The sequence below is a fragment of the Dendrobates tinctorius genome, unplaced genomic scaffold, assembly GCF_039654945.1.
Source record: "Dendrobates tinctorius isolate UK_male_01 unplaced genomic scaffold, ASM3965494v1 ptg000015l, whole genome shotgun sequence".
In the NCBI taxonomy this organism is placed as follows: Eukaryota; Metazoa; Chordata; class Amphibia; order Anura; family Dendrobatidae; genus Dendrobates; species Dendrobates tinctorius.
The window spans coordinates 21165243-21237331 of NW_027361683.1; the positions used below are offsets into that span (position 1 = coordinate 21165243).

General features: G+C 44.2%; 1 protein-coding gene across 3 annotated transcripts; it reads left to right on the top strand.

The window, feature by feature from the left end:
* The first annotated feature begins 17262 nt into the window (after nt 1-17262).
* TRAPPC3 (trafficking protein particle complex subunit 3) lies at nt 17263-53950 on the top strand. Of its 3 annotated transcripts, none has more exons than XM_073562801.1 (5): nt 17263-17565; nt 20494-20591; nt 32499-32598; nt 50298-50480; nt 52937-53950. In XM_073562801.1, the coding sequence occupies exons 1-5, from the start codon at nt 17524-17526 to the stop codon at nt 53054-53056; spliced, it is 543 nt and encodes a 180-aa protein (XP_073418902.1). In that variant the 5' UTR covers nt 17263-17523; the 3' UTR covers nt 53057-53950. The 3 variants fall into 3 exon arrangements, with proteins under 3 accessions (XP_073418902.1, XP_073418917.1, XP_073418911.1); XM_073562816.1 differs by lacking the exon at nt 17263-17565 and adding an exon at nt 19393-19413; XM_073562810.1 differs by lacking the exon at nt 17263-17565 and adding an exon at nt 19457-19491.
* The last annotated feature ends 18139 nt before the right edge of the window (nt 53951-72089 follow it).

Sequence of the window (72089 nt, forward strand, 5' to 3'; positions counted from 1 at the left end):
TCCGTATCTGCATTGGGGACCTGTTGGTAAAAATTCGACCACTGACTAAGACACAGAGACTTGGCAAACATAGCTTTATCACTAACACCTAGTCTCGCTTTAATCCAAATATTACGCTTCAGGCAAAGTAAAACCAATTGTCTCAAAATTTTGGATGCCCATAGGTTTTTTGAGCATAAAGTGTTGATGGAAAAAACTACTCCTTGGTTAGATGACAGAAAGGTTAACCTGTAGTTCTGTAAAGACGATCCCCATAAATAGATGGCTAAATAAATAGAAAAAAAGCTCCGAGATTAACACATTCTTGGTGATATTACGGTCTAACCAAGAACTAGGCCAAGGTGCAATTGTCCAATGAGATAAAAAAATCATTGCGCATCCTGAGAAAATGTCATTTGCAAGAAGTAGAGGTAAAGAGTCTGCAAGAATGAAACCAGATTGTAAACAGGATCTACCATTGAACTCTGAGAGGAATGAAAGCCAAATTCTTATATCCTCTCTCATGTCAGAACAGACCCTGACATGAGAGTTAGGGGAAGAGAGACCCTTAGTTGTGTCATAAAGGCGTCTAGAGAACACTCTGCCCATAGGAATCACTCTGAGGGCAAAGGTGAGCAACCCTAAAACAGATTGCAATTCTTTTAGAGTGATCTTTTCCCTGGACAGAACCCCGGAGAGGGCATCATGAAGTTTTAATACTTTTTTGACCGGGAGGCTAAATTCTAAACTCTCAGAGACCAAGGTAATGCCCAAAAATTCAATAGAGCGAGAGGGAAGAACAGTTTTATCACTGGCAATAGGTATACCGAAATGACTACACAAACTCAGAAATGTATGCAGTGTACGTGAACATGTTTGAGAATCCGGTGGACCAACGAAAAGAAAATCATCTAGATAGTGTAAGCGTATGTGCACACGCTGCGGATTCCGCTGCGATTCCGCAGCGGTTTTGGCCGCTGCGGACCCGCAGCAGTTTTAGCTGCGGTGTACAGTACCATTCAAATGAATGGTAAAAAAAAACGCTGTGTAGACGTTGCGGAAAAATCCGGGCGGATTTGCTGCAGTTTTGAAACCGCAGAAAGAATTGACATGTCAATTCTTTCTGCGGAATCCGCAGCGGGTTCCTATCTCCACCATTGTGGAGATGGTGAATCCGCAGGACCAAACCTGCGGTTTATCTGCGGTTTTTGCAAAATCTGTGCGGATTAATCCGCAGCGGAATCCGCAGCGTGTGCACATACCCTTAGATGCCAGAGTCTGAACAAACTGATTCCAGGACCCAATGTAAGAATGTTGAAAAGCTTTCGAAATAAAAACAGGATAGGGCAAAACCCATGGGTAAACATTTATCAAAAATATATTCGTTTTCGAAATAAAAACCCAGAGAATTGAACCCATAGGGGTTGACAGGGAGAATTCTGAAAGCGGACTTAATGTCAGATTTAGCCAAAAGAGCGTTCTTACCAAATGTTCTCAACAGCTCTAAGGCAGAATCAAAAGAGGCGTAACTCACAGAGCATAGGGTCTTGTCTACTTCGTCATTTAAAGACGAACCTTTAGGATATGACAAATGATGGATTAGGCGGAAAGACCCTATCTCTTTTTTCGGCACTACTCCTAACGGGGAAACCCTAAAATTAGGAAACGGTGGTGATGAAAACGGGCCAGCCACCCTACCCAAGAGTACTTCTTGAAAAATTTTGACTCTATACACCTCCGGGAAGATGGATAAAGACAGTAGGTTTTTTGATAGTTTGCAACCAGAACCCTTGAAATGTGGAACATAAAAGCCAAAAGTGAAACCATTAAATAAAAGCTGACTAATCTCCCAATTTGGGTAATTGTCTAGCCAAACTAGAATGTTTTCCAGAATCACTGGAGTCTGCGCTTTTTGGAACAAACTCCCTGGAATGAGGTTGTTGAGAGGCTTGCTCTTTGAAACATTTCGACACTGGGTGAGCGTTGCCACAGAAGGAATACTTGTGCCGAAATCTACAGCTATTGTTCCATTTACAGGTGGAATCATTAAAGGTGAAGCAAAAACCCCTTTTTTGGGCTGGAAGGGATGATTGTCTATTTAAATACTGATGCTGAGGGAGCATCAGGTTGATCCACAGCCCAACATCTTTCACACCCCAATGAACTTCAGGGTGAACGGCTAATTTTTGACGGAAGGCTTCGTCATAGCTGAGCCAAGCGAAGCCACCAAAGTTTCTATAGGCCTCCAAAATTGTGTCCACATGCTGTAATAATTTGCTACAAAGGTTTGGGAACTTTTCGCCGAGGACAGCTGAGTAGATTGCGAACACCTGGACCCAGTTGTTGAATGATCTCAAAGAAACACGCCTAGGATCATCGGAGTCAGGCTTATCCTTCTTAGCTCTACCCAGCTGCTCCCCACGAGGAAGCAAGCCAAACAAATCCACATATTTGTTTTCCCAAATCAACTCTTTGGTGGCTGCAGAAAAATGAAAGCCTAGAGGGGATAGTTCACAGGTCAGAGCTTCTTTGAATGGATTATGAGGGGTTAAAGGTTCCCTGACTGCAGGGTGAACCGCCCCACTGACATTAGCTGATGGGGCAGGAACAATAAATGAATCACCCAATGCCTCTGCTAAAACTTCCCTCATGACAGACTTAATATTAACCCTCTGAGAGACAGACAGGGGAACATTGATGTTCTCACCCCTTCCTGCTACATCCAATGGAGGATATTGATCTGACGAGCAGCCAGCCCTCAGACCCTGTTGAACAGGGGAGTGCAGCTGATGTGCTCTGGAAGCCGGGTTCTCCTCTTCATCCCTGCGCAGGTGTAGCTGGAGCCTTAATGGAGACCAGTGACCGCCGCTGGCAGAGGCCGCCGCCGGCGTTGGAGAGGGGCCAGGTGAGCTTGACACCATAGCGCTTTTACGGCCGCGGCGTGTGTTTGGCCTGGCGGTGACCAGAGATGACGTCTCTGGAGAAGATTGACGGGCCTGGCGAAAATCCTGCGCTGGGCTCCAGGATTTCCTGGCTGGAGGGCGGGCGGATGTTGCGAGGACTTCCTGTGCGTGGTTGGAAGATCTAGGCGGCGGCGCTGGAGGGGTGAATACCGCCTGGGGTCTTCTCACTCTCGGGGCACTGCTTGACCGCGGAGGGGAAGTCACTTCTTGACACGGAGTCTGTGGATGTAGGCATAGTTCAAATGGGCGGGAGGTGGCTTCCGGAGCTGACGAGTGAGGTTTTATAGCTGGTTTCATAGCCAGACAAATCCTCCTCAGCCAGACCTCGCCGTCCCTGTCTCCGGCCCTAGCGATGATCTGCTAGAGTAAATCTTCCATGAGGTAATCTTCTTATCTTCTCTTCTTCTGTTAGCGACGTAATGCCTGAGATAAGATAACAGTTCTATTTATAGTGTGGACAAAAGACCGCCAAAATTAACTGACCAATGACAGTTGTTTTAAAAAAGGGCGCCAAGAACCAGATAAAACCGGTTCCAGCTTGACACAAGGCCCTGACCAAAATCCATAACAAAATATGACCAGTTTATTAACCCTAGCATGACCAAGACATCATGTAATAACATAAGGGTCTATGCTGCCACGAGTCCCCCCCTTTATTGTTTGTCTGGCTATGGGGGGGGGCTAACATTACAAAATTCATTTCTTTTTTACCATATAATGTACTGAAAATGGGAAAAAATCCAATAGCTGTCCACATAATAGTTTCACATTTAGCTCAGCCCATTTAAAATGATTTTTGGCCCAGAGAAGATGGCAGCATTTCTGAATTGTGTTGATATATGGCTTCTTCTTGGACTTGGACATGGTAAGACTTTCTCTTATATTTGTGGAGTTCAAAGCAAGGCCTTGTTTTACACAAAGTGAGGCCCCCAAATGCTAACATCAAACAGGAACATTTAGGTTTCATTTCATTTCAGACTATGAAATGAGTGCGAACGGCTGTATTGAGGTGTTAGGCGCTTGTTGTTAGGCGCTTTTACACAAGCTGACAAAGAATGATGTGGAGAGAATAATATCTTAATAGATTGTTCTGTCCCCATACATAACAAGTTATCAGCAGTATAAAGTGAGTGAAACAAGTATTGAACGCGTCAATAGGTTTCAGAGAAAGAAAATAAAGCTGCTAGAATGGCCCAGCCAGTCACCTAACCAGAATCCAACATAAATTTATGGCAGGAACTAAAGTTCAGCGTTTATAGAATAAGCCCAAAGGAACCTCCAGGATATGAAGCGTGTATGTGTGGAAGAATTGGCAAAAATCACACCTGAGCAATCCACGTGACTAGTTTCTTCATACAGGATGCGTCTTGAAGCTGTCATCATCAATAAATTCTTTTGTATGAAGTATTAATTCAATTTCAGTAAGCTTGTTCAATACTTGTTCCCTGGGTCATTTCTTGTTATTACACATACATTCATTTATGGACATCTGTGTTTTGATTTCTTTTCTGTGTGGATTGGATCGGTAGTTGCCAACATCTGGTGAGAATTTCATGTCAATAGCACCTTTAGAAATAGATTCATTTAGAAAATTGGTGACGCGTTCAATACTTATTTCACCCACTGTATATCCGGTCTACAATGGGCAATGAGCATAATTTTCTAGTTCATTGGATGATTGCTGACATGTTTATACCTCTGAATTTTCATCTACTGGTATTTATACAGTAAATGTGGAAACTACAGAAACACACACACTATATGTGACACATAAACTGCATATTAGATACACATATGTACAGTCATATGTTAAAGTTTGGGCACCCCTATTAATGTTAACCTTTCTTATTTATAACAATTTTGGTTTTTGCAACAGCTATTTCAGTTTCATATATCTAATAACTGATGGACTCAGTTATATTTCTGGATTCAAATGAGGTTCATTGTACTAACAGAAAATGGGCAATCTGCATTTAAACAAAATTTGTCCGGTGCAAAAGTATTGGCACCCTTATCATTTTCTTGATTTGAACACTCCTAACTACTTTTTACTGACTTCCTGAAGCACTAAATTGGTTTTGTAACCTCATTGAGCTTTGAACTTCATAGCCAGGTGTATCAAATCATGAGAAAAGGTATTTAAGGTGGCCACTTGCAAGTAGTTCTCCTATTTGATTCTCTTATGAAGAGTGGCATCATGGGCTCCTCAAAACAACTCTCAAATGATCTGAAAACAAAGATTATTCAACATAGCTTTTCAGGGGAAGGATACAAAAAGTTGTCTCAGAGATTTAACCTGTCAGTTTCCACTGTGAGGAAAATAGTAAGGAAATGGAAGAACACAGGTACAGTTCTTGTTAAGCCCAGAAGTGGCAGGCCAAGAAAAATATCAGAAAGGCAGAGAAGAAGAATGGTGAGAACAGTCAAGGACAATCCACAGACCACCTCCAAAGACCTGCAGCATCATCTTGCTGCAGATGGTGTCACTGTGCATCCGTCAACAATACAGCGCACTTTGCACAAGGAGAAGCTGTATGGGAGAGTGATGCGAAAGAAGCCGTTTCTGCAAGCACGCCACAAACAGAGTCGCCTGAGGTATGCAAAAGCACATTTGGACAAGCCAGTTACATTTTGGAAGAAAGTCCTGTGGACTGATGAAACAAAGATTGATTTGTTTGGTCATACAAAAAGGCGTTATGCATGGAGGCTAAAAAACACAGCATTCCAAGAAAAACACTTGCTACCCACAGTAAAATTTGGTGGAGGTTCCATCATGCTTTGGGGCTGTGTGGCCAAAGCCGGCACCGGGAATCTTGTTAAAGTTGAGGGTCGCATGGATTCAACTCAGTATCAGCAGATTCTTGACAATAATGTGCAAGAATCAGTGACGAAGTTGAAGTTACGCAGGGGATGAATATTTCAGCAAGACAATGATCCAAAACACCACTCCAAATCTACTCAGGCATTCATGCAGAGGACCAATTACAATGTTCTGGAATGGCCATCCCAGTCCCCAGACCTGAATATCATTGAACATCTGTGAGATGATTTGAAGCGGGCTGTCCATGCTCGGCGACCATCAAACTTAACAGAACTGGAATTGTTTTGTAAACAGGAATGGTCACAAATACCTTCATCCAGGATTCAGGAACTCATTAATAACTACAGGAAGCGACTAGAGGCTGTTATTTTTGCAAATGGAGGATCTACAAAATATTAATGTCACTTTTATGTTGCGGTGCCCATACTTTTGCACCTGCCAAATTTTGTTTAAATGCAGATTGCCCATTTTCTGTTAGTACAATAAACCTCATTTGAATCCAGAAATATAACTGAGTCCATCAGTTATTATATATATGAAACTGAAATAGCTGTTGCAAAAACCAAAATTGTTATAAAGAAAAAAGGTTAACATTAATAGGGGTGCCCAAACTTTAACATATGACTGTATATACACATATGCATAAGTAAACACTAGAGTTGAGCGACTTTTGGTTTTTTAGGGTCGCGTTTCGTTTCGTGAAACCCGACTTTTCCAAAAGTCGGGTCGAGCAAGATCGTCTGATTATAGGGAAAAGTCGGGGTCGTCCCGAAACACGAAACCCAATGTAAGTCAATGGGGAATAAAAGTCGGCAGTGAGAGGAGGACAGGAAACACACCTACAGTGCCCATTTGAATGCCAAAAGCATCAATTCTTCTTACTTAAGCTTGTCAACCTTAATTAACTTCATAATACATGTTACGCACTGAAAAATGGGGGTTATTTGGCTAAAGTTGTGGGGGGGGGGGGGCTGGCTGCAGGTTTTCATGTGCCCTGGGCGAAAGAGCGCCCCTTTAACACATACCACAACTCATCATGCTCCGATAAGGCAGAGAAATAGCGGTATAGTACAATGAAAAATACCTCACTTTTTACATCTCATGACGAGGCCCATCTATTTCTCCATACAGAATCATTGGTCCCATATAATGTTTGAAACAGTATATGATGAGCTCCACATAATGCTACAGTATATGTTGGTCCCCATGGATGAAGCTCCACTGTCTTATGGGCCCAAATAATGCTCCAAACATAATGGGCCCCATTTCTAATGCTCTAGTGTATAATGGGCCCTGTAAATGCTGCTCCAGTGTCTGATGTCCACCTTTGGAATGTTCCAGTGTATGGTGGGCCCCATCTATCATTCTCCAGAGTATAGTGCTCCCCAAAAATTGCTGTCCCAACATTGAAAACAATCAAATAAGTCTCCTCGCTAGGGAATCCCTGTACTTGTCTGGATTCCTCGTCGTCCCCATCTTCTATCTCACTGCACAGTATTTCAACTTTGCAAGTGCTGTGATCCTGGGCAAGCAGGGGGGGCCCACTCATTGGCGACGGCACTGGCACAGGGCCCCTGATAGTATGGTGGTGTGTCTGATGGCGGGTGGGCCGAACCTGCACTTTCATCTGCAGCTTCCTCTTTGTCACCGTGTAAGATGGAACTGTATATGGGAAGGGTAACCTGAGTTTCATCAGGGTCAGATTCAGGTCGTGTAGCGTGCGAGGGGAATGTAGTGGTCTGGGTCAATGTACCAGCAGATTCATCGAGCAGTGGCTGGGCATCAGTGCACTTGTGTCGCCCCCAGGAGTACGGTCGCCACAGTGGCATTACCTTCTTCCTAGGGAGTGTGATGTCATGCTTGGGAGCAACGAAGGATCTCTCTAGCAGGTTAACTGATTGGGCGGCGTTATTCCCACGAGTCATGACCCTCCAAACAGCGTTCATGAAGGCAAAGTGTTTGTTTTACGTGGGCAGTATGGTTGCAAAGCTGAACCTTAAAGGAATGTCCAGAAGGGCACCACCAGGAGTGGAGCCTACGGTTAAATTCGACTCCACCTGGGAAACCTCAACCATGCCAGCTACAGAACAGATGCACACTCCGTCATGCCCCGCGGTCCGAGTCCGGCTTACTAGAGGGACACGTGAGGCTCTGGCACATGAGATTGGCCAATAACTGGTGGGTCATGCCCTTACATGTCCGTGGCTTTCAGTGCGCTACACTGAAAAGGCCAGCGTTTGTCGCTTACAGGTGCAGATAACCCGCTGAACAACGTTAGTGATGGGGATCACTGATTACAATTATTACCCGCGAACAATGATTTCCCAGTAAGTGCAGGTCAACCGCAGTTCCGGAATTAGGCCTAACCGTCATTCCTGAAAAAATGAAAAACTTACGTGTGCAAACCACAGGTGCTGTAGCTTGCTTAACAGCTCGCCAGCCGTTCTTACGCCCAGTATGGATTACACGTGATTGCACAAAGGTGAGAAAGGGTACCATATCCCCAGATAACATGTATGGATAGCGTACACATTCAAAATATATGTCTATACATCAGGAGGCAGGCTCAGACGGTGTTAGGCCCAGTATGGATTGCACGTGATTGCACAAAGGTTAGAAAGGGTACCGTATCCCCAGATAACATGTATGGATAGCGTACACATTCAAAATATATGTCTCAGGAGGCAGGCTCAGACGGTGTTAGGCCCAGTATGGATTGCACGTGATTGCACAAAGGTTAGAAAGGGTACCGTTTCCCCGGATAACATGTATGGATAGCGTACACATTCAAAATATATGTCTCAGGAGGCAGGCTCAGGCGGTGTTAGGCCCAGTATGGATTGCACGTGATTGCACAAAGGTTAGAAAGGGTACCGTATCCCCGGATAACATGTATGGATAGCGTACACATTCAAAATATATGTCTCAGGAGGCAGGCTCAGACGGTGTCAGGCACAGTATGGATTTGACGGCCCAGATTACACAGCGGAGGAGCAGGGAGAGGTAAAGATTGCAAATGCTGGGGCCCTGCCCAAGCAAGGGGGGGCCCACTCGTGGGCGTCGGTACTGGCACTGGGCCCCTCATAGTACAGCGGTGTGTCTGACGGCAGGTGTGCACCACCACCATCAGAGACACTTGATTGCACTATGAGGGACCCTGTGCCAGTGCCCGCGCCCAAGAGTTGGCCTACCCACCTGTCCAGGGCAACGGCACTCGCACGGTGTCGTGCGCTAGGTGGTGACCCCGGCCATGTGTCATCAGGGGAAGGTGGGACAAAATCCTTGGAAACCCATGCGTGGTTCATTTTAATGAAGGTTAGATCATCCACATTTTGGGTTGACAGACGGGTCCTTTTTTCTGTCAGGATTGATCCAGCTGCACTGAAGACTCTTTCCGATAGCACACTTGCAGCTGGGCAAGCGAGCTCCTGTAAGGCATATTGGGCCAATTCAGGCCAGGTGTCCAGTTTAGCGGCCCAATAGTCAAAGGGGAATGACCTGTGTGGGAGAACATCGATATGGGAGGAAAAGTAGTTTGTAACCATAGTTGACAACTGCTGTCTCCTGTCACTTTCCATCGATGCAGTATTACCAGTTGTGTGAGCGGTATTTGAAAAATCAGTCCACAACATTGTCATGAAACCCCTGTCTCCAACGCCACTTCTGCTGTGTGCACCACGAACACCTCTGCCAAGCTGCCCCCGGCCCGTACGGCTCGTGTGAGAACCATCACCGCTGCTGTGTGCTGGGAATGCCTCAAGCAACCGATTTACCAGAGTTGCTTGTTTATTAGCCAATATTAGGTCAAGGTTCTCCTGTGGCATGATGTTTTGTAATTTGCCTTTATAGCGTGGATCCAGGATGCTGGCCAACCAGTAGTCGTCATCGTTCATCATTTTGGCAATGCGGGGGTCCCTTTTTAGGATCCGCAAGGCATAATCTGACATGTGGGCCAATGTTCCCGGTGTCAATGAAGCACTGCGAGTGCTGGGTGGAGGAGCACTTTCTGGCAAATCCACATCCCTCCAGTCACGCACAAACCCTGTACCAGACCTTGCCATGCCAACATTTTCACTTTCCCCACGAGATGCATCCTCCTCCCCTAAGTAATCATCCCCATCATCATCCTCCTCCTCTTCTTCCTCCACCTCGTCCAGGAGAGGTCCCTGAGCAGACAATGGCTGAATGTCATCAAGGATTCCCTCCTCCTCTTCCTCCTCATCAACATTGGCTGCAGACACCTGCTCCTTAAGGTGCGTCAAAGTTTGCATGAGCAGACGCATAAGTGGGATGCTCATGCTTAGGATGGCGTCGTCTGCGCTTACCAGCCGTGTGCATTCCTCAAAACACTGAAGGACTTTACAGAGGTCTTTCAGCTTCGACCACTGCACACCTGTCAACTCCATGTCTGCTCTCAAAGTGCCTGGCCGTGTATCCTCCCACAAATGCATTATGGCCTGCCTCTGCTCGCACAGCCGCTCCACCATATGCAGGGTGGAGTTCCACCTTGTTGCAATGTCGATAATGAGGCGGTGGTTGGGAAGGTGGAGCAATCGCTGCAGCTTCTGCATACGAACGGAGTGTACAGGCGACCGGCGGATGTGCGCACACAGTCTTCGCACCTTCTGGAGCAGGGCTGTTAACTCCGGATAATTTTTGAGGAAGCACTGCACCACCAGGTTCAAGGTGTGAGCCAAGCAAGGTATGTGGCTGAGTTTTGAAAGGGCTATGGCTGCCACAAAATTACGGCCGTTATCACTAACTACCTTGCCTGCCTCAAGATGTACACTGCCCAGCCATGACTCAGTTTGTCGCTTCAAGTACTCGGCCAGCACCTCGGCGGTGTGTCTGTCGCCCAAACACATTATCTGCAACACAGCCTGCTGACGCTTTCCACTAGCTGCTCGATAGGGGGACACATTGTGTGCAACAGTGCCAGCTGCAGATGGAGTGCTCGTACGACTGCGCTCTGTGGACGAGCTTTCGCTTCTGGAGGAGGAGGAGGGTCGAACGCCTACAGCCAACTGTTTCCTATACTGTGGGCTAGGCAGCACTGTCCCACCACCGCTGTCCCCTGTGGACCCTGCATCCACCACATTAACCCAGTGCACAGTGATGGACACGTAACGGCCCTGGCCATGCCGACTGGACCATGCATCAGTTGTGAGGTGCACCTTTCCGCTCACTGACTGCTTGAGTGCATGGACAATGCGGTCTTTCACATGATGGTGGAGGGCTGGGATGGCTTTGCAAGAGAAGAAGTGGCGACTGGGTAGGTCATAGCGTGGTACTGCATAGGCCATGAGTTCGCGGAAAGCTGTGCTTTCCACCAACCGAAAGGGCATCATCTCAAACGAGATTAGTTTGGCAATGTGGGAGATCAAACCCAGTGTACGCGGATGAGAGACTGAGTACTTTCTTGACCTACTCATAGTGTCTGGGAGGGTGAGCTGGACTTGAGAGCTGCATATGGTGGAAGTAGCGGTGGACAGGGCGGACTGAGAGAGGGTTGATGATGGTGATGGAGTTGGTGTTCTTTCTGATGGCCTAGAATCAGTCTTTCGTTGATATAACAGTGGGATTCCCTGACTGCTGTGGCCTTGCAACGACACCTCAACATTTGCTGCTGTGCTAACCGGTGGGCTTACAGTGGGGGAAACAATGTAGCGTTGCTGACTACCTTCGTTGTGATCAGTTGCACATGTGGCACTTGAGGTTTGGTGTTGTGTCCACGCTTGCAAGTGCATGCTGGTTAAATGTCTAAGCATGCAACTGGTATTCAAATTTTTCAGATTTTTCCCTCGGCTAAAGGTCTTTGCGCACTTCTTACAGATAACCTTGGCCTGATCATGAGGATTTTGTTCAAAAAAGTGCCACACTGCACTCTTCCTACTTTGGCAGACATTTTGCGGCCTAGCACGCTGTGATCTTTTGACCCTCTGGACAAGATGTCCAGCAAATCTTTTGATGTTTGGAACCTGTCTTTGGAGTGCTACGGGCCTGCCAGATAACAGCTGTTGCGATGTCGATGTCTGCTGTGGATGCTCCTCATCTGAGCTATTGGAAGCAGCACCCTCTTCCCCCAATGGATGCCAATCTGGGTCAACAACTGGGTCATCCATCACCTCCTCTTCTATATCATGTGCACCTTCCTCTGTGTCACCGTGTATGGTGGTATAGTGTGCGGGAAGGGGCACCTGAGTCTCATCAGGGTCAGAATCTGGCTCTGTACACTGCGAGGACAATGTAGTGCTCTGAGTGAATGTACCAGCAGAATCATCCATCAGCGGCTGTGCATCAGTGCACTCCATGTCAGATTCATCTTGGCCTGGGTAATTCACCATTTGACTTGATAATCCAGGCATGGTATGTGAAAACAGCTCCATGGAGTAATCAGTAGTATGGCCTGCGTCATCCTTCAATCTTGGTTGGGGTGAAGGACACAAGGAAAGGTGTGGTTCATGAACATGAGCCTCCAATGACGACTCAGTGCTTTTACTTTTTACAACTGAAGAGGAGGCGATAGAGCTGGAGGCTGAGTCAGCAATGTAAGACAAAACTTTTTCCTGATGCTCTGGCTTTAAAAGCGGTTTGCCAACTCCTAGAAAACTAAGCGTTCGAGGCCTTATGTAGCCAGACGATGACGCAGGCTCAACACCTCCTGCATTCGGTCCTATTTTGCTCTTGCCACTACCATCAGATCCACCACCAACACCATCATTACCAGCTGCCAACCCCCGCCCAATTCCACGGCCTCTTCCACCAGCCTTCCTCATTTTTGGTAGAAATGTAGACAAAATCCAACAAACTATATAGTAATGTAAAACAAGGTACAAGGTGTCTATAGGACAGGGGAGATTTTGAATTTCTGCAGACACTTGTGGACACTGGACACTTGTGGATTGTGTGAGGCCCAATGAATATCTGAGCGCTATGTGACAGGCTCGATGGCACAGCTGTGACCAAAGTGACTACAGGATAAGGGAGATTTTGAATCTCTGCACACACTTTTGGACACTGGACACTTGTGGATTGTGTGAGGCCCAATGAATATCTGAGCGCTATGTGACAGGCTCGATGGCACAGCTGTGACCAAAGTGACTACAGGATAAGGGAGATTTTGAATCTCTGCACACACTTTTGGACACTGGACAATTGTGGATTGTGTGAGGCCCAATGAATATCTGAGCGCTATGTGACAGGCTCGATGGCACAGCTGTGACCAAAGTGACTATAGGATAAAGGGAGATTTTGAATCTCTGCACACACTTTTGGACACTGGACACTTGTGGATTGTGTGAGGCCCAATGAATATCTGAGCGCTATGTGACAGGCTCGATGGCACAGCTGTGACCAAAGTGACTACAGGATAAGGGAGATTTTGAATCTCTGCACACACTTTTGGACACTGGACACTTGTGGATTGTGTGAGGCCCAATGAATATCTGAGCGCTAAGTGACAGGCTCGATGGCACAGCTGTGACCAAAGTGACTACAGGATAAGGGAGATTTTGAATCTCTGCACACACTTTTGGACACTGGACACTTTTGGATTGTGTGAGGCCCACTGATATCTGAGCGCTATGTCACAGGCTCGATGGCACAGCTGTGACCAAAGTGACTACAGGATAAGGGAGATTGGATTGCTTTTAAAAAAGCAGTTTGCGGAGCAGTGGGTAAACAGCAATGCCAGCCTGTCAGGAAGCCTTAAAAGGCAGCCCAACAACCAACACCACTGATACACCACAATATAGCCTCCCCTTGCACTGCACACACAGTGACTTGTGTGTTGTGCAGGCCAAATTGCTAGCAGCAGAAGCAGTTTTTTTTCTTCTCAGCAGGACAAAAAAAAAAAAAAATTGGGATTGCTTTTAAAAAAGCAGTTTGCGGAGCAGTGGGTAAACAGCAATGCAGGAATGTCAGGAAGCCTTTGAAGGCAGCCCAACAACCAACACCACTGATACACCACTATATAGCCTCCCCTTGCACTGCACACACAGTGACTGGTGTGTTGTGCAGGCCAAATCGCTAGCAGCAGAAGCAGTTTTTTTGTCTTCTTCCCTGCCTAACGCTCTCCCTACAGAATCAGCAGCAACCTCTCCCTATACTGAGATCGGCAGAAGTAAGATGGCGGTCGGCGTGCACGCCCTTTTATACCCCCTGTGACGCCCACCAAAGCAAGCCAATCACTTGCATGCCCTTCTGAAAGATGGTGGTGACCCCTGCCTATGTCATCACGTTGCCCACAGTGTCCGTGGATCCTGATTGGCTGAAAAAGAGCGCAAAACAAACTTTTGAAACGCAACTTTGGCGCGTAAGTCGCCGACCTCGTGGCCGACCTCATCCTAGGGTCGGGTTTCGTTTCATGAAACCCGACTTTGACAAAAGTCGGCGACTTTTGAAATTTTTCGACCCGTTTCGCTCAACTCTAGTAAACACACATAGCACATACAGGCATACTGTACATATATATATAAAGAGCACATACATAAGCACACACATACACAGAGCACATGTATATGTATACAGAGGGCAAACACACAGCAAATAGAGAGAGCACATAAATATACAGAACACATATACACACATATACACCACAGAGCACATACACATATACACAAAGCACATACAGTGGGAAAAAAGTATTTAGTCAGCCACCAATTGTGCAAGCTCTCCCACGTCAAAAGATGAGAGAGGCCTGTAAACACCAGGAAGGGTAACGTATGTCACAGTCTAGCTAGACACTTCCTTATGAAGCAGAATAAGGACCCTGCGTGCCTGAAGCTCACTATCATTGAACAAACACCAGACAGTACCCCAATAGATTGCAGAGACTCATTAATAGGGAGTCCGATTGGATTTTCAATTTGGCGACACTCAAACCTGATGGCTTAATGTACTGACAACATGGGACTGCAGGGTGTGCGAGCCGGTGGGAACTATAATATGCAGTTTGGCAAAAATAAGTTTTATTATTTTAATGCTGAATTTTTGAAGTTGTATTTTACATTTAGCTATTCATGTTAAGTTGATCATTAATCCCCACTCCTCACAATTTTAAGCGTGCCCTAAAAACGCATTTATTCAGACTGGCCTACTGCCTCAACACATTAACCTAACTATCCCTGTGTGGCACAGCCAAAAGTTTTACCATAACCAGGTTCCCCGCATCATGTTCCCACATGCTATATACATCCATTAGCCCTTTGTGTCTGTACTGTTACACACTTAAAGGGAATCTGTCACCCTTTTTTTGGCCTTTCAGCTGCCGGCATAGACATCGGGGGCTTATCTACAGCATTCTGTAATGCTGTAGATAAGCCCTCGATGTAACCTGAAAGAGAAGAAAAACACGTTATATTATACTCACCGAGGTGGGCGGTCCGGTCAGATGGGTGTCGCCGTCCTGTCCGGCGCCTCCCTTCTTCATGCGATGACGCCCTTTTCTCCCGTCCTGTAATGGCTCCGGCGCAAGCGCACTGCTCTGCCCTGTTGAGGGCAGAGTCCTGCATTGCGCAGGCGTTGGGAGAGGTCTGGCGCCTGCGCAGTGCAGAATTCTGCTCTGCTCTCAACAGGGCAGAGCAATGCACCTGCGCCGGAGCCATTTCAGGACGGGAGAAGAGGACGTCATCGTATGAAGGGAGGCGCCGGATGGGACAGCGACACCCATCGGACCGGACCGCCCACCTCGGTGAGTATAATAGAACGTGTTTTCTTCTCTTTCAGGTTACATCGGGGGCTTATCTACAGCATTACAGAATGCTGTAGATAAGACCCCAATGTCTATGCCGGCAGCTAATAGGGCAAAAAAAGGGTGACAGATTCCCTTTAACATTATGGCTGGTCCATATGGGTTGCCCTCCCGGGGCTGCGGGGAACTCGGTACCGGGCCGGTGTCAGTGGGATGTGTCACAGCAGCGGTGACCCGGTCCGTGGCTCTGGGCGCCCAAGTAATGGAAGTATATGTAGTTAATGGTGAATAGTTTGTGACGCAACCTGTGGTGTTCGGCAAGGGAGGTGTTAAGCCGACGCTGCAGACAGATCCTCCGGGACAGATGGTGTGGTGCAGCAATGATGGTATAGCCCTCCACAGGCAGAGCTGTTATACCAGGGCAGTGTAGATGTGGGGACACTTAGGTGGTGTAGTGTCCGGCGCAGGGGATGTAGCAGTGTCAGGCAGACGGACGCAGGAAGGAATGGAGGACACCAGGGCATGTAGTTCCAACGCTTTACTCACAGTCAGTAGTGCGCGCTTCTGTGCCGTGTCCTCCGGGTGAGGGACCCAGCCAACCCCCAGGCAAGATGGAAAGCTCCCCTCCAACACTCCGCCAACATGTACCTTTCCTGAACGTCTCCTCTATAGCGCCTTTAAGTGTGAAGATCTCCAGTACCGTAGTACTCTGGAGTTCCTCTTTACAGATGTTCCCAAGAACTCTACTCGTACAACAGACAGCTGTAGCCTGCTTCGGGGACTCCCTTCTCCTGAGTCCCGGCTCTCTATCCAATTGCTGTTGTGCCCCAAGTCTTAGATGGGAGTAGTACATTTACAGCCAACTACTCCACCGGTGTCTGCTGCAGAACCATAAGTGTCCATACAACCTCGGAGACTCGGCCCCGGCCTTGAACGGAGAACCTATAGGCAGGGTTCCTCTTCTAACCCACGCCCTCTCTGTTCTCTATACTCCTTCGTTCCGTACTTGTCTTTCTCTCTTACAGAAGCTTAGGTTTCAGTTCTACGCCTTTCTCCTTCTTTCCCTTTCCTGTGCCAGCTGGCTCAGATCACTGAGGCGGCTGCAGCACTACTTCCTCCATCCCTTCTTCCAGGGATCCTCACTCCTGTCTGAGTGACTTCTTACCTGCCTGACCTTCTGCCAGACTGAACCTCACGTCCTACACTTTCCCACTCTTTTTATGTATCTTAACTCCACCCACCTCCCAGCACATCCAGTGTTCCAAGCAGGGAACCACCAAAGGTGCTCTGCTACTCTCTAAGCACTGAGCCGCAATGTGGTTGTGCAGAACTACCCTGTTGTGTGGGGTGCGAGTGTTGGAGCGTGGAAAGGAGCTCCCACCTTACCCGGATGGTGGGGCACTACACCTTAGGAGAAAGTGCAGTACCTCTGTGGCGACTGAGCCTCAGGGAGCGCCACAGATACAATCAGGGCAACTGTTACCACCCACCTTTCGTTTCTACCGCTTTCCTCATAGACTGTAAGCTTGCAAGCAGGGCCCTCATTCCTCTTGGTATCTGTTATTATGATCTATGTGATTATTGTTATGCTGTAATGTCTATCATCTGTACAAGTCCCCTCTGAAATGTAAAGTGCTGCGGAATATGTCGGCGCTATAGAAATAAAATTATCATTTGTCTACTGCTGAAGGGCGGTGTGGCACAGGTGTGCGTAATGCTTAAGCACAGGGATGAGGTTTTTCCAAGTGTATGTAATCCTCTGAATGCCTTGTACACGTGACCCGCCTGATGGAGGAGCTGACTTCAGCGCCGCACTCCATGCTGCTGGCCACACTGCACACTGACACTGCTGAGGGAGGGGCTCATAGTGACAGCTACAGATCCGGACACAAGCGCTTTCCTCATGATCGCGGAGGTTACCACAATCACGTGACTGATCACATGACCGTGACGTCACCAAAGGTCCTTCAGCTTCTCAGGCCCCGGACGCTCCTGATCCTGCGCTGCTTTTCTGGCTGACAGTGACATCGGTTATTTCCTTTGGCGGAGGATTCTGGAAGTCGAGCACAATGTCGCGACAGACTAACAGAGGGACAGAGAGCAAGAAGATGGTGAGGGGGTGCGGGCGGCGTCTGCGCCTGTGCGCCCCGGAGCTTGGCCCTGTGTGGTGACTGTCAGGCACAGGCTGAGGAGTGGGCGGCCAGTGAGCCTGCTGTGTATAGAGGGGCGTCCGATAGGATAGCTCATGAGCGCACGCCGTCACTTGCTGCTTCTGGGGGTCGGTACACTGCAGCCCCCTCTGCACCCAGTGGATTAGGAATTTACCAACAAGGGCTCCATGTTTGCTGTTACTGGGGTTTCTATGTCACCTAACAATTGGCAGTGTGATAACAATACCACAGCTGTAACTTACCTTACAGTCCCCCATCTTCCCGGTGGCCCCTGCAGCTCCTCATGTGCAGCTCATGACCCATGGGGGGCTCTGTGCGGGGCATCATTCATGGGGGGGGCTCTGTGCGGGGCATCATTCATGGGGGCTCTGTGCGGGGCATCATTCATGGGGGCTCTGTGCGGGGCATCATTCATGGGGGCTCTGTGCGGGGCATCATTCATGGGGGGGGCTCTGTGCGGCTCATCATTCATGGGGGGGGGTCTGTGCGGCTCATCATTCATGGGGGGGGGTCTGTGCGGCTCATCATTCATGGGGGGGGGTCTGTGCGGCTCATCATTCATGGGGGGGGCTCTGTGCGGCTCATCATTCATGGGGGGGGCTCTGTGCGGCTCATCATTCATGGGGGGGGCTCTGTGCGGCTCATCATTCATGGGGGGGGCTCTGTGCGGCTCATCATTCATGGGGGGGGCTCTGTGCGGCTCATCATTCATGGGGGGGGCTCTGTGCGGCTCATCATTCATGGGGGGGGCTCTGTGCGGCTCATCATTCATGGGGGGGGCTCTGTGCGGCTCATCATTCATGGGGGGGGCTCTGTGCGGCTCATCATTCATGGGGGGGGCTCTGTGCGGCTCATCATTCATGGGGGGGGCTCTGTGCGGCTCATCATTCATGGGGGGGGCTCTGTGCGGCTCATCATTCATGGGGGGGCTCTGTGCGGCTCATCATTCATGGGGGGGGCTCTGTGCGGCTCATCATTCATGGGGGGGGCTCTGTGCGGCTCATCATTCATGGGGGGGGCTCTGTGCGGCTCATCATTCATGGGGGGGGCTCTGTGCGGCTCATCATTCATGGGGGGGGGGCTCTGTGCGGCTCATCATTCATGGGGGGGGGGGCTCTGTGCGGCTCATCATTCATGGGGGGGGGCTCTGTGCGGCTCATCATTCATGGGGGGGGCTCTGTGCGGCTCATCATTCATGGGGGGGGGCTCTGTGCGGCTCATCATTCATGGGGGGGGGCTCTGTGCGGCTCATCATTCATGGGGGGGGGGGCTCTGTGCGGCTCATCATTCATGGGGGGGGGGGCTCTGTGCGGCGCATCATTCATGGGGGGGGGGGTCTGCGGCGCATCATTCATGGGGGGGGGTCTGTGCGGCGCATCATTCATGGGGGGGGGTCTGTGCGGCCCATCATTCATGGCGGTGCCTGTGCGGAGTAGGACCGATGGGGGGGGAGGCCTGTGTGGCACGAGACTGCGGGCACATGCTGTTTATAACGGCATCCTCACAGAGGCCAGTGATTGTCAGCATCAGTCATGTGAACGATGAATGTAGTAGACTAGCGCAGACTGTAGGAGTGAAGCTGAATACCTATGGAATTGAGAGGTGAGTGATGAGAAAATTACTATGTTATCACTGAGCCATTTGTTCGTCAGGAGTCATTGCATCCTGAAAAGCCCTAGGTACACCTGGGGATATCAGGTGTCAGGCCCCCACCAATCTAATATTCACCTATAGATAGGCCATCAGTTGTGCAGTCCCTTTAAAGTAACACGACCAAGTAATCTGAAGGTGGGGACTTGTTTGCCTTGCTGTAACTCCTGTGTATTGGCACACCTTGGCCGTGTTCTGGTTTCCGGTGCGCTGCTTGTGCGTGAAGCATGTTTTTTGTGATTTTCTGCAGTTTCGTCTCATGTTGCTTCTCTTTGAGCGTTGCACTTCTGGGCTTCACCTTGCTGGCAGTTTCTGTTACTGACTTTAGACCTGACTCGCCTAACCACTGTTTTCCTCTCTTTCCATCTGCCCACTGCACTCATTGTATAGTATTGGTATTTGCCATTCATTTCACCTACTGCATCTCTGCATCTCATGGTACGTGTCTGCATACACTTTATCGCATATTTCTGTTTCTTTCACACCTGTAATTTTAATGCACTTTTCATAAGTCATCATATTCATATACCCTGGTGTGATGTGGTTCATTTTTTTTTTAACTTTGACATCAACTTCTTTTGAGATTATACTTTGATTCTCTACTTGGCCCTGCATGTGTAGCAGTCAACATTTGGTTTTCTTTTTAATGTTTACCGTATTTTTCTGGGTTTACTTAACACTTTTCTATGGTGTCCCTTTGCATATTTGTGAGATGCTAGGTATGATAGAATCAATGACAAACCTGTTAAATGCAGCACCTACATAACTATCCCGACGAGTGCCTAAATGTTAGTACAGATGAGCTGTGAAGAGTTGCCCGGCAGATTGTGACCTTCTTATGCAACCTTTAATGGTTAATGAGCAGGTTTATCAATTCTACAAATCTATATGTTTATGTAAAATAAATATAAAATTCTACAATATACACTGCAGCGATGGTCTGCAGTAACACTGCAGTTGGCGTGTAGACAGTCTGCTGTTACCTGTAGGGATCTATAGAGTAGTTAATCTACATTTTAAGTTGCATGCTTGTACCCCGGTTCAGTACACTCTTGGCTCTATACTCACATTTTCTTTCATCCTTTTTTCTCTTTTTATAATTTATCTGCATGCATTCTGGCTTTCCTAATTTACTGCAACCTCTTAATTGCATGTGTATCTATCGTGGCTGCACTGAAACACTTGATATTAATTGTATATTTGTTTTGTCCCCACTAGAATTCTGAACTCTTCAATTTGACCTATGGATCCCTTGTTGCACAGCTATGTAAAGACTATGAAAATGATGAAGATGTCAATAAACAGTTAGAGAAAATGTAAGTAACTTTGGTAAGTCTTTATATTCCACAGTTGGTTGATTTTGTTTTTTTTGTTTTTTTTTGTACCATGTTCACTAAATGCTAAAACTGTCCTGCCATTATGACTCTCCAGGTCATTACGAGTTCATAGACATCAATAATGTATAAGTTCTTTTTTATTTAAGTGGTAAAAAAAATTCCAGCTTCTTTTTTTAACTAAAAGCTTCATTTTCCAAAACCTGTAGCGTCTCCATTTTTCGTGATCTCGGGTTGGGTGAAGGCTTATTTTTTTGTTGTGTGCCAAGCTGACGTTTTTATTGATGCTATTTTGGTGTAGATACAATTTTTTTTGATCGCCATTATTGCATTTTATTACAATGTGGTGTCGACCAAAGAACGTACTTCTAGAGTTTTTGAATTTTTTTTTTTTCTCATTAGGCCGTTTAGGGATCGGGTTAATTCTTTTTATATTGATAGATCAGGCAATTATGAACCTGGCGATACCAAATATACGGTATGTGTTTGATTTTTTTTTAAAAAAAAATTATTTTATTTTGAATGGGGCGAAAGGAGGGTGATTTGAACTTTTATATTTTTAAAAACTTGGGTGGAGATGCGGTGGACAGCCTCCCACCCGCTCTTTGATGTCCACAAAAACCCAGCCCTTAAAATGGCCGATTTAACCCCTCTCAACACATAGTGTGCTGGAACAAAGTTATGGGTTTTAAATCACTGATGCTAATGGCCTCAGTGAAATGTATCTCCCCTCCAGCACTTTTCCACAGACTTTGTCACACAATAAACATATACTTGTGACATACCCAATTAGAGCCAATGCAATTCTGAACAAAATGGTGCCTTTCCCATCTTTATATCTTAATTCTAGCCTGAGATGTGATAACAAAATGTAAAGTCAGACAAGATCAGAATTCGGGCTTTTTCAAAACTTTAGAAATCTATAAAAAATGAACTATTGACAATAATAATGCAAAGCTTATTATTTTTATAATTCACTAAAGTAGCACTTCAAAAAACACCAAAGAAAATAAATATCCTAAGATGTCAGGTGAAAAAAAATAATTCAGACTTGGCGCACTTAAAAAGGAATGACTCCACATGGTTATGTATGTAGCAGCGCTTGATTAGTGCAAAGAGTGAGATGTCATGATAGCAAAATCTTTCTTTCACAGCAAGGAGGTTTGTAGAAGGTTTTAGCATCCTATTATAGCATATCACAACCCTGAAGTCCGGACCTGAGTTTTGCTACAAAGTTGGGTGCTCTAAGTGATGATTCTGAACAGAGAGCGCTCCTCAAGGGGATACCAAGGAATAAAAACGTATGGCTTTTGCTTAGAATGGGCCATGAATTTTAGATGAAGGTCTGATTCTAAAGATGCATGTAGATTAACTACATCGAAGGGACCAGATAGTGTGATGTGCCTAAACAAAAAGTGGACACCTCTCCATACTTTTTTGTAGCTGTGCCTGGTGTTACAACTCATTTCAGCTTACTCCCATTGAGTGCCTGCCTGCTATTAAATACAGTTTTATTTCTGTCTTTACAGCAGTGTGGAGTTCATACAGGTCTCCTGACCATTCTCAGTTGCTAAAATAGAGGTACACAGACCAGTACCTTTTATTTCAGTAAAGTTTTTGATGTTCCTTACTGACGCAGTAGTCAGGGCTGTGGAGTCTGTGTCCATTTTGGTACACTTGGTATAAAATGGACTGACCCTAACTCCTAAAATATGTAATAAATTGGGTACAGTACTACAATATGTGCAGTAAATGTTTAAATAATAATTTGGGAAAGTTATGAAATGTCCTATAAATTTATTTTCTGTTCCTGATCTAAGGATCTCGGCATTTAGTTGAGATGAATCTTTGCTGCACTTTCTGTACATGCTCAGTAGTGAGGCGGTGCTGCACCTTATTTACATGCTCAGTGGTGAGGCGGTGCTGCACCTTATGTACATGCTCAGTAGTGAGGCGGTGCTGCACCTTATGTACATGCTCAGTAGTGAGGCGGTGCTGCACCTTATGTACATGCTCAGTAGTGAGGCGGTGCTGCACCTTATGTACATGCTCAGTAGTGAGGCGGGGCTGATGCTGCACCTTATGTACATGCTCAGTAGTGAGGCAGTGCTGGTGCTGCACCTTATGTACATGCTCAGTAGTGAGGCGGTGCTGCACCTTATGTACATGCCCAGTAGTGAGGCGGTGCTGGTGCTGCACCTTATGTACATGCTCAATAGTGAGGCGGTGCTGCACCTTATGTACATGCTCAGTAGTGAGGCGGTGCTGCACCTTATGTACATGCTCAGTAGTGAGGCGGTGCTGCACCTTATGTACATGCTCAGCAGTGAGGCAGTGCTGCACCTTATGTACATGCTCAGCAGTGAGGCAGTGCTGCACCTTATGTACATGCTCAGTAGTGAGGCGGTGCTGGTGCTGCACCTTATGTACATGCTCAGTAGTGAGGCAGTGCTGGTGCTGCACCTTATGTACATGCTCAGTAGTGAGGCAGGGCTGGTGCTGCACCTTATGTACATGCTCAGTAGTGAGGCAGGGCTGGTGCTGCACCTTATGTACATGCTCAGTAGTGAGGCAGGGCTGGTGCTGCACCTTATGTACATGCTCAGTAGTGAGGCAGGGCTGGTGCTGCACCTTATGTACATGCTCAGTAGTGAGGCAGGGCTGCACCTTATGTACATGCTCAGTAGTGAGGCAGGGCTGGTGCTGCACCTTATGTACATGCTCAGTAGTGAGGCAGTGCTGGACCTTATGTACATGCTCAGTAGTGAGGCGGTGCTGGTGCTGCACCTTAAAACCAGGGGGAAGAGTCTTGAGGAGATCATTTGCATATTCCCAGTGCCTTCTGGGATAAGTGAAGAGTCTCCGCGAGCTCAACGATCACTGGGTTTTGGCCGTTGCAGCTGAAAAGAAGAAATCGGAAAACCAGGAGGAAGAGTCTTGAGGAGATCATTTGCATATTCCCAGTGCCTTCTGGGATAAGTGAAGAGTCTCCGCGAGCTCAACGATCACTGGGTTTTGGCCGTTGCAGCTGAAAAGAGGAAATCGGAAAACCAGGGGGAAGAGTCTTGAGGAGATCATTTGCATATTCCCAGTGCCTTCTGGGATAAGTGAAGAGTCTCCGCGAGCTCAACGATCACTGGGTTTTGGCCGTTGCAGCTGAAAAGAAGAAATCGGAAAACCAGGAGGAAGAGTCTTGAGGAGATCATTTGCATATTCCCAGTGCCTTCTGGGATAAGTGAAGAGTCTCCGCGAGCTAAACGATCACTGGGTTTTGGCCGTTGCAGCTGAAAAGAGGAAATCGGAATTTTGGCTCATCTTTCATCGTTTTTAAGAAATCTCAAGATGGAAGAGGCCAGGAGCCATTTGGTGAGCTGCATTTCTTGCTACATGTTCACAGACTTACCAGTGGAAAAGCCAAACTTCACATGCCACAAATGCAAGCTTGTGTCCCTGTTGGAGGAAAAGTTGCAAAATCTCGAAGAGAGGTTGGCTACGTTGAAGATCATTAAGGAAGGTGAAGAGTTCTTGGACAGAGCAGAATTATCTCTTCATGTTACAGAAAGAGAAGAAATTCGAACTGCACCTGAAGAAACAGAGGAATGGAGACATGTGACCCAGAGAAGCAGGAGGATCAGGAGGCAGTCAGCACCCATACTGCTCAGAAACCAGTACCAGGCTCTCACGCAGGAAAATGATGAAGAAATACATCAGGATAAGACTTTGCCAACAAACAGCAACCTTGTACGCCTTCAGAGTCCTCCTGGATGGAGAAAGAAAAATGTTGTGAAGAAGAAACGGAGAGTGGTGGTCATGGGGGATTCCCTGTTGAGAGGAACAGAGGCCGCTATCTGCAGACCGGATATAACTTCAAGAGAAATGTGCTGTCTTCCAGGTGCAAAAATTAAAGATGTGTCTGACAGGATATCAGGACTCTTCAGACCTACAGATGACTACCCATTCCTGCTACTACATGTGGGGACAAATGACACCGCAAGAAACGACCTGGAAACCATCTGCAGAGACTTTGAAGACTTAGGCAAGAAAGTGAAAGAACTGGGAGCGCAGGTGGTCTTCTCTTCCATCCTCCCAGTGGATGGCCATGGAACAAGGAGGTGGAATAAGATTCTGCAGGTGAACAACTGGCTACGTCGATGGTGCCGTCAGCAACGATTTGGATTTCTGGATCACGGAGTGAACTACTTATACGATGGACTACTTGCTAGAGATGGGGTGCACCTTACGAAGACTGGAAAGCATGTATTTGGAAGTCGCCTTGCTACACTTGTAAGGAGAGCTTTAAACTAGAACAACATGGGAAGGGAAGCAAAAGAAAAGAAAAAGCCATACACCTGACAAATGCTATTGAGAACTCTGCTATTAGAAGTGGAAAGGAAGAACAAAGACGAAAGAATCTAATTAATAAAAATATTGGAGAAAGAGAAACCAATCACAAACTAAAATGTTTCTATACTAATGCACAAAGCATGGGCAACAAACAAGGAGAATTGGAACTACTAACACAGGAAAAGAAATATGATGTCATTGGAATCACTGAAACTTGGTGGGACGATACACATGATTGGAATACAAGACTAGAAGGATTCAACTTATTTGCAAGAAACAGACTTGATAAACGAGGAGGGGGTGTTGCATTGTATGTTAGAAACGCATATATCTGCACAGAGATTGAAGCTTCAGAGACTGGGAGTTCTGTGGAAACTGTTTGGGTAAGAATACAAGGACAGAACAATGGAAAGGACACCATTGTAGGCATTTACTACAGGCCGCCTGTGCAAGCTGAAGATATGGATGAACTCTTTATGCATCAAATGGCCAAGTTCTCCAAAAACTATGACATAGTTGTCATGGGAGATTTCAACTATCCAGACATTTGTTGGGAATCTCTCTCAGGCAAAACTAACAGGTCAAGGAAATTCTTATCCTCTCTTGCTGACAACTTTATCTTCCAAAAGGTAGGGGAGAAAACAAGGGGAACTGCTACCTTGGATCTAATCCTTATAAACAGGGAGGAAATGGTTGAGGAGGTAAAAGTGGCTGGAACCCTAGGAGGTAGCGACCATGCTATTTTAGAATTTTGGATAACTAGAGGCGGAAAACCTGTGAAGACTCAGACGTCAAGGTTAGATTTCAGAAAGGCAGATTTTAAGGGATTCAGAAAGATAATTGGAGGGATCCAATGGCTGGATATCCTTAAAGACAAAAATGTCCAGGAAGGATGGGAAATCTTGAAAAATGAAATTCTCAAAGCACAGTTGTTAACAATTCCGAAAAGAGGGAAGAATAGGAAGCATTTAAGGAAACCAGGATGGGTGAACACAGAACTTAAGCACATGCTAAAAAGGAAGAAAAAAATGTTTATAAAATGGAAAGAGGGAGGCATATCTAAAGAAGAATATAATGCTGTCTGCAGAATCTGCAGGGCACAAATCAGATTAGCTAAAGCTGAAAATGAATTGAGGCTTGCAAGAGATGTCAAAAGCAATAATAAAGGATTTTGGGGATATGTCAAAAGTAAAAGAAAAGTCAAAGATGCTATAGGATTTTTACAGGATGAAAATGATGAAATGGTAAGACAGGATGTTGAGAAGGCTGAACTTTTAAATTCCTATTTTGCATCTGTTTTCTCTCAGAAAGGAAATGTAACACCAACTGTTATTCACTGTCCTATTAAGGGAATAGAAGAATCCAGGATATCTATAAACAGAAAGATAGTGAGGAAACACTTAGCTAACCTAAATGAATTCAAGTCTCCAGGTCCAGATGAATTACACCCCAGAGTACTGAAGGAGATAGCAGAAGAAATTTCTGAACCACTCTCCATAATCTTTGAAAATTCTTGGAGAACAGGAGAAGTGCCAGAAGACTGGAGAAGAGCAAATGTTGTTCCTATCTTCAAAAAGGGGAAGAAGGTGGACCCAGGCAACTATAGGCCGGTGAGTCTGACTTCTATACCAGGAAAGATCTTTGAACAAATTATTAAACAACATGTAAGTCAATACCTGGATAAGAATGAAGTGATCAAACAGAGTCAGCATGGGTTTGTAACTAATAAGTCATGTCAGACTAACTTAATTTCCTTCTATGACGGTATCACTGATTGGGTGGATCAAGGAAATGCTGTAGATATAGTATATCTTGACTTCAGCAAAGCATTTGACAAAGTCTCTCATACAATCCTTATTGAAAAAATGACAAAGTATGGAATGGACAAGGCAACTGTTAGGTGGATTCATAGCTGGCTTAGTGATCGGACCCAAAGAGTGTCGTAAATGGCTGCACATCCAGTTGGAAGAATGTCTCAAGTGGGGTACCACAGGGCTCTGTCCTGGGCCCTGTATTGTTCAACATCTTTATCAACGATTTAGATGAAGGAATTGAGGGTAAACTGATTAAATTTGCTGATGACACAAAGCTAGGAGGGATAGCTAATACTAGAGAAGAGAGAGAGAGGATTCAAAAAGATTTAAATAAACTGGAGAAGTGGGCAGTAACTAACAGAATGGTTTTTAACAGGGAGAAATGCAAAGTACTACATCTGGGCAATAAAAATGAAAAAAGCATATATAGAATGGGAGGAATAGGGCTAAGTGACAGCACATGTGAAAAAGACTTGGGTATACTAATAGATCACAGACTGAATATGAGTCAACAGTGTGATGCAGCAGCAAAAAAGGCAAATGCAGTTCTAGGATGTATTAACAGAAGCATACAGTCTAGATCACGTGAAGTCATTATTTCCCTCTACTCCTCTTTGGCCAGACCTCATCTGGAATATTGTGTCCAGTTTTGGGCACCACATTTTAAAAAAGACATCAACAAACTGGAGCAAGTTCAGAAAAGAGCGACCAGAATGGTGACCGGTCTGCAAACCCTGTCTTATGAGGAAAGGTTGCAGGATTTGGGAATGTTTAGTTTGCAAAAGAGAAGACTGAGAGGAGACTTAATTGCTGTCTACAAATATCTAAAGGGCTGTCACATTGTAGAAGGATCAACTTTATTCTCATTTGCACAAGGAAAGACTAGAAGCAATGGGATGAAACTGAATGGGAGGAGACACAGATTAGATATTAGAAAAAACTTTTTGACAGTTAGAGTGATCAATGAGTGGAACAGGCTGCCACGAGAAGTGGTGAGTTCTCCTTCAATGGAAGTCTTCAAACAGAGGCTGGACAGACATCTGACTGGGATGATTTAGCGAATCCTGCTTTGAGCAGGGGGTTGGACCAGATGGCCCAGGAGGTCCCTTCCAACTCTACGATTCTATGATTCTATGTACATGCTCAGTAGTGAGGCAGTGCTGGACCTTATGTACATGCTCAGTAGTGAGGCAGTGCTGGTGCTGCACTTTATGTACATGCTCAGTAGTGAGGCGGTGCTGCACCTTATGTACATGCTCAGTAGTGAGGCTGTGCTGGTGCTGCACCTTATGTACATGCTCAGTAGTGAAGCGGTGCTGGTGCTGCACCTTATGTACATGCTCAGTAGTGAGGCAGTGCTGGTGCTGCACCTTATGTACATGCTCAGTAGTGAGGCAGTGCTGGTGCTGCACCTTATGTACATGCTCAGTAGTGAGGCGGTGCTGCACCTTATGTACATGCTCAGTAGTGAGGCGGTGCTGCACCTTATGTACATGCTCAGTAGTGAGGCGGTGCTGCACCTTATGTACATGCTCAGTAGTGAGGCGGTGCTGCACCTTATGTACATGCTCAGTAGTGAGGCGGTGCTGCACCTTATGTACATGCTCAGTAGTGAGGCAGTGCTGGTGCTGCACCTTATGTACATGCTCAGTAGTGAGGCGGTGCTGGTGCTGCACCTTATGTACATGCTCAGTAGTGAGGCGGTGCTGGTGCTGCACCTTATGTACATGCTCAGTAGTGAGGCAGTGCTGCACCTTATGTACATGCTCAGTAGTGAGGCGGTGCTGGTGCTGCACCTTATGTACATGCTCAGTAGTGAGGCGGTGCTGGTGCTGCACCTTATGTACATGCTCAGTAGTGAGGCAGTGCTGCACCTTATGTACATGCTCAGTAGTGAGGCAGTGCTGGTGCTGCACCTTATGTACATGCTCAGTAGTGAGGCGGTGCTGGTGCTGCACCTTATGTACATGCTCAGTAGTGAGGCAGTGCTGGTGCTGCACCTTATGTACATGCTCAGTAGTGAGGCAGTGCTGGTGCTGCACCTTATGTACATGCTCAGTAGTGAGGCAGTGCTGGTGCTGCACCTTATGTACATGCTCAGTAGTGAGGCAGTGCTGGTGCTGCACTTTATGTACATGCTCAGTAGTGAGGCAGTGCTGGTGCTGCACCTTATGTACATGCTCAGTAGTGAGGCAGTGCTGGTGCTGCACCTTATGTACATGCTCAGTAGTGAGGCAGGGCTGGTGCTGCACCTTATGTACATGCTCAGTAGTGAGGCGGTGCTGCACCTTATGTACATGCTCAGTAGTGAGGCGGTGCTGCACCTTATGTACATGCTCAGTAGTGAGGCGGTGCTGCACCTTATGTACATGCTCAGTAGTGAGGCGGTGCTGCACCTTATGTACATGCTCAGTAGTGAGGCGGTGCTGCACCTTATGTACATGCTCAGTAGTGAGGCGGTGCTGGTGCTGCACCTTATGTACATGCTCAGTAGTGAGGCCATGCCGTGGGGTCTGGAGTCTTGGAAATTGAGTAGTCAGAGGTTTGACTAACGACTCCATAGCCCTGGCAGAAATCAGCATACATTGTTGCATATGCTAATATGGCAATGAGTTCTTTCATCAGACAAGTCCTGCTGCAGATTCTCTAAGCACAACTCTCTGGATGTTGATGATAGCCTACATTATGGTCCTACCATAACATGTAGTGTATAGATGCTGTCAATCACTGTCAGCCAGGTGTGATTAGAAGATCTGAGGCAGGACTATTCCAAGGTAAGAGCCACTTTACCGAACTAGTCCTACTTTATTATCATATGCGACCTTATAGGATTAAAGTACGTTCATGAATAATTACTGTTATAGTATAGAACACCAACAGCTTCATGGAATAAATTAATTGTCCTGTGTATCTCTATAGTAGTGGGTAGGGTCAGTCAGGGGAGCTAACAGGTTCCCTTTAAAGGGAATCTGTTTGTAGGTTTTTGCTATGTAATCTGAGGACGAAATGATGTAGCAGCTAAGACACAGATTTCAGTGATGTCATTTATTAAGCTTTGTGCTGTTTTATCACCAAGACATTATCACTGACCAGGACTGGTGCTCCTGCAAGTCCTGGTCTGACCCCGCCCTACTTCTCTGATGACCAGCTTACTGTCAATAGACAATGTACACAGAAGGCTATGGTGTGGGTGAGGTCAGCTTTCTCAGCTATGCTATATACCACACCTAATAACTCTGTATGACACCTGCTGCACGCAATAAACTAAGCGAGACATTGTTGAAATCAGGGTCCCTTTTACTACATTATGCTGCTCTCAGATGAGGTAACAAAAAACAGGCGACAGATTCCCTTTAACACTTAAATGCCATCGGACGGAATAGTACTTCCGATGGCAGTATCCCCGCTTTGAGGTCTGCTCCGGTGGTGAATCCGCATTAAAGCCAGGACATGTCGGCTGTTTTAAACAGCTGACATGAGCGTGCAATAAGTGAGCGTGGAATCGCAAGCCACCCGCGCCTATTAACTAGTTAAATGCCACTGTCAAACTCTGACAGCGGCATTTAACGTGCTTTTCCGGCCATCGGGCTGGAAATACGCGCACGGCTGACCCCCGTCATGTGATCAGGGGTCATCGGTTCTTTGGCATAACAACCAGAGGTTGCTGATGCTGGATTGCTGTGAGCACCACCCTGTGGTTGACGCTCTTAGCAATGCAGTAATTCTGCTACATACAGGCGTCTGAGCATCGCCTCTATGTAGCAGAGCTGATCAAGCTATAGAAGCTTCTAACCTCCCATGGAGGCTATTGAAGCCTGCCAAAATTTAAAAAAAAAGAAAAAAAAAAGTTTTTAAAAAATATTAAAAAAAACACATAAGTTCAAATTTCACCCCATTCAAAATAAAAATAAAATCAAGCATAAACATATTTGGTATCGCCGGGTTCAGAATCACCCGATCTATCAATAAAAAAAAAAAAATTAACCTGATCGCTAAACGGCGTAGCAAGAAAAAAATCAAAACTCCAGCATTGCATTTTTTTTGGTCGCCGCGACATTGCATTAAAATGCAATAACGGGCAATAAAAAGATCATATCTGCATCAAAATGGTATAATTAAAAACTTCAGCTCGGCATGCAAAAAATAACTCGCCCAACCCAAGATCACGAAAAATGGAGACGCTACGGTTCTCAGAAAATTTCACAATTTTTTTTTTTTTAATTTTTTTTTTTTTTTTAGCAAACTTTGGAATTTTTTTTCACAACTTAGATAAAAAAAGAACCTAGACATGTTTGGGGTCTATGAACTCGTAATGACCTGGAGAATCATAATGGCAAGTCAGTTTTAGCATTTAGTGAACATAGTAAAAAAGCCAAACAAAAAACAAGTGCGGGATTGCACTTTTTTGCAATTTCACCGCACTTGGAATTTTTTTCCCGTTTTCTGTTAAGCAACATACTATGATGTCGTTCAAAAGTACAACTCGTCCTGCAGAAGATAACCTCTCAAACGGCCATATTGACGTAAAAATAAAAAAGTTTTGGCTCTGGGAAGAAAGGGAGCGAAAACGCAAAACCGAAAAAAGCTCCTGTCATTAAGGGGTTAATGGCTAACAGACTGGGTAACAGCACCCAGCAACAGTGGTAGCTTTGGCAATAACAATTTACTGACAGTCAATGGACTCTTAGGGTAAGTTCCAACGGTCAGTAAACGCTGCGTACATCCGCAGCGTCCACCCAGCAGCGGCCAGATCTTACAGCATAGTGGAGGGGATTTTATGAAATCCCATCTCCACTATGCGTGCAGGGACGTCTCCAGCTTCCCTGCGTAACCGGACATGCGCTGCATCTTTCCAGACTGCAGCATGTCTTTATCTTGCAGAGACGCTCCATCTCCGCAAGATAAATATCACCAGTGCAATGTTTAGGACGCGGTGATTCCGAACGGTTCAATGAACACATGCGGAATCACCGCGCGTACAAAAGCCGGCAGCACTTTGGATGGAGCGGACATGTACTGCGTCTAAAGCGCTGCCAATACTGAACGTGGAGACATACCCTTATACTGCATGCCTCAACACTGAAATGACATCACCAAGAAGGAAAAAGTGTAGAATTGTGAAATTTACAGGATTGCTGGACAAGTTTATGACTTGGAAACGAAAAAATGGAAACCATGTTTTCAAAACATCTCCATTTATTCAGTATCAAGCATGAGTGACGTGCTACCATGATCTGCAGGGTCTCCGCACTTGTTTTCTTTCTAACACTTTTAGGACGTCATTAGTTGATAATTGCAATAATATATATTATTCATTCTTCTCACATTTTTTTTTTATTCCATTTACTCAGCATTTACACATCATTATAATATCTATTGATCCTATGATTTCCATAAAGCCACAACTTTTCCTTCTTGGTGTTGCAATATCGCGGCGTGGATATCACTAAGCTTCTGTGCTCCCTCTAAGGGAAGACCCGAGTCATTGTAGGAGAAAAACCACTTGGACCTCTATGAATCGTCTCGTATTAAAAGGTTGCGCTTCACTTTACCATCCAAATTATCTGTGACATTTCAAGATTGTATGGGGAAAAAAAGATTATTAGCTATTTGTACAAAGATTTCATTTAAAGGAGTCTGGTTTAATAAGTCTTTCAGCGTGATTACGTGTTCTTTTACCTTCACAGTATTCCCTTTTGTCTCCTTCATTTGACTTTTTTATCTGTCTCAGGGGATACAACATAGGTGTGCGACTGATTGAAGATTTTTTGGCTCGGTCTAGTGTTGGAAGGTGCCATGATTTTCGTGAAACGGCTGATGTTATAGCTAAGGTAACAGTCTACAATGTAGAATCCTTGCCTGACTATTAATATTTCATTGTCTTGATATTTTGGAAACATGGCCTTATTTATAGTAGTTACTGTTGTTGGAAATTTCACACAAACAACTTCTCCAATAATAACTGTACGAGTTTAAAGACACAAGTGATTAAGATGAGCCAAACAGAGTGAAAAAACAAGACCTTTAACCCCCATGGGTGGTTTGCACGTTCATGACCGGGCCAATTTTTACAATTCTGACCACTGTCCCTTTATGAGGTCATAACTCTGGAACGCTTCCATGGATCCCGGTGATTCTGACATTGTTTTCTCATGACATATTGTACTTCGTGTTAGTGGTAAAATTTCATTCATATAAGTTGCATTTATTTGTGAAAAAAACGGAAATTTGGCAAAAATCTTGAAAATGTCGCAATTTTCCAACTTTTAATTTTTATGCCCTTAAATCACAGAGATATGGCACACAAAAAAACATAATAAATAACATTTCACATATGTTTACATCAGCACAATTTTGGAACCAAATTTTTTTTTAGTTAGGAAGTTATAAGGCCTAAAAGTTGACCAGCGACTTCTCATGTTTACAACACCATTTTATTTTTACGGACCACATCACATTTGAAGTCACTTTGAGGGGTCTATATGATAGAAAATACCCAAAAGTGATACCATTCTAAAAACTGCACCCCTGAAGGTGCTCAAAACCACATTGAAGAAGTTTATTAACCCTTCAGGTGCTTCACAGGAATTTTTTGAATGTTTAAAAAAAAACGAACATTGACTTTTTTTTTCACAAAAAAAATACTTCAGATCCAATCTTTTTTATTTTACCAAGGGTAACAGGAGAAATTGGACTGCAAAAGTTATTGTGCAGTTTGTCCTGAGTACGCTGATACCTGATATGTGGGGGGGAACCACTGTTTTGGCGCATGGCTGAGCTCAGAAGGGAAGGAGCGCCGTTTGACTTTTTAATGCAAAATTGGCAGGAATTCAGATCGACACCGTGTCATGTTTGGAGAGCCCCTGATGTGCCTAAACATTGGAAACCCCCCACAAGTGACCCCATTTTGGAAACTAGACCCCCAAAGGAACTTATCTAGATATGTGGTGAGAACTTTGAACCCCCAAGGGCTTCACAGAAGTTTATAACATACAGCCGTACAATTAAAAAATCATATTTTTTCCACAAAAACGATTTTTTTTTTTCACCCCCAATTTTTATTTTTCCAAGGGTAACAGGACACCAAAAGTTGTTGTGCAATTTGTCCTGAGTACGCTGATACCCCACATGTGGGGGTAAACCACTATTTGGGCGCATGGCAGAGCTCGGAAGGGAAGCAGCGCCATTTGACTTTTTTGGCTGGATTTGGGATCGGACGCCATGCCGCATTTGGAAAGCCCCTGATGTACCTAAACTGTGGAAATCCCCCACAAGTGACCCCATTTTGGAAACTAGACCCCCCAAGGAACTTATCTAGATGTGTAGTGAGCACTCCGAACCCCCAAGGGCTTCACAGAAGTTTTTAACGCCCGGGCGTGAAAAGAACAAAATAATAATTTTTCCACAAACATGAACTTTAAGGCTAAATGCACACATGGATTTTCCTCCTGCAGATTTTTCCGCGCAGATTTGAAGAAATCCACAGGTCAAATGACCTGCATTTTTCCTGCGGATTTCTTCCTGTTTTTGTGCAGTTTTCTTGCGGATTTTGTGCGGTTTTCCACTGCAGTTTTCCCCCTGCGGATTTGGAGAATGGAGCAGGTGGAAAACCGCACAAAAGAAGTGACATGCTGCATTTTTTTGTACCGCACAAAAACCGTGCGGAAAAAAACTCAGCGTCTGCACAGCGTTTTTTTTTAAAAATTGATTTACATTGTACTGTAAATCACTTTGCGGATCCGCAGCATTTCTGCGCGGTAAAATCCGCTGCGGATCCGCAGGAAAAATGCATCGTGTGCACATGGCCTTAGTCCGCAATTTTTTTATTTTCCCAAGGGTAACAGGAGAAATTGGACCCCAAAAGTTGTTGTCCAATTTGTCCTGAGTACACTGATACACCATATGTGGGAGAAAACTACTGTATGGGCACACGTCAGGGCTCGGAAGGGAAGTAGTGACGTTTTGGAAGGCAGACTTTGATGGAATGGTCTGCGGGCATCATGTCCCGTTTGGAGAAACTCTGATGTGCCTAAACTGTTGAAACCCCCCACAAGTGACCCCATTTTGGAAACTAGACCCCCCCCACGGAACTTATCTAGATGTGTGGTGAGCACTTTGAACCCCCAAGTGCTTCACAGAAGTTTATAACGCCCGGGCGTGAAAATAAAAAAAATCATATTTTTTTTTTTCCACAAAAATGATATTTTTGCCCCCAATTTTTTATTTTCCTAAGGGTAACAGGAGAAATTGGACCCCAAAAGTTGTTTTGCAATTTGTCCTGATTAGGCTGATACTCCATATGTGGGGGTAAAACGCTGTTTGGGCGCATGGCAGAGCTTGGAAGGGAAGGAGCACGTTTCACTTTTTCAACGCAGAATTGGCTGGAATTGAGATCAGACGCCATGTTGCGTTTGGAGAGCCCCTGATGTGCCCAAACAGTGGAAACCCCCCCCCCCCCAATTATAACTTAATCCTAACCCTAATCTCAGCCCTAACCCTAGCCCTAACGGGAAAATGGAAATATAAATACATTTTTTATTTTATTATTTCTCCCTAACTAAGGGGGTGATAAAGGGGGGCTTGATTTACTATTTATGGTGGGTTTTTATATTTGGCAGCTGTCACACGCTAAAAGACGCTTTTTATTCTAAAAATAATTTTTTGCATCACCACATATTGAGAGCTATAATTTTTCCGTATTTTGACCCACCGAGTCATGTGAGGTCTTATTTTTTGCGGGACGAGTTGACGTTTTTATTGGTACCATTTTCAGGTACGTGACATTTTTTAATCGCTTTTTATTCTGATTTTTGGGACGCAGAATGAACAAAAACCAACGTTTTATGAATTTCTTTTGGGGGGGTGCGTTTACACCGTTCCACTTGTGGTAAAATTGATAAAGCGGTTTTATTCTTCGGGTCTGTACAATTACAGCGATACCTCATTTGTCGTTTTTTTATGTTTTGGCGCTTTTATACAGTAAAAACAATTTTATATAAAAAATAATTATTTTTGCATCGCTTTATTCTGCAAGCTATAACTTTTTTATTCGCTGATGACGCTGTATGGTGGCTCCTTTTTTGCGGGACAAGATGACGTTTTCAGCGGTACCATGGTTATTTGTATCTGTCTTTTTGATCGCATGTTATTGCACTTTTTGTTCGGCAGTATGATAAACAAAGCTTTGTTTTTTGCTTTGTTTATTTTTCAAGGGGTTCGCTAAAGGGGTTAACTAATGGGACAGTTTGATAGGGCGGGTCGTTATGGACGCGGTGATACTAAATATGTGCACTTATTTTTTTTTTTTTTTTTTTTTTTTTTATTTTATTTCCAAAAAAATGACTATTATGGAATATATATATATATATATATATATATATATATATATATATATATATATATATATATATATATATATATATATATATATATTATTATTCATTTAGCGATTTTTATTTATTTTTTTACTTCATTACATTGTCCCGGGGGGACATTATTGTAATATGTCAGATCGCTGATCTGACACCTTGCACAGCAGTGTGACAGATCGGCGATCTGCAGGCACTGCTGGAGGCTTTCTCATAGCCTGCTCTCAGCAGGCACTGAGAAAGACGCCTCCCTGCAGGCCCCCGAAGGTCCCCGCCGCCATATTGGAACCGGGGACCTGCAGGGAAGGAGGCCCCCGCAGCAGCGCTGCACATCGCGCTGCCGCGGGGGTGTCAGGGAAGCACGGAGGGAGCCCCCTCCTTGCCGATGCTTCCCTAAACCCCCGGTACACTGCGATCCTGTTTGATCGCAGTGTGCCAGGGGTTAACGTGCAGAGGGCGGTCCGTGACCGCCCCTGACACACAGTGCCGGGTGTCAGCTGTGATAATCAGCTGACACCCGGCTGCGATTAGCAGCGCTCCCCCCGTGAGCGCCGCTGATCGCGATGACGTACTATCCCGTCCCCGGTCATAGGGGCCCGTGGACGGGATAGTACGTCACTTGTCAGGAAGGGGTTAATTGCCTTGTTGCATATGGCTGCAGGAATTATTACTCTAAAAGAACCTGAGATTCACACACTGGGACTCATGTCTAAGACCTGTAATAAGGAATGCCATACATAAACTTGTAATAATTATTTTTCCATGTGCTAATGCCTCTTGGGCTTCTTGTGAGAGCCGTTTGCATAGTAGTCTTAGTACACGTGTCCTCCAAGGCTCCCCCTTCCGTCTCTTCCAGTGGCTTCATGACATACTGCTCTGTACGTGCGGTCAATGGTCGCCAGATCAGCAGGGGCTCAGTCTGTTTCCCATCATGTATTTTTCTGCCAGATCCTTTGGCAGCTTTCTCAGGGATTGGAATATTTATTTACACTTTTTCATTTTTAAGACCATCACTGCCGTATTGTGCATATGGGAGTGATCCAACTAGATACTTTTTGTTTGTTTTTTTTTTTTAAGTTAAATTTGTGTGTACTTGTTCTCTGAATCTTTTCTGTGGAATGTGACTGCGTGTATGTATACTACATGGACAAAAGTATTGGGACACACCTCTAAATCATTGACTTCAGGTTTGCCATTTAGTCTCTTCGCCACAGGTGTATAACATCAAACACCGAGCCATGCGGTGTGCCTTTACAAACATTCGTGAAAGAATGGAGCTCACTGTATTGAGCATGATAGTATAACAGGATGCCACTGTTGTAACAAGTCAGATTGTGAAATTTCTTCCCTAATAAATATTCAGCAATAAACTGAGTGGTATTATCGAAAATTAGAAGGGTTTAGGAACCACAGAAATGTAGCCCCGTAGTGAAGGCCTTGAAAAGTTTGAGCGAGGGCACCAAGTGCTTATGAGCATAGTACATGGCATTAAAATCGGCACATGGACTATGAGCCAGACGTTATGGCATGTTGTTCCATTGCTGAGGAGCAGTTGCATGTAAGGTTTATATTACCAAATGTTGGATAGAGTGGTATAAAGCACGCCACCATTAGAATCTGGAGCAGTGGACACCACTGAACTCTGGATGGACAAGTCTGGGTTAGGCTAATTTCAGGAGAACGTTGCATGTCTGACTGCATTGTACCGGTTGTAAAGTTTGGTGGGATAATAGCATGGAGTTGTTTTTTCCAGGGTTGGCTTAAGCTCCTTGGCTCGAGAAAAGAGAAACATTGATGCTTCAGCATACCAATACATTTTGGGGAATTGAATGCTTCCAACTTTGTGAGAACAGTTTGGTAAAGGCCCCTTTATATTCCAACATGACTATGCACAAATCAAGAAACGCATGGTGTGGGTGAGTTTGAAATGGAAGAACTTGACTGGCCCATACAAAGCCCTCACCTCCAGACTATTGAATTTGTGTTAACCTAGAAAGGTGATTGAGCCAGGTCCTCTCATCCAACATCAGTGTCTGATCTAGCAGTGGTCAAAAATTTCTACAGTCACACTTCAAAATCTCGTAGAAAGTCTTCCGAGAAACGTGGAAGCTGTTATAGCTGGAATGTTGGAACCAACTCCATATTAAGGACTATGGGTTTCGAATGGGCTGTCGTAATACTTTTGTCCATACAATGTGTATATAAAATGTATGTGTGTGTGTAAGTAATATATGTTGTATTGTAGAAAAGGAAAACACAAATTTAATGCACTGTGCCTAACATGTTATCCGAGTATCCTGGGCGTGTTCGGATGATATGTTCGAATCCTCGTGGTTGCTTGATTCGTGGATGTTAGACTGCCGCAACATATGCTGGGAATCGGCTGTCTAACGGCTTCAAAACATGCACTCGAACATATTATCCGAGCACGCCCAAGATACTCAGAATACCTGAGCATGCTTAGATAACACATTATTTTCTCATCTCTACTACAGACCCAATTTGTCAGGCGAATTCAGTGATGTATTTCACCATGGACTGCATTCTGCACCTGACTGTGTACTGTGATAGATAGCTGCAGAAGTTAAACAAAGCACACTTTTTTATTTTATTGTATGTAATAAAAAAGTGCTATTGAAGGTGTCCATAGTCTACGTTTCACACGTGGAAGAGTGTCTGTTTTGAATATGTCTGTTTTGGATATGTCTTGTAGCATATTGCAATGAATGAAACCCAGGGTAAGCCTCTAGAAAAATAACTGTGACATATAACTCCTACTGTCAATTTTCAAATGCCATCAAACTTGTGTGGACGTTTTTGTTTGTGTGGATTGGGTTTTGAAAAACGTTATTTACTAGCACTATACTGCATTTTTTGTTTTGTTTGTGTGAGTGGGTTTTTTGGTACAGAACCCATAATACATTATGATTGTGCAGAAAAAAACGTGAACATGGCTAAGGGAGTCTCAGGTTCTGTAGTTGCTTACCGTTATTCTTAAAGATAGTCTGTTCCATTATTTTTTCTTTCTAGATGCAGATGTAATAAATGGTCACCTAGACTAATGTACCGTATTTTTCGGACTATAAGACGCATTTTTTTTCTCCAAAAATTTTTGGAGAAAATGGGGGTGCATCTCATAGTCAGAATATACTTACAAAATACTGTGGCGGCGGTCCCAGTCCGACGCTGCAGGGCGATTTAGCCTCCCTTCCCAGGCTGGTGCGGCGGTCGTGTTCTGTAGTGCGGCGGGGGGCTCCGCCGCATTTTGTGGCAGCCCGGAGGCTCCTGCAGATCCATTGCCTCATTGCGGTTGCCTCCAGGAGAATGGCTCCCACGGGCGGCACATGCTCAGATTGAGATCTCGTTTGCCTTGATCAGACTATGAGCATTCGCCGCCCCCGGAGGCCATTTTCCCGGAGGCCACCAAATCGCAGCAATGGCTCTGCGGGGGCCTCCGGGCTTTCACAAAATGCCGGCGGAGCCCCGCCGCACCAGCCTGGGATGGGATTTCTAAGAGACCTCCGCACCAGCCTAGACCACTCCTTCACCTGTGCTGAATTCGGACTGTGAGGCGGACTCCCATTTGACACTTTATTTTTTTTTCCCCCTGTTTTCCTTCTGAAAATTTGGGGTGTGTCTTATGGTCTGGTGCATCTTATAGTCCGAAAAAAACGGTAAGTGATGCTATATGAGTGCACCAACATACTCAACTTGCTACACTTTTGTGTTTTTCTGAACCATGGTAGACATTTTGAATTTAAGAATTCAAGCTGAGTTGGGATTGTATAATGTGGTGCCCATTTAAATAAATCGGTAGCAAAGTAATACATGGTGTTTTGAGTCCTACAAAGAGGCAGCATCTCTAGTCTGTGGTGTTTGTTCCTGTAAATGGCACATAAATCAATATCCATCCATAGCAATTTTAAGTTTGCAACAAGCTGTCAGGGGATTCAGATAGGTTGGCTTTAAATCCATCTGATCTTATTGTTTATCAGGAAACAGACAGTGCCATTAGTAAATGATTACGAATTGGCTATGTTCTCATGTCTAGCAATCCTTCGTTAGAACGGATCCATCAGCAATCCGTTGACAAAGTTGTACAGACATCACTTTTTCTTTGTCCATCTTAAAAAAACAACAACAAAAAAACTAATTTCAACTAGATCTGGTTTTTTTAACATTTAAACCTGTGGAAAACAGATCCGTTAACCTCTTCCCGACCAGTGACACAGCGTATGTGTCATGAAAGTCGGTGCCAATCCGACCAATGACGCATACGCTGTGTCATGACTTTAAAGCCCCCTGCGGGTCGGGTGACCGGGGTTCAATGAAAGGTCACTCGACCCGCAGATACAGGGGGCTTTGTACTTCACCACAGGGGGTGTGGCTTCGCCCCCACGTGGCTACGATCGCTGTGATTGGCTGCTAAAAGTGAAACAGCCAATCAAAGCGATAGTAATATTTCATCAATGAAAATTTATGAAATATTACAAACCTGCCATGGCCAATGTTGCAGTAGCATCGGACATGGTTGGAGACTGTTATCTGACCCCCCCACACACACCGGCTGGCGGGGGCGATCATCTGCTCCCCCCGCCTTCCCTTCGCTCCCCCCCCAGCTTCAGATCACCCCCCGATACCTGCCGAGTGCTGCTGTCGCTCCCGTTGTCCCGCGCTCCCGGATCATGGGCGCCGCCATCTTGGAAAATGGCGGGTGCATGCGCAGTGTGCCCGCCGCTGCAGATTCCATTCATTCATTTTGATCACTGTGATAAACTCTCACAGTGATCAAAATGAAATAAAAAGTAATTAAACCCCCCCTCTATTACCCCCATAGGTAGGCACAAATCATAAAATAAAGAAAATATTTTTATTTTCCATTAGGATTGGAATTAGGGTTAGAGTGGAATTAGGGTTAGGGTTGGAATTAGGGTTAGGCTTGTAGTTAGGGTTGGGATTAGGGTTAGGGGTGTGTTGGAGTTAGGGTTGTGGTTAGGGGTGTGTTGAGGTTAGGGTTGGACTGAGTTAGAATTGAGGGGTTCCAGACAATTTTGCGTTCAAAAAGTCAAACGGTGCTCCCTCCCTTCCAAGCCCCGTAGTGTGCCCAGACAGTGGTTTACTCCAACATATGGGGTATCAGAGTACTCAGGACAAATTGCACAACAACTTTGGGGGTCTAATTTCTCCTGTTACCCTTGGGAAAATAAAAAATTGGGGGCTAAAAAATTATTTTTGCGGAAAAAAAGATTTTTTTATTTTCACTGCTCAGCATTATAAACTTCTGTGAACTTCCAAAATGGGGTCACTTGTGGGGTTTCTACTGTTTAGGCACATCAGGGGCTCTGCAAACGTAACGACGACCGCAGACCATTCCATCAAAGTCTGCATTTCAAAATGTCACTACTTCCCTTCCAAGCCCCGACGTGTGCCCAAACAGTGGTCCTCCCCCACATATGGGGTACCAGTGTACGCAGGACAAACTTGGTCAACAACTTTAGGGGTCCAATTTATCCTGTTACCCTTGTGAAAATAAATTGCGGACTAAAAAATAATTTTGAGAAAAAAAAATATTTTTATTTTCATGTCTCTGCGTTATAAACTTCAGTGAAGCACCTGGGGGTTCAAAGTGCTCACTATACATCTAGATAAGTTCCTTACGGGGTCTAGTTTCCAAAATGGGGTCATTTGTGGGGGAGATCCAAAGTTTAGGCACACAGGGGCTCTCCAAACATGACATGGTGTCCGCTAACGATTGGAGCTTATTTTCCTTTCAAAAAGTCAGATGGCGCTCCTTCCCTTCTTAGCCCTGCCGTGCGCCCAAACAGTGGTCCCCCCCCAAATATGGGGTACCAGCGTACTCAGGACAAACTGGACAACAACTTTTGTGGTCCAATTTCTCATGTTAGCCATGTGAAAATAAAAAATATCATGCTAAAAAATCATTTTTGAGGAAAAAAAATTATTTTATTTTCACTGCTTTGCGTTATAACTTTTGTGAAGCACTTGGAGGTTCAAAGTGCTCACTACACATCTAGATAAGTTTCTTAGGGGTCTAGTTTCCAAAATGGGGTCACTTGTGGGGGGTTTCCACAGTTTAGGTACATCAGGGGCTTTCCAAACGCGGCATGGCGTCCGATCCCAATTCCAGCCAAAAAAGTCAAATGGTGCTGCTTCCCTAGGTAAGTTCCTTAAGGGGTCTAGTTTCCAAAATGGGGTAACTTGCGGGGGGGGGGTGGGTTTCACTGTTTAGGCACACAGGGGCTCTCCAAACGCGACATGGTGTCCGATAACGATTGGAGCTAATTTTCCTTTCAAAAAGTCAAATGGTGCTCCTTTCCTTCCGGACCCTGCCATGCACCCAAACAGTGGTTTATGACCACATATGAGGTATCGGTGTACTCAGGAGAAATTGCCCCACAAATTTTAGGATCCATTTTATCCTGTTGCCCATGTGAAAAAGAAAAAACTGAGGCTAAGGCTACTTTCACACATCAGGTTTTCGGCGTCAGGCGCGATCCGGCGTCGCGCCGGATCCGGCAAATATTTCGTAAAACCGGATGTGACGGATCCGTTTTTCTGCCGGATCCGTCTTGTTCTTGACAGACAAAACCGGATCCGTCTCATCCGGTTAATCCGGTTTTTGTTCCGTTTTTTGACGGATTACGCCGGATCCGGTTTTTAAAATTGACCCTTGTGGCCTTCCGAACGGGATTGGCTACTGATAAACTATATATAGCGTGTTCCTACAGCCCTTCTTTGACAGGTTGTAGAGGAGAAAGTGCAGGTTGGAGAGAAGAGCAAGTTACTGGCGAAGATGGATGTTGTGATTGGAAATATTTTGAAGAATTTGGCGGATTTTACAGCGGAGGCGAATCGTTTGAGGGTGATTGTTCTGGAGAAGGAGAGAGCGAGACAGCAGCGCATCAGGCATCGTAGACGACGTTTGTGGATCCACCCCATCACAGCCAAGAGAATGACGCGTGGGGTCTATTCTACACTCTGCTTGGACCTTAGAAGAAACCCGGATAAATTTTTTGGATATGTTCGGATGAAAATGGAGAATTTTGATTACTTGGTGGAGCGCATTGCACACCTCATAAGAAAAGCAGACACCTATTGCCGCTTCTCTGTTTCACCCGCAGAGCGTCTGATGGTGACTTTAAGGTAAGCCACATTTATTGGATATGCTCGCATCAGAGCACACTTTCACTGCAATCTTGTTGGTGGTAGTTTGTATCTCCAAGTGTTATAGCTGAGTTTTGGTATGTAATGCTGTGATTTTAAACTAATTGATTGTTTTTTAATTCCCCACAGATTTCTTGCAACTGGAGAATCCCTTTCATCACTGCATTTCCAGTACAGACTCGGGATTTCCACCATATCTGGAATAGTGAAGTACACATGCCGTGCACTGTGGGACTCCTTAGCTGAAGAGTTTTTACCAGAGCCCACAACAGAGAGGTGGATTGAAATTTCAGAAAAGTTTCAACAGATATGTCAGTTTCCGAACTGCTTGGGCGCTGCGGACGGGAAACATATCCGCATTGTAAAGCCAGCCGGATCGGGATCGGAATATTTCAATTACAAGAAATATTTTTCCATTGTCCTCATGGCCATCGCTGACGCGGAATACAAATTTATTGCTGTTGATATTGGGGCCTATGGCCACTCCAATGACTCTCAAATTTTCAAACTGTCTGCCATGGGGCATAAACTGTATGGAAACACCTTCCAGTTCCCACCCCCTAGACCGCTGCCGCAAACATCTGGTCCACCTATGCCATTTGTCTGTGTAGGGGATGAAGCAGTCCAGCTGTCAGAACACCTTTTGTAACCGTACTCTAGCAGAGGATTGTCAAGAACAAAACGCATTTTTAATTACCGCCTCACAAGAGCAAGAAGAATGGTTGAATGTACCTTTGGTATTCTGACAGCCAAATGGCGGGTCCTATTGACTGCGATCAACCTCAAGACAGAAACTGTGGACGAGGTGATCAAAGCTTGCGTGGTACTCCACAATTTTATCATCTGCAAGGAACCCATTTCCATTGAGGACACCTCTGAAGAAACCACCTTGCAAGATTACCATGACATTACCACTAGAAGTTCTGTGATGGTTTCAGTAATGAGGGACAATTTTGCACTATACTTTGTCACCTCAAGGCAGAGTACACTGGCAGGATGACAGAGTGTGAAAGATTTGTGCCCTTAACCAAACTTGTGTACCTTCTGTACCAACAGTATATACCTTTGCCAACCAAAGTTGGCTATCTTGTCATGGTCTTACTATTTTTACCTTTAGGCCACAGGTGTGTACCTGGTTGTGTTTTATGCAAAGTATTTCACCTTGTAACAAAAGTTGTGTACATTGTTAGGAAATCACCAACAATAAACACAACTTTTTAGGTGAAATACTTTGCTTCAAACACAACCAGGAACACAACTGTGGCAAAAAGGTAAAATGTACCCACAGTTATATACCTGGTTTTGAATACCTTTTTACCTTTGAAATACCCTGTATTTAACCTTTTTTTTAAACATAGTTCGCCGCAGAAAGAAATGACAGACAACCATTGTGAAACGATAATTTAACTTTTATTTAAAATATTTTTTTTTTTGTAAAATGTTTTTAATGTGCAAAAAACTTTTTTAATAAAGGTTTTAAAAACAATAGGCATTTTTATTAAAAAACACATTACAAATCTGTGTAGTGTGGGGTGGAAATACTGCTGGAGGGGCTGCGGGACACTTCGACACTGGGAGTGTGGAGAGAGGACTGGGATCGTGGTGGGGAAGGAACAGTTAGAGGTGAAGGTGTGGAAAAAGCTACAGAATGGGTGGACATGTGGGAGGCAGAAGAGGTGGTGGGCGGTGGAGTGGAGGGTTGGGCAGGGACTGTAGGAGCAGATGATGTTGATGGCAAGTTGTATGGGGAAGGAGTTTGGTACGGGGCAGGTTGCTGGAAGTGGGGAGATGTCTGGTACTGGGGAGGTTGCTGGTACTGGGGAGATGTCTGGTACTGGGGAGATGTCTGGTACTGGGGAGGTTGCTGGTGCTGGGGAGGTTGCTGGTGCTGGGGAGGTGGCTGGTGCTGGGGAGGTGGCTGGTGCTGGGGAGGTGGATGGTATGTAATAGGAGGGGGAGGATGGAAAGTGGCTGGAGGGGGTGCAGGTGGAGGAACTACTGTGGTGGGAGGAGGAGGTTGGGAGGTAACGTGCTGGAGAGCACCGTGGCATGAATGCATTACATGCATCTGCTGGGTAGGAGAGAGCGTTTCCATGCGCTCCACAACAGACCTGAAAAAGGTGTGGTTTGGCGAAGATCTTGCTTCTGAATGCATGGTTTGCAGAAGTGTCTTCACCTCCAGAATGCTGGAGTTGATCTGCTGAAAGCCTGCAGAGATTTGCTCTGACAAGACTTTGACAGTTCTGGAAAGATGCATTCAGATGCAAGAACTCTGGCGCATAACTCTTTTCCTGACCCCTCTGCCGCTGCCGCCCAGTACCCGCAGGTGTACTAGAGGTGGCAGGGGCAGAAGGGTGGGGTAAAGGGAAAGCGATCTCACCAGCAGCTTCATGTAATGTAGGCTGCCACGATGCTCCTGTGCTGGTGGATGGGACAGATGGGTCGAATGTGTGGGAAGGTGCAGATGTACCGGGGTGGTCGAAGTGTCCCTCGGTGCCGGTCTCCTCAGGGATCGCCTCAGAAGGGTCCAATCGTGCAGGCTCCCGAGTGCTGCTCACCGTGCTGTGGAATAAAGAGGAAAAAAAACAATTAAAATAGTGACATGGTATGGCCCTGGCTGAAAAAAAAAAAGTTACATAGAAACATTTTTTTTCACATGTGCTGTGTAATATTTACCTTCTGGTGACCATTGTTTCCCGGAGGAATGACAGGGCTTGTGCGTACTTGTACTTGCTCCTGCGTCCTCCAGATCCACTCGGGGCCCGCATCTCTTTATTGAACTCCTTCTTGAAACGATCCCTCACAGACCGCCACCGCTTCACAATTCTGTCCCCTGAAACGAGAAAGGAGTGGTTAGTATACAACATCAGTGTTTCCCAAACTCCAGTCCTCATGGTCCCCAGGGGTCATGTTTTCAGGATTTCCATAGTAAATGGAAATCCTGAACACATGATCCGTGGGGACCACGAGGACTGGAGTTCGGGAAACACTGGTTTACATCAAGCAACCGGTACTGTATATACTTGCGCTCTTTAATCTGGGCCCGAGCATCGAGGTCCTCCCAGCGGTCCACAAGGAGCGAACAGATTTCCTCCCAGAGTCGTCGGGTAACGATCAGGTCAGCATGGCGGCGGTCAGCCATAATCCATAGCGGCTCCCTTTCTCTGACGAGATCGATGAGGTGGTCCACATCAATCCCTCCATCCTCACCGTCAGAGTCGGGAGTACGCTGTGAAGGCTGTTAAAGAAAAAGACAAAAATAACATAATTAGCCTCCACAAAAGAAATGAAATAAAAAGTGCAAAAATATTTATACTTACATGCTGGTGACCGCCGCGTTGCTGTCGCCGACGACCCTGGGAGGCACTGCGAGGACCTCTTGGCCGAGCACCAGATTGGGATAACTAGAGAAGAAAACAAAAAATGTTATGTCTTTGGATGTAGGCATTTGTTTGCTGTGTGTGGTCTGCAGAACATTGTTTTCTATGTGTTGTGTGTAGTGTGATGTTGTGTTTCTGCGTTTGATGCAAAAAACTTACCAATTGTGAGCCCACTCCAGGTGTCTGTCCACCCCTTCCTTCTTCTGGGAGCTCCTCCTTCATCTTGTGATTCCTGTTTTGAAATAAAAGGCAATGAATAGACATATATTACAGAGATGATGGATTTTGGAAATAAAAACTTACCGTCAAACGCTGACGATGCGAGGGTGGGCTCCCAGAAGATGATGTGCTGTCTTCCTGCTGGCCACACTCCATGCCTGTGGGTGGTGTTACTGCTGCTGCCAGTGCTGCCACTGTTGCTGCTGCTGCATCTCTTGGGCGGCTGTTGAATAAAGAGAAACAAAGGGCCAATGAATATCTTGATATTCCATGGCCCTAGTTTGGAGGAATGGGGGATTTGATAATTACCATCTCTCATCTGCTGCTGGACTCCCCTCCTGTTGTTCAGCATGCTGCTCCATTTGGGGTGGTGGTGGTGCTGATGGTGCTGCTGCAGTGGTCTCCTGCCTTCTCCTGCGCCTGGTTGCTGTCTTGGGTGGCATGTTGGGTGTGGCTGAGGGTCCCACTGTCATGCTTTTATATATGTGTCTTGTGGGCAGAGCTACTGAGCATGCTCAGACCAAAAAAAACGGATCCGGCCACCGGATCCGGCGCATTGCGGCGCTCATAGGCTTTCATTGTGTGAAAAAGCCGGACACGCCGGATCCGGCATGTCCGGCTTTTTCGCCGGAGACAAAAAACGTTACAGTAGCCGTTTTTTCCAGACGCCGGATTGAGACACATTGCCGGATCCGGCGAAAACCGGATGAAACGCATGGCCATCCGGCGCGATCCGGCGCAAATGCAAGTCAATGGGGGGGAAACCGGATCCGGCATTGCATTTCGCCGGATCCGGTTTTTGTCAAAAGCGGCGGATCGCGCCTGACGGCGCAAACCTGATGTGTGAAAGAGGCCTAAAAGAAAATTGTTGTGAAAAAAAAAAAAGTACTTTTTTTTTTTTTTTCTTTTTTTTTTTCTACGGATCAATTTGTGAAGCACCTGGGGGTTCAAAGTGATCACTATGCATCTAGATAAGTTCCTTGGGGGGGTCTAGTTTCCAAAATGGGGTCACTTGTGGGGGAGCTCCAATGTTTAGGCACACAGGAACTCTCCAAACGCGACATGGCACCCGCTAAATATTCCAGCATATTTTCCATTCAAAAAGTTTAATGGCGCTCCTTCCCTTCCGAGCCCTGTCGTGTGCCCAAACAGTGGTTTATGACCACATATGAGGTATCAGTGTACTCAGGAGAAATTGCCCAACAAATTTTAGGATCCATTTTATCCTGTTGCCCATGTGAAAATGGAAAAATTGATGATAAAAGAACATTTTTGTTAGAAAAATTAAAATGTCCATTTTTTCCTTCCACATTGCTTTAACTCCTGTGAAGCACCTGAAGGGTTAATAATCTTGAATGTGGTTTTGAGTAGCTTGAGGGGTGCAGTTTTTAGAATGGTGTCACTTTTGGGTATTTTCTTCCATATAGACCCCTCAAAGTGACTTCAAATGTGATGTGGTCCCTAAAAAAGTGGTTTTGTAAATTTTGTTGTAAAAATGAGAAATCGCTGGTCAACTTTTAACTCTTATAATTTCCTAACAAAAAAATTTTGGTTCCAAAATTGTGCTGATGTAAAGTAGACATGTGGGAAATGTTATTTAGTAACTATTTTGTGTCACATAACTCTCTGGTTTAACAGAATAAAAATTCAAAATTTGAAATTTTCAAAATTTTCGCTCCAAATTTCTGATTTTTTTCACAAACACAAAAATTATCGACCTAAATTTACCACTAACATGAAGCCCAATATGTCACGAAAAACAGTCTCAGAATCGCTAGGATGCGTTGAAGCGTTCCTGAGTTATTACCTCGTAAAGGGACACTGGTCAGAATTGCAAAAAATGGCCAGGTCATTAAGGTCAAAATAGGCTTGGTCATGAAGGGGTTAAATAGCCATTTTTCTCCATTTGAAACTGATCCAGTAACCTAAAAATGGATCCTTTACAAACTGAAAGAGATATGGATCATTTTCCATAGAATTTAATGTAAAAAAAATGGGTCTAGGTGAAATCAGTTTTGTTTTTGTTTTTTCAGCAGGACCAAAAAAGTTGTATCTGCACAATATTTTTGTTAACAGATTGCTGCTGGATCCATTCTAACTGATGATGCCTGGACATGTAAACATAGCCTTAGATTTACTTGAAATTTTTTTCAACCTACTAACATTTAAATAGAATCTATACATAGGAGCATCACTCCTTAGCCATCTATATGTGCATGCAGGTCATAGCAAGTTGAATAAAAAATGATACCTTGAGAACTGTGATCCAATTTGTTATTCCAGAGAAATCCATCTTTTTCTTTCATGCAAATGAGCTGTTAAGATCTTTCGGCCGGACACAGATCTCCCTGAGAATCTGCCTCCAGGGCTTGTTTTAAATAAAATGGAGGGTTACCAGTGTGAGACAAGTAATGACTTGCAGCTCTACAGTGAGATCAGAGATAAGTGTGCATCGTTATGAGAGCAAACACAGGACAGTTAATGCAGTACAACAGAAGTGAACTTTGTCTCATCACAAACATTTTCCTCTCATAGTGCAGTCAACTCTGCTGCAGTGCCTGATTATAACCTACACCGTATAGCAGAGTTGAACCTTGTGTCATTACAAACACATTTGCAGTTGTGCTCTCACAGTGCTGTGAGCTTTGTTGTATTGCCTATACCCCACACTGGCTGCCTGTAATATGGAAGCTGAAGCACTATGAGAGGACTGCAGCTGTAAATGTTTTTGCAATGAGATAAACTTCACTTATGGGGTACTGTTAGCTCTGCTGTACTGTGTTGGCTCTGCTCTACTGGTCTCTGCTCAGATGTGTATGAGTTATGTGAGCAAAGTGTCAGTCGTTACATGTCTCACACTGATAACATCCCCTTTCATGTATAATTATATCTGGAGGCAGATCCTCATGCAGGTCAGTGTCCCGCCCATAGATATTAACTAGGGATGAGTGAGTATACTCGTTGCATGCTCGGGTGTCCTCTGAGTATTTTGGAGTGCTCGGAGATTTAGTTTTCAGCGTCTCAGCTGCATGATTTGCGACTTGTAGACAGGCTGAATACATGTGGGAATTCCCTAACAAACAGGCATTCCACACATGTATTCAACCTGTCTAGCAGTCGCAAATCATGTAGCTGAGACAGCGAAATCTAAATCTCCGAGCACGCCAAAACAGCTCCTTTACATGTAAGAAAAAAAATGACATTCCCTGGAATAAGACCTCAGATCATAGATTTCTAGGTATCGTGTTATTCACCTTCCTATGACCTGCATGCCCGTGTAGACAACTTAGGAGGTATCCTACTGATTCCCTTTAATAATTTGTCACTAACGTACTAGCCTCTTATTTAAGTTATTCTTATTTCTTGTGCATCTTTTAGGTGGCATTTAAAATGTACCTGGGAATCACACCTACGATCACAAACTGGAGTCCTGCTGGTGATGAGTTCTCTCTCATTCTGGAAAACAACCCTCTTGTGGACTTTGTGGAGCTGCCTGATAACCATTCCAACCTGATCTATTCCAATATGTTGTGTGGAGTTTTGCGAGGAGCACTGGAAATGGTAAGGCTATCTTGCAGTCATTTGGTGCTGCTTAAGATGTAATTTTACAGGCTAGAGCTATTATATGTGTTGTTGTACTGTGAAGTATCTTTTGAATGTGCCACCCCCAAGACTATCGTTTGCTGCTAAAATAGTGCATATCTTTATTTTGCCAAATTAGTAGTTACCATTAATACCATCAACTGATACCAATATACAGTGACCAGAAATCTGCTCTATATGTAAACTGATAATGAAATGTACAGAAACTGCTATGCAATTATTAATGCCTTCAAGAAACCATTATTAGGCCATCGGATACCTGTCTTCAAATGGCAAGCACAAACGTTATAGCAATAAATAAATAATTGTCTAGGGCTTTTAGTCATAATTGATCAACCTGCTCCCAGCATCCGCCCCATATGTGCTGTAGGTATGGGTGCACAGAGATCAGAAGATGAGCACACTCCAAATATAATGGGTAATACTTTAAACAGAATGGTTTTTAACAGGGAGAAATGCAAAGTACTACATCTGGGCAATAAAAAATGATAAAAGCATATACAGAATGGGAGGAATAGGGCTAAGTGACAGCACATGTGAAAAAGACTTGGGTATACTAATAGATCACAGACTGAATATGAGTCAACAGTGTGATGCAGCAGCAAAAAAGGCAAATGCAATTCTAGGATGTATTAACAGAAGCATACAGTCTAGATCACGTGAAGTCATTATTTCCCTCTACTCCTCTTTGGTCAGACCTCATCTGGAATATTGTGTCCAGTTTTGGGCACCACATTTTAAAAAAGACATCAACAAACTGGAGCAAGTTCAGAAAAGAGCTACCAGAATGGTGACCGGTCTGCAAACCCTGTCTTATGAGGAAAGGTTGCAGGATTTGGGAATGTTTAGTTTGCAAAAGAGAAGACTGAGAGGAGACTTAATAGCTGTCTACAAATATCTAAAGGGCTGTCACATTGTAGAAGGCTCAACTTTATTCTCATTTGCACAAGGAAAGACTAGAAGCAATGGGATGAAACTGAATGGGAGGAGACACAGATTAGATATTAGAAAAAACTTTTTGACAGAGTGATCAATGAGTGGAACAGGCTGCCACGAGAAGTGGTGAGTTCTCCTTCAATGGAAGTCTTCAAACAGAGACTGGACAGACATCTGACTGGGATGACTTAGTGAATCCTGCTTTGAGCAGGGGGTTGGACCAGATGGCCCAGGAGGTCCCTTCCAACTCTACGATTCTATAATTCTTTCTGAGGCCCTGAAAAATGTGATTCCTGCAGAAGCCCCAAAGAGTACAAAATATGAATCTTTGGTCTCCCTCCCGCCAGCTGTGTAGATTAATCCGACACAATGGAAAAGTGTTCAGGGCTATTGAGTCTGTCTTAAGAAATTTTGTCTGAACAAAAAGGGAGACCTAAGATGCAGACTTGGTACTATATTTATGTACTTTATTTGCCTCATTGCACTCAATGGCTCTTTCAGGTGTTCATCTCAATCCCATTTTTCTAGCCTTTAAAGAGAACCTGTCACATTGTTTTTAGCTGTTAAACTGGACCCAGTGTGCTGTAAGTGATACAATGTGAATCATTAACATGTTTTCTCAAAGGAAAACTTCAGTATTATGATTAAGAAACCCTTTATATCATTAGGGGATTTGCTTACGTACTTTTGTCAGTCATAGGGGTGGTGCTTTTTGTCATTTCAGTCACAGATCAGTCAGTATTCTGTTCAAATTATACACTCTCACAGCTTTGTGATTGACCGCCAAGAAAATCCTACCCATCCGCTCCCCCGACAGGCACACTGACTCTGGGTGTACAGTCCTAGCTTCATATCTGATGTGAGCATGCACGCCACTGTGTCCCCTCCACTCTGCGCTCCGAAGCATGTACACATATGAAGCTAGGGCTTTACATGCAGAGTTAGTGCGCGTGCCCAGCGAGCAGATAAGCAGTACGCTTACTCGGGATTTGCTAGGCGATTGCCATGACATCGGGCCAGTCACGGCAATCAATCACAATGCTGTGGGCGTGCATAATTTATGAGTGGTGTTTTCAAATTGTGATATCTGCTTTTTGGAGTGCTTAACTTGTTCCACCATCTTGGGTGGGCAAACATTCAAACTCCTTAAGCTTTTCAGCTGCTTCCGTGGATTTTTTGTAGCGCGTTTTGGGAAGTTTTGAGCTTCCGAAGTCCAGTATGTAAGTAAATATAGCTTCAGTTTGTGCAAATGTCTGCAGGATAATATGGAGTTTTAGTTGTCCAGAATATCTTCACATGGCAGAAGTCACTTAGGGAAGTGAAAATCAACCTATTTAGCAGAAAAAAAATTCTATAAAGTATTTTACCCCATGCAGTAGAATAAAGTTAGCATGTCTCATTTGATACATTGTGGACACGACTATCCCTTTCACAGGTAGCCTGCAGCCATGACATAATCTATGTCAATTCTTTCCCAGGTTCAAATGGCAGTTGACGTTAAATTTGCTCAAGACACCCTGAAAGGCGACAGTGTGACTGAAATTCGAATGAAGTTTATCCGAAGGATTGAGGACAACTTACCTGCTGGAGAGGAATGACCAAAAGACCAATGTCTCCACTGACCTTCTAGCAGTCTGAACGCAAGAATTGTTTATAGCCCATTCGTCTTGGAGAGACTATCATTTTCACATGGAAGTCTTAGACATAGTTACTTTATTCCTTAAGGTTCTGCTTTTTGGGTTTTCTTATTCCACTTCATTGTGAAGTTCTTCAGTATTTTCTTTTACTCTCTTGATGAGAACAATAATTTTTAAGACCCAACGGTATGTTTCTCTTACAGATTGCTGCAGTGCGTTCTGCAGAGTTAAAGTGCTGTTCATGACTTTATCTTCCTGAAATGTGTTATTCTGACATATTACCCTATGTTTTAGCAGACCATTCTGTTTTTCTCACCAAATCTAATGAATCAGACATGTAGCATATGTTCCACTCCAATTGCCCCATGTAACTGTGCTATATCAGTGTGAAAACTAATGCCTGAACAGCAGCTCGCTGCTTCTTCATTTAATTTACTTACCCTTACAGGACTGAGCCTGTGACCACTTTGCGTCTGCTTCTACCTCAGGACCCATCTGGAAGCGGTAAAATTCTGGCATAGCTCCAGTACCAATAAGTAACATTAAGCCAAACAGCTATCCCATTATTGGATTGACAATATGGCACATAGTGTTGGCTCATATTTGGCATCCAGACACCATGAACGTGCTTAGAATGTAAATGTACTTGTCTTATTGACTTGAAACTCCCAGCTGGTGTCAGCATGGGATCATCGAAGCTAACTTGTAGAACGGGGGCTGCTCGGAGAGAACGATCTCATTCTGCTGCTCATTTCTAGAGTGAATGCATTCTTATAATGTAATACTTCTGTTTTGTCACCTCCAGTTTTACATACAAAAAGGTGTAATATGTTTGGAATAAATACTTCAAAAAGGTGTTTGTAATTAATTTACCACTTTTCCAAATGTTTGCTTCTTATCCAAAAAATGATATTTAAGTGTTACCTCCCCTTCCTGTGGATACTTTCCTATTATTGGCTATAATATAGAATATAAAAATATATATACCGTATACATCAACAGTATTACTACTCACTATTCAGAATATTTCTTTTATTTTGTTCTTTAACCCCTTCACGACCAATGACGCCACATAGACGTCATGAAAACTGGTGCAAATCTGACCAGCGACGCCTATGTGGCGTCATGACTTTAAAGCCCCCCTGCGGGTCGGGTGACCTAGGTCACTGAAAGGTCACCCGACCCGCAGATACAGGGGGCTTTGTTCTTCAGCATAGGGGGCGTGGCTTCGCCCCCCACGTGACTACGATCACTCTGATTGGCTGTTTCACTTTTAACAGCCAATCAGTGCGATAGTAATATTTCATCAATGAAAATTGATGAAATATTACAATCGAGCCATGTCCGACGCTGCTGTAGCATCGGACATGGCTGGTGACAGCGATCCGACCCCCCCCACCCGTTAACGGGGGCGATCTGCCCCCCGCCACTGAATGACAGCGGCGATGTGCCGCCGCTGTCATCATCTCCCCCCCCGCCTTCCCTCCGCTCCCCCCAGCTTCCGATTGCCCCCCTCCCACCTCCCGGTACTCACCGAGTGCCGTTATGGCTCCCGGTGTCCCGCGGTCCCGGACCATGGGCGCCACCATATTGGAAAATGGCGGGCGCATGCGCAGTGCGCCCGCCGGCTCCAATTTCCATTCTTTCTTTTTGATCACTTTCACAGTGATCAAAATAGAATGAAATGTAAATAAACCCCCCGTTTATCACCCCCATAGGCAGGATCAACTAATAAAATAAAGAAATTATTTTTATTTTTCCATTAGGGTTGGAAAGAGGGTTAGGGTTGGAAAGAGGGTTAGGGTTGGAAAGAGGGTTAGGGTTGGAAAGAGGGTTAGGGTTGGAATTAGGGTTAGGCTTGGAATTAGGGTTAGGCTTGTGGCTAGGGTTAGGGTTAGGGGTGTATTGGGGTTAGGGTTGGGATTAGGGTTAGGGATGTGTTGGGGTTAGGGTTATGGTTAGGGTTGGGATTAGGGTTAGGGGTGTGTTGGGTTTAGGGCTATGGTTAGGGGTGTGTTGGAGTTAGGGTTGAAGTTAGAATTGAGGGGTTTCCACTGTTTAGGCACATCAGGGGGTCTCCAAACGCGACTTGGTGCAACCATTGATTCCAGCCAATTTTGCGTTCAAAAAGTTAAACGGTGCTCCCTCCCTTCCAAGCCCTGACGTGTGCCCAAACAGTGGTTTACCCCAACATATGGGGTATCAGCGTACTCAGGAAAAATTGCACAACAACTTCGGGGTCTAATTTCTCCTGGTACCCTTGGGAAAATAAAAAAATTGGGGGCTAAAAAAATATTTTTGTGGAAAAATTTTTTTTTTTTATTTTCACGTCTCTGCGTTATAAACTTCTGTGAAGCACTAGGGGGTTCAAAGTGCTCACCAGGTATCTAGATAAGTTCCTTGGGAGGTCTAGTTTCCAAAATGGGGTCACTTGTGGGGGGTTTCTATTGTTTAGGCACATCAGGGGCTCTGCAAATGTAACGACAACCGCAGACCATTCCATCAGTCTGCATTTCAAAACGTCACTACTTCCATTCCGAGCCCTTATGTGTTCCCAAACAATGGTTCCCCTCCACATAATGGGGTACCAGCGTACTCAGGACAAACTGTACAACAAATTTTGTGGTCCAATATATCATGTTACCCCTGTGAAAATAAAAAATTGCTGGCTGAAAATCTTTTTTTTGAGGGAAAAAAAAATATTTTTTATTTTCACGGCTCTGCGTTATAAACTTCTGTGACGCGCTTGGGGGTTCAAGGTGCTCACCACACATCTAGATAAGTTCCTTGGGGGGTCTAGTTTCCAAAATGGGGTCACTTGTTCGGGGTTCAACAGTTTAGGTACATCAGGGGCTCTGCAAATGTAACGTGATGCCTGCAGACCATTCCATCAAAGTCAGCATTTCATAATGTCACTACTTCCCTTCCGAGCCCCGACGTGTACCCAAATAGTGGTCCCCACCCACATATGGGGTACCAGTGTACTCAGGAGAAATTGCCCAACAAATTTTAGGATCCATTTTATCCTGTTCCCCATGTGAAAATGAAAAAATTGATGCTAAAAAAATTTTTGTTGGAAAAATTAAAATGTCCATTTTTTCTTTCCACGTTGCTTTAGTTCCTGTGAAACACCTGAAGGGTTAATAATCTTCTTGAATGTAGTTTTGAGTAGCTTGAGGGGTGCAGTTTTTAGAATGGTGTCACTTTTGGGTATTTTCTGCCATATAGACCCCTCAAAGTGACTTCAAATGTGAGGTGGGCCCTAAAAAAAATGGTTTTGTAAATTTTATTGTAAAAATGAGAAATCGCTGGTCAACTTTTAACCCTTATAACTTCCTAACAAAAAATATTTTGTTTCCAAAATTGTATTGATGTAATGTAGACATGTGGGAAATGTTATTTAGTAACTATTTTGTAGTTACTCTCTGGTTTAACAGAAAAAAAATTCAAAATTTGAAAATTGCGAAATTTTCGCCAAATTTCTGATTTTTTCACAAATAAACACAAAAATTATCGACCTAAATTTACCACTAACATGAAGCCCAATATGTCAGGAGAAAACAATCTCAGAATCGCTAGGATCCGTTGAAGCGTTCCTGAGTTATTACCTCATAAAGGGACACTGGTCAGAATTGCAAAAAATGGCCTGGTCATTAAGGTCAAAATAGGCTTGGTCATGAAGGGGTTAAAGGGGATATTTCACTTAATTTTTTAAAATTGTAAAGTGCTTCTAAAAATCCTTAGTGTCGAGCTACGCGATTTTTATTTCTATAGTTTACAGCTCATTGCCTAGATTATTGGCCACCGTAGAGATGAAAGCAAAAGGTTCGATCCAGCTCGCCCTGATTTGTAATTGCCAGCAATTCTCGCCACAGATAAGAAATGACTCCTGCTTGATGTGGTGGGAGACCACATAGAAAAAGGATAAATCCAGCCATTTTTCAGATAAAAATATGCAAAAAAACCCTTTATTTCAAAAAAGATAAAACTCGACAATCCCAATACTACAAAAGAGTATGTGTTATCCTGTGCGTTTTAGACTAGTGCAAGCCAGGACAAGGAAAGCTGTAAACACTTAACCAGTTAAACTTTTATTGTTAAACTCAGACTGATTATGCTACTACCAACCAACAGAATATAACAGGTTAATTCAGATGCACTCGGTCAGACCTGACCAGGACCACTGTGCTGCGTCATTCAGTAGGCACGGAAATGTTGACTACGTTACTAAGGTTACCTATTTGTGCACCCGCCTAGTGCGGCTACCAATCATTTACCTGGAAAACTGGAACAGTCAAATGAATGCCAGGGGTGGCCTATTGGTGATGCAGCACAGCAGCTTACAAACTTAATTATTCAAATTAGCCATGTGGAGCGCCAGGCGCAAGGAGGAGAGGAGCCAGCCCTGAGGTGAGACGATGTCAGTGTCAGTCACGCTGTGCTGCTGCTGTGGGGGAGGAGACAGACTGTCTCACTCACTGTGCCTTTGGCGCCGGCTGGACGGTGGCTGCAGCCGCAGGTCAGTCAGTCACTTGTGTGTATGTTTGTGTATGTCTTTGTCTGTGTGTATGTATGTGTGTGTGTACAGTTGTGGCCAAAAGTATTGACACCCCTACAATTCTGTCAGATAACTCAGTTTCTTCCTGAAAATGATTGCAAACACAAAGCCTTTGTTATTATTATCTTCATTTAATTTGTCTTAAATGAAAAAACACAAAAAGAATTGTCCTAAAGCCAAATTGGATATAATTCCACACCAAACATAAAAAAGAGGGTGGACAAAAGTATTGGCACTGTTTGAAAAATCATGTGATGCTTCTCTAATTTGTGTAATTAACAGCACCTGTAACTTATCTGTGGCACCTAACAGGTGTTGGCAATAACTAAATCACACTTGCAGCCAGTTGACATGGATTAAAGTTGACTCAACCTCTGTCCTGTGTCCTTGTGTGTACCACATTGAGCATGGAGAAAAGAAAGAAGACCAAAGAACTGTCTGAGGACTTGAGAAACCAAATTGTGAGGAAGCATGAGCAATCTCAAGGCTACAAGTCCATCTCCAAAGACCTGAGTGTTCCTGTGTCTACCGTGCGCAGTGTCATTATGAAGTTTAAAGCCCATGGCACTGTGGCTAACCTCCCGAGATGTGGACGGACAAGAAAATTGACAAGAGATTTCAACGCAAGATTGTGCGGATGTTGGATAAAGAACCTCGACTAACATCCAAACAAGTTCAAGCTGCCCTGCAGTCCGAGGGTACAACAGTGTCAACCCGTACTATCCGTCGGCGTCTGAATGAAAAGGGACTGTATGGTAGGAGACGCAGGAAGACCCCTCTTCTTACCCCGAGACACAAAAAAGCCAGGCTGGAGTTTGCCAAAACTTACCTGAAAAAGCCTAAAACGTTTTGGAAGAATGTTCTCTGGTCAGATGAGACAAAAGTAGAGCTTTTTGGGCAAAGGAATCAACATAGAGTTTACATGAGAAAAAAAGAGACATTCAAAGAAAACACGGTCTCTACAGTCAAACATGGCGGAGGTTCCCTGATGTTTTGGGGTTGCTTTGCTGCCTCTGGCACATGACTGCTTGACCGTGTGCATGGCATTATGAAGTCTGGAGACTACCAACAAATTTTGCAGCATAATGTAGGGCCCAGTGTGAGAAAGCTGGGTCTCAGAGGTCATGGGTCTTCCAGCAGGACAATGACCCAAAACACACTTCAAAAAGCACTAGAAAATGGTTTGTGAGAAAGCACTGGAGACTTCTAAGGTGGCCAGCAATGAGTCCAGACCTGAATCCCATAGAACACCTGTGGAGAGATCTAAAAATGGCAGTTTGGAGAAGGCACCCTTCAAATATCAGGGACCTGGAACAGTTTGCCAAAGAAGAATGGTCTAAAATTCCAGCAGAGCATTGTAAGAAACTCAGTGATGGTTACCGGAAGCGGTTGGTCGCAGTTATTTTTGCTAAAGGTTGTGCAACCAAGTATTAGGCTGAGGGTGCCAATACTTTCGTCTGGCCCATTTTTGGAGTTTTGTGTGAAATGATCAATGTTTTGCTTTTTGCTTCATTCTCTTTTGTGTTTTTTCATTTAAGACAAATTAAATGAAGATAATAATGCCAAAGAATTTGTGATTGCAATCATTTTCAGGAAGAAACTGAGTATTATCTGACAGAATTGCAGGGGTGTCAATACTTTTGGCCGCAACTGTATGTCTGTGTGTGTGTGTGTGTGTAGGTGGAGCCTGGCCCTGGAGGAGATGCGGACATGGGAAGACTGATGAGGCGAGAAGGCCATGATGCCCGGGGTAATGGGAGAAAGCCGTGAGGGGTGATGGAAAGAAGGCATTGATGGGATCATGGGAGTGATGGGGAGAAGGCAGTGATGGAGCAGGCAATGATGGGGAGAAGGCAATGATGGGGGTGATGGAGAGGGCAATGATGGGGTGGTGGGGGAAAAAAATGATGGGGTGGTGGGGGAGAATTGGTGGTGGTGGAAAGGGCAATAATGGGGGTGGTGGAGGAGGAAATGATGGAGGTGGTGGAATGGGCAATGATGGGAGTGGTGGGGGAGAAAACAAAGATAGTGGTGGGGAGAAGAAAATGATGGAGGTGGTGAAGAGGGCAATGATGGGGTGGGGGAGAGGACAATGAAGGGTGTAGGGGATTGGGATGTTAGGAAGGGGGACTTATAATGGCCTTAGGAACAGGGGGAGGTGGAGGAAGACGTTATCGCTTATTATGTCTAACACAGTCCCTTAGTATATAGTGGACTCACTAATTCTGTATAACACCACCCTTAGTTACATAGTTTCCTCTTTTATTATGTATAACACGTCCCTTATTACGTACCATTCTCTCTAGTTATATATGGTGCCGTCCCTTATTATATAGCTTCTTCTGCTGTTATGTATAGTGCTGTCTCTTACATAGACAGTATTCTTGTTAATTTTGTTATTTACAGTGCCCTCTTTTATTACATAGACCCCTCTCTTGTTAGATATAAAATGACTGCTGATGGAGCAGCCTTTGACCAAACTACCAGTCTATCAGCTCCTCCATTAGAAAGGAAGCTTTCCCATGCTCCATCAGCCGTCATTGCATTATACAGCTAACAAGACAGGACGGTATGTAATAAAAACAGGGCTCTATGTAAATCAATATGTAAGGGACGGTACTGTACATAAGAGAGGGCACTGTGTAAGGGTCAGCAATATACATAAAGGAGAGTATGTAATATATATACATGTATGTGTGGCTATATATATATATTTGTATATACACATGTAGCTTTGACGCCATAAAAGGAGGGGGGCTCAGACACATTTCTTGCACAGGGACCCCAAGCTGTCAGTGTCTGCCCCTGTGTGTGTATATATATATCGACTGGTTGTATAGGCACTACTACAACCACTACCGATAATTTAGTAAAATTACGGTAGTATTACCATGTATTAACGGTGGTGGTATAGCGTGCCGAGGGTTCAGAGAGCTGAACCTGCAGCAAGGCAGGATTTGTGCTAATATCAATGTTATGGTATGCTGTGGACCCCTGGCTGACACGCTGATATGAAGCAAAGAGAGAAATAAATTTAAACTGAGCACTTACTTGTGTTTTCGGTGGTGATACACTAACAGAGCCTTTTTTCTATTGATAAGTATTTATTGTTCCTCCACCATTTTTGTGAAATGGGTTGTTAGAAGGTGTACCTCTTTTGCTCATGTGCTATACTCAAGTGCTACTACTATAGACCCAAGCCTTAAGATGGGCCGTGGTCCGCGTCACAGTGGGCCACTGCATTGTGCTTCCCCCCAGGCTAAAAGTTACCAGCCAGCCCCTGGGGACCACCTCACATTTGAAGTGAGTTTGGGGGGGTCAATATGACATAAAATACCCAAAAGTGACACCATTCTAAAAACTGCACCCTCAAGGTGCTCAAAACCACATTCAAGAAGTTAATTAACTCTTTACATGCTTTACAGGAACTGAAGCAATGTGCAAGGAAAACATGAACATTTAACTTTTTTCACAAACCTTTTATTCAGAACCAATTTTTTTTTATTTTCACAAGTGTAAAAAGAAAGAACCACAAAAGTTGTTGTGCAATTTCTCCTGAATATGCCGGTACCCCATATGTGGGGGTAAACCACTGTTTGGGCGCACGGCAGAGCTCGGAAGGGAAGGAGCACCGTTTGACTTTTTCAATGCAAAATTGGCTGAAATTGAGATCTTATGCCATGTCGCGTTTGGAGAGCCCCTGATGTGCTTAAACAGTGGAAACCCCCCACAAGTGACACCATTTTGGAAACTAAACCCCCCAAGGAACTTGTCTAGATATGTGGTGAGCACTTTGAACCCCCCTAGTGTTTCACTAAAGTTTATAATGTAGAGCCATGAAAATAAAAAAAAAAATTTCCACAAAAATTATCTTTTAGCCCCCAACGTTTTATTTTCACAATGGTAACAGGAGAAATTGGACCCAAAAAGCTGTTGTTCAATGTGTCCTGAGTATGCTGGTACACTATATGTGGGAGAAAACTACTGTGTGGGCGCATGGCAGAGCTTGGGAGGGAAGTAGTGACATTTTGGAATGAAGACTTTGATGGAATGTTCTGCTGGCGTCATCTTGCGTTTGCAGAGCCGCTGATGTGCCTAAACAGTAGAAACCCCCTACAAGTGACCCCATTTTGGAATTTAGACCATCCAAGGAACTTATCTAGTTGTGTGGTGAGCACTTTGAACCCCCAAGTGTTTCACTAATGTTTATAATGTAGAGCCATGAAAATAAAAAATCATTTTCTTTCCACAAAAATAATCTTTTCACCCCCAAAATTTTTATTTTCCCAAGAGTAGCAGAAGAAATTGGACCCTCAAAGTTGTTGTGCAATTTGTCCTGAATAATAATAATAAATTTTATTTCTATAGTGCCGACATATTCTGCAGCACTTTACATTTCAGAGGGGACTTGTACAGTTGATAGACATTACAGCATAACAATAATCACATAGATCATAACAGATACCAAGAGGAATGAGGGCCCTGCTCGCAAGCTTACAATCTATGAGGAAAAAAGGTAGACACGAAAGGTGGGTGGTAATAATTGCTCTGATTGTTTGGGCCAGCCATAATGTTAAGTGTGTAACAGTACAGACACAGAGGGCTAATACATGCATAAAGCATGTGGGAACATGATGCGGGGAACCTGAATATGCTTATACCCCATATGTGGGGGGTAAACCACTGTTTGAGTGCACAACAGAGCACCATTTGAATTTTTCAACGCAGAATTGGCAGGAATTGAGACGCCATGTCGCGTTTGGAGAGCCCCTGATGTGCCTAAACAATGGAAACCCCCCAATTCTAACCCTAACCCCAACACAGCCCTAACCCTAATCTCAACCCTAACCATAACCCTAAACCCCAACACAGCCCTAACCCTAATCCCAACCCTAACCATAAAAATATCCCTAACACACCCCTAATCCTAACCCTAATTTTAGCCCCAACCCTAACTTTAGCCTAACACTAACCCTAACTTAAGCACCAACCCTAACTTTAGCCCTAACCTTAGCTTTAGCCTAATACTAACCCTAACTAAAGCACTAACCCTAACCTGCCTTTTTTTTTTAACTTTATAACAAGATTGCTGACTGGCATAGCTGTTGCCAGCAGCACTTGTCACACTATTTCTCATCTAATCTCTCACTGACAGGAGATCAGAGGTGAAACAGCGTTATTATGAGACAGATCACCGGGGAAAGTCTGTTGCTACAGCAAACTTTCCCAGTGATTTGTCTTATTGGCTGGTGTGATGCTGACGTCATCAGGACCTGAACCATTCAGGTCTTGATGAGGTCAGGGGTCACAGGAAGCGTTGTGCTCCGATCAGCACAAAACCGCCAACTGTAGACAAATGTCGGTGCTGCACAAAGCCCTGCTAGCGCCGATGTATATGTACCGTTGGCGGTCATGAAGAGGTTGATACTGTAATCTCTGTAAGTTACTAATGGTTCAGCAATCTGAGTCTGATTGGCACTGATGCATTCAAGTGCCTGTATCTGCCTAAGTTTGGTGCCAATCTAACTATGTTTGCGTGCACACTCACAATTCTCACAGTGGGCCTGAGCTCAGGACTTAACAACCTGTGTCTGGTCGCTGTGTTGTTGCAGCAATGAGCCCGCCTGGATGAAGGCTGTTTAACCAAAAGATGACTAGTTTCTAATCGGTGTGTGGTACCACAGTTGACTGCTTCATGGGTGTTGGATCCTGGGGTTTTCGGCTCTGCAGATGGCTCTTGACAGAGGTGATACAAGTCCTCCTTCCAGCTTTCACCTCGCTCTCCTAAGATGGCCATCAAACCAACCCCTTCCTGTCTGGCACTTCCTCCCAATTATCTGAACTCCCCCTGGCCTGAGGCTCCGTCTCTAGTTCTACCTAAATTGCAGTTTACACCCTGCTTGTTGCATTTCCTGATTCCTGGGTCCTGCTCCACACAGTTTCTCCTTCAGATGTAAAAGATCTTCCGATTTGTTATTGATCTACTATATTTTGCCTACCTGCACCCATAGCAAAAATGTCCTAGGACCATATCTGTTTTTGACACCTTACTGGATGAAAATAAATTTACGCTGCAGCAAGACCCACAGTCTCCTTTTCTTTTGTGGTGCTGAAGTTCCAACCTCTATTAGTCTGGTGTTTGTGCATCTTCCTCGAGCAGACAATTCTTTTAAAAAGACAGTATGCCGGTCTTCAACCTTCCAATTTGTGATCACGTTAGTCATCTGATGCATCTGTTTTACAGCTATTACAAGGAACAGTTGGAGGGATATTTTTGAATTGCTCATTCACTAGTTTCACACATAGTTTGATATTTGGATACATTGAAATGGAAGGGAATTTTTGGGATGTTGGTAAAATTGATTTTGGTAACTTCCCAGGGATGGATTCTTGTTTATCCAAGAGACTCTGTAGGATGTCAGCCACTTCCTGTTGCTTTATGGTGGTGAATATATTTTGGTCGCCTTGTTTATGAAAGATTTTTAAAAAAATCAATTTATGTGCAAAAATATGTAAATATTTTAGCACTGTGAAAAAGTCAATCTTGCATGAGGGTGAGAAAGTAAGGCCTCTGCATAAAACATCAATCTGAAGCTTGGTTAGAAATATACCTGATAGATGAATTACCTTGAAAGATGCTTGTGGATCATTCCTTCTATAGGTATTTTTCCCTCTACCAGAGATTTCCCTGTGCGATTCATATTTCCTTCCCCCAGATCGAGTATCATGACTGTATGCGAGTCCAGATGACGCATTGAACTCAATGTCTGTTGAGGTTGTTAAAGTTATTGAGATAGATCTTTCCCCATGTTGTCCACCAGTCGATTTCTATGTACAGATCCTGTTTGTCTCAAATTCATTACGATTATGTTGGTATTTGTATGTTTGTCTTTGATTTGTTTCTCCCAGGCAATGTGAATCTTTCATGTCTTGATTAAATATTTCTAAATCAGGTTGCAATAATAGTGTTTGTTCAACTTGAATCTTCTCAATTTCCAAATCTGTTTCTTCAGTAGTTTTAGTATTCTTCTTGATTTTCAACTGGAGAAACTAATTGGAGCAATTGTTACATATTTCTTCCCATCGGTTGGTAAATTTCATATAATTTTTGCTACAGGAAGAGAATACCTGTATCCTGAGACTGCATGGAATCAAACATTCTTCAAGGTAATTTTCCAAGGTGGTTTTGTTCCACCATACCTTGATAGGGTGGTGAAAGTGGTTTTTCAATGACATTTTGTAATTCTAGTGTGATTTTCTGATCAGGTTGATCCAGTTCGGCGCTATTTCCCTTAAAATAGATATGCAATCATGGCCTAAAGTGTTGGAACCCTTGAAGTTGTTCATAAATCAAGTATTTATCCCAGTAAAATAATGAAATTATACATACTTTGTTATAAAAAAAAATGTATTTCCTTTGGGTGTATTGGAACAACACAAAAAAATGCAAAATAATCAGATTTTCACAGAAGCCCCCAAAATGGGTAGGACAAAGATGTTGGCACCTTTCCAAAATTTTGAGTAAACAACTTTGTTTCAAGCATGTGTTGCTCATTCAAACTCATCTATGGAAAGTAGTAGGTGTGGGCATGTTCATAAGGATATGAAAGAGGCATGTCCAGTAGGATAGGACTCATCAGAGAAGTGTCAACTTGCCATGGTTGATGGTCACACATGAATTAGCCAATTTATGTGCTAAGAACCTTAACTTTTTTGTAAGTACATTTTGAGTATTTACCACATTATCTGCTCCGAATTACCAATGTGTTGTTTGCGGCGTTACACAAGACTGCAGGTGCTATCAACTGCATAATCTGTACTAAAAGAATGATAATGATGATTATTATCTGTGGTGGTGTCTAGATTGTGATGTTGGTTGGAGGGAGTGTTTATATAGAAAATGGTCTGCTGTGCTGTGGTAATGGTCTTGAAGGTCCTCTGTAGAAATTCACATAAAAAAGCGAATTTCGTCACTCTATGTGCAAATAAAGAAAGCAACTTTATGCCGTTCGACCCATATGAAAAACAGATTAAATCCAACCTTTCGGCCTTTCTCAAAGTATATCTGTACCAAATTATCAAAAATAGTCTTATAAGAAATTGAACACATAATATGTACAAACAATTGGGCATGACAGCACATATAAGGAAGAAAGGAAAAAATCAAGTCAGCATACAAAGAAACAACAAAATTGGCCAAAGGAGATTATGTATATTTCATCAGAAGGGTGCAATTACTTCAAAATGAAGGCATACAATATGTAATTCCATCACTATAAGTAAATCGATAGCGGCTATGCAACCTACAAGGAAGGCTAATCACAGGGAGACATAGATCCCCTAAAAATTACACACGTAAAAAAGGAATTGGGATAACCTTAAGAGGTGCTGTAGTAAGCAGAAAATATAGGTAAAAAGAAAGAAAAGAGACTGAATTAAAACTGATTTACACCTAGTGGGAAGGTATTTGTGGTGTGAATCACATGATGATTACAATACAATGTGACTGGTAACAGGCATTACATCTGAGATTACACTGTTGTCTATTAAGATGATAATGATTAATTGCGTGTTGGGGGATAGCGAATGATAATGAATTGAGAGTGGGGGAAGTCGGGAGAGCAAATAATGATAAATTGAGATGTCACCTGTGAGCCAGTGGATTACCTGTACCCTCATACATTCTAGCAACTACTGTGGGTGACCCTTATATATACAGCAAGTGAGCTAATATGGAGGCCATTATAGAGCATGGAAGGCTAATGCAGGGGCCACTATACAGCTTGGGAACTAACTCGGGGGCAATTATGCAGCGTGAAAGTTAATGTTAGGTTGGACAATATACAGAATGGAAGCTAATGCGGTGGACATTATACCGCATGAAAGCTAATGTTGGTGGCCATTATACAGCATGGGAACTAATGTGGTGGCCATTATACAGTGTGGAAACGAATGCAGGTGACATTATACAATGTGGGAGCTAACACAAGGGCCATCATACAGCACAGGTGCTAATACAGTTACCATTATTCAGATGGGGCTTATGTTGTGAGTTCATTTTTCGGTCCATCAGTTGTGAGTTCTCATTCCAGGCTCCCTCTGGTGGTAACTGGAGGTAGTGAGGCTGATTTAATCAGTAGAAATCTGCCACCTGATAATGAGGATGACGATTGGACCTCAGGAATCTCAGACTGGATTTAAGACAGCCGACGCCCTTGTCTGGTGCTGGTGATTCCTTCTGGCTTGTCAGGTCTTGGTTTTCAGCTCTGTTCCAGTTATCTAAAGCTAAGTTTTTCTGCTAATGTTCACACTTGATTTTGTTGGTCTATTCAGTTTTTTGTGTGGTCAGCCAGCCCCGGGCGGGGCTGTGCTGAATTTCCACTCTTATTTATCTGTATTTGCCAATTTGCTTTTTGTCCCTTATTAGATTGGCCTCTTTTTGCTCTGTCTCAGAATATTTCAGAGTGCTGATATAGTGGGAGAAGTCTAGTGACTTCAGGGTTAATTTTGCTATCAGAAGTGTTGGACTTTATTTTTGTAGAGTTTTTTGCAGATTGCAGACAGTGTCTTTCCTTTCCTATCCTTTCTAGTTAGTTTGGGCCTCATCGTTTGCTCAGCCTATTTTCCTGCCTGTGTTTGTGCTTTCATCTTGTTTCACTGTCAGTGCATGTGTGGGGGCTGTCTTTCCTTTGGGGTCTGCTCTGGGGCAGTTAGTTTTCCCCTTTTCTTGCTTCAGGCTTATTTAGTCCTCCGGCTGTGACAAAGCGTCTAGGACCATCGTAGGTATGCTCCACGGCTGCCGCTAGTTGTGTGGTTAGGATCAGGGATCTGCAATCTGCATAGTTACCAACCTCTCTGGTTTTCTGTGACTTAGCTTGTTTTGTATTTTTCTCCTCGGTGACCCATTCATAACAGGCTTACCTCGCGTGCCAACATACAAAGTGGGGATTATTATGCGGGCCATGATACATTGTGGGAGCTTATGCGATGGCAATATACAATTTTAAGGCTACTCTAGGGGCTCTCATACAGTATATGGGGGCCTATATGCAGTGTGGGAGCTGCTGTGAGGGCCATCATACACTGTAGCTTCTGTGGAGAGCTGTCATAAACCGTGGGGTCATTATACAATGCAAGAGTTAATGTGAGGGCCATTATAGACTTTGAGGCTACTGTATGGGCCATTATACAGAATGGGTACCATTAATGTAGAGGCTACTGTGGGGAGCATTATACAATGTGGTTACCATTATACAGTGTGTGGACCATTATGATGTGTTTTAGGGGTGCTGTGGGCCCATCATACTGTGTGTAGAGGAGCTGTGGGCCCATTATACTGTGTATAGGGGAGCTCTAGGCCCATCATACTGTGTATACGGGTGATGTGGGCCCATCACACTGTATAGAGAAGCTGTGGGCTCATCTTACTGTGTATAGGGGAGCTGTGGGCCCCTTATACTGTATATATTGGGGAGATGTAGGGACATCATACTGTGTGTAGGGGAGCTGTTGTTTCATTATACTGTATATATGGGGGAGGTGTAGGGTCATCATACTGTGTATAGGGGAGCTGTGGGTCAATTATACTGAAGCAACACAAGAATTTAAATGTTGCTGTTGAAATAACAGCAGCATATGTTCTACTGACATGTTTTCCCACTTAAATCAACATGCATTTACCGTACATGTTTGATTTTCATAATTGATTAGTGATAATCTGCATCTACATAGTATTTTAATGATTTTTAGACTGTTTTATTGGAGCAGCGGCTACTGGCAGAAAATTAAGCTTTATTCTCTTTGCAGCCACTTGCTTCAGGTTTTTGGGGCGGTCACTAATCAATGAGCGCATTGTAATCATTTCCCTGCCCTGCACCTTGACTGACACCATAATCTGCTTAAACTTGCTGCACACCAGGCTGTCAATCAAATTGTTGGGAGTGATTATATTGCGCTAGTAAATGGTGACTATTACAGCTCCCTGCATTGTCACAATGACTAGAAGCTAGCGGCTACAAGGAGATTTACAGAATCCCAGAATATCTGCAGGCGACAGGTTCCCATTAACCCCTTAACGACCGCCGATACGCCTTTTAACGACAGCAGTTAAGGGTACTTATTCCTCAGCGCCGCTTTTTAACGGTGCTGAGAAATAAGGTTATAACACCCCCCAGCATCGGACATTCTCCGTGGTCTCAGCTCAGCTACAGCCGGCTTTTACCGACCCTAGTGTTGCAATCACCGTTATTCATGGAAACAAAAAAAAAAGTTCAATTTCCCATTTCATTTCTCCTCTGATATAATCTAGCACATCAGAGGAGAGAGAAATGGGATCACCTGAGCCATCCATGGTACCTCCGGTGTCCCTGGATGCTCCTGCATCCCCCGGTCCAGTCCCCCGGCTATCGGTGTATCCTTCTGGAAGAAAATGGCAGGGGGAATGCGCAGCGCGCCTGCCTAGATCTGCCGGCTGGCACCCAGCAACAATAGGAGATTTTTCCTATTGGTTCATTTTGATCACTGTAATAGACCCTATCACATTGACCAAAATAAAAAAAAATAGTAAATAAACCCCCCTTTATCACTCTCGCAGTTATGTAAAAATGATAAAATAAAAAATGTATTTTTTCCATGTTTCCATTAGGGTTAGGGTTATTATTAAGATTTTTATTGTGTGCAGTCTCAGAAACGTTTCGGCCCACAACAGGCCTTCGTCAGTCTGCTATGACAAGTATGAGACAGAGATATAAAAATCATAACAAGTCCTCATATACAATGCATAATTGACAAGTATGTTATATCCAGTCACAAAATAGAAAATTACCCAATTACAGAGATTATACTCAGAATTTACTACATAGCGTGTAATAACAAGGTAGTAGGAGAGCCAGGTGGAGAAGAAGGGTTCGTCTAGGGTTATGGTTGGGGTTATAGCTAGGGTTGGGGCTAGGGTCAGGGTTGAGGTTAGAGCTAGGGTTAAGGTTGGGGCTAGGGTTAGACCTAGGGTTAGGGTTGTGGTTAGTGTTATGGTTTTGGTTATGGTTGGGATTATGGTTAGGGTTGGGATTAGGGTTAGGGGTGTGTTATGGTTAGGGTTATGGTTAGGGGCGTGTTTGGGTTAGGGTTGTGGTTAGGATTATGGTTAGAGTTGGGATTAGGGTTAGGGGTGTGTTGGGGTTAGGGTTGGAGTTAGAATTGGGGGGTTCCACTATTTAGGTACATCAGGGGGTCTCCAAACTTGACATGGCTCCCACCATTGATTCCAGCCAATTTTGCGTTCAAAAAGTCAAATGGTGTTCCCTCACTTCTGAGCCCTGCCAGATGCACAAACAGTAATAATAAAGTAACTTGGCACTCAACTTGAATGGTCCTTTTTTTGAAAAAGATTTTTATTGTGTGCAGTCTCAGAAACGTTTCGGCCCACAACAGGCCCTCGTCAGTCTGCTATGACAAGTATGAGACAGAGATATAAAAATCATAACAAGTCCTCATATACAATGCATAATTGACAAGTATGTTATATCCAGTCACAAAATAGAAAATAACCCAATTACAGAGATTATACTCAGAATTTACTACATAGCGTGTAATAACAAGGTAGTACGAGAGCTAGGTGGAGAAGAAAGATGAAAAATAAGTGACTAATAATAAGTGACAAAAAAGGGGGCCTACCCGACTGCAGTCACAATATGGTGACTAAATGTAAATCCACGAGAAAGAGAATGGTTTCATTTATATTAATTCCTAGAATAAGGTATGGGCAATGATGTAAGATAATTGTGGTTCATAATAATCAAAATCCTAAAAGGGAGTGATATTATATATATACCTGCTATAAAGAGGGATGCAGGTGTGCACTGTGCACTCATTTGATGTTGTTGCATGCTGTGCTATAATACAAGGAAAGATAATATTAAGAAATGGTCGTGGAGTGCAAACTGGGAAAGAGCTAGTAGATAATAAATATGTACCTGGTAAACCAGCCAAATATAGGCCCCCTTTTTTGTCACTTATTTTTTGTCACTTATTTTTCATCCTTCTTCTCCACCTGGCTCTCCTACTACCTTGTTATTACACGCTATGTAGTAAATTCTGAGTATAATCTCTGTAATTGGGTAATTTTCTATTTTGTGCCTGGATATAACATACTTGTCAATTATGCATTGTATATGAGGACTTGTTATGATTTTTATATCTCTGTCTCATACTTGTAATAGCAGACTGACGAAGGCCTGTTGTGGCCCGAAACGTTTCTGAGCCTGCACACAATAAAAATCTTTTTCAAAAAAAGGACCATTCAAGTTGAGTGCCAAGTTACTTTTGGGTCTGGGTAACCTACTTGTGCACCTTGTAGTAGTGCCACGCTATACTTATCACATGTGCACAAACAGTGGCTTTCCCCCACATACGGGGTATCGGCGTACTCAGGAGAAATGGCACAACAAATTTTGTTTTCCATTTTCTCCTGATACCCTTGTGAAAATAAAAAATTTGGTTCCAAAGTAAATTTTTTGTGGAAAAAGTAAAATGTTCATTTTTTCCTTCCACATTGCTTTAGTTCTCGTAAAGCACCTGAAGGGTTAATAAACTTCTTGAATGTGGTTTTGCGCACCTTGAGGGGTGCAGTTTTTAGAATTGTGTCACTTTTGGGTTTCTGTTATATTGACCCCCCAAACTCACTTCAAATGTGAAGTGGTCCCTAAAGAAATGTTTTTGTAAATTTTGTTGGAAAAAAGAGAAATCGCTGGTCAACTTTTAACCCTGGTAACGAATGGAAGCAGAGGCACAGGTGGTGAAGTTCACATTCTTTTATTTTTTGAGTGGAACCTCAGGACCACGGTCCGGGGGGCTCCAACGGGGGCGTGACTAGTGAGCCCCAGGTATCCGTTTAAGACCCCTCGAACAAGATCTGAATGGAGTACCAGGGGGACACAGGTGCTACCTCCAGTTAGACCCCAGACACATGGCAGCTGTCCCAGCAGGACAAATGGGTAACCAGAATATACAGGTATGGTGGAGCTGACCAACGGGTATCGGGTATGTGGATAGAAGCTGGCACTGAAGGTCACAGGTGAATTTCATGTGAAGCAACAAAAAAGCGGTCTATAGGAGCGCTAAAGGAGAGGCAGAAACCAGAAAAAAAAGGAAATTTAAAACTCAGCTTTTAATCTTCCTCCAGTACCCACAATGCATTTCTACGGTAACAGCCGTCTTCCTCAGGTGGAATGAGGGAATCATCAGTTAATACAGCCTTTAAAATTAGCCCTAGTTGAAATGACCCACAATCCTATCCGACCTCCCCTTGATGTTGCGTGTTAACCCTTACATCCCCAATAAAAACATTGTTCAGCGAATGTTTTTTTACAATCATTATACACATTGCAAATTACAGCATTCAACCTCGTCAATAATCCATTAAACAAATGATAAGCCCTG

Excerpts from the sequence above, each read along its gene's own strand:
- TRAPPC3 (XM_073562801.1), top strand. The coding sequence starts at position 17,524 with ATGTCGCGACAGACTAACAGAGGGACAGAGAGCAAGAAGATG. Across the intron at positions 17,566-20,493 it reads GGACAGAGAGCAAGAAGATG|AATTCTGAACTCTTCAATTT; the intron begins GTGAGGGGGTGC and ends TGTCCCCACTAG. Across the intron at positions 50,481-52,936 it reads TGCGAGGAGCACTGGAAATG|GTTCAAATGGCAGTTGACGT; the intron begins GTAAGGCTATCT and ends ATTCTTTCCCAG.